At 39.1% G+C, this 62361-nt stretch overlaps 2 protein-coding genes across 2 annotated transcripts; one reads left to right on the top strand and one right to left on the bottom strand.

The window, feature by feature from the left end:
* Positions 1 to 4728: 4728 nt before the first annotated feature.
* Positions 4729 to 40122, bottom strand: LOC139708351 (tubulin-specific chaperone D-like). The gene is made up of 36 exons (XM_071620309.1): positions 39951 to 40122; positions 36853 to 37001; positions 35821 to 35922; positions 35173 to 35322; positions 34031 to 34086; positions 33398 to 33483; positions 31608 to 31657; positions 31212 to 31257; positions 30505 to 30637; positions 29606 to 29748; positions 28224 to 28284; positions 27847 to 27921; positions 27290 to 27384; positions 26372 to 26431; positions 25573 to 25727; positions 24390 to 24505; positions 23870 to 23950; positions 22155 to 22228; positions 21291 to 21408; positions 20648 to 20708; positions 19284 to 19401; positions 17867 to 18013; positions 17213 to 17331; positions 16223 to 16317; positions 15205 to 15345; positions 14133 to 14216; positions 13454 to 13612; positions 12789 to 12927; positions 12056 to 12165; positions 11142 to 11219; positions 10176 to 10265; positions 9481 to 9568; positions 8552 to 8661; positions 7931 to 8009; positions 6830 to 6887; positions 4729 to 5957 (listed from the first exon to the last, which is right to left on the bottom strand). Exons 1-36 carry the CDS (start codon positions 40120 to 40122, stop codon positions 5932 to 5934), a joined length of 3624 nt encoding a protein of 1207 aa, XP_071476410.1. The 3' UTR covers positions 4729 to 5931.
* Positions 40123 to 41163: 1041 nt separating this feature from the next.
* LOC139708350 (LYR motif containing protein 1-like) lies at positions 41164 to 43779 on the top strand. Its single transcript, XM_071620308.1, has 3 exons — positions 41164 to 41334; positions 41884 to 41944; positions 43584 to 43779. The coding sequence occupies exons 1-3, from the start codon at positions 41179 to 41181 to the stop codon at positions 43727 to 43729; spliced, it is 363 nt and encodes a 120-aa protein (XP_071476409.1). The 5' UTR covers positions 41164 to 41178; the 3' UTR covers positions 43730 to 43779.
* The last annotated feature ends 18582 nt before the right edge of the window (positions 43780 to 62361 follow it).

Genomic DNA, 62361 nt, shown 5'->3' with positions numbered 1-62361 from the left:
CTACAGTAAGTTATTGTTTGTGGCCACTAAAAGCATATGGCTCATTATGTACAAGATTCATGAATGTTAGCTACCTTGGTATAGCAATGGGAAATAGGTCTGCAGAAGAGCTCAAACAAATCAGCATCTTTCACTGGCTTTAACTCTTAATGACACATCATCAGAAGCTACCATTCTACAGCAACAGGATTCAAAACCACTGCAGACAAAAAACAAACAAACAAACAAAAAACACATACAAACTAGAAATGTCGCTATGGCGACTGGTATGCCACGGCCATAATGCATGGTTCTCCTAATAGGTCTAAAGTACAACGTCTTGACAATGTGTGATGACAGTTTCACATAATTAACAAAATACTAAAATGACAGATTTGTCACAAATGTGTCGCATGTTCACTTTCCTTGAACTAGGTTGAATTGGATGAATGGCTATATTGTCTACGAGTGCATGGTATTTGGGGATTTGAGGATTTTTACTTGATAAATTTTGACCCTTTTATAAGTTTAAGGAAGAAGTGAAATTTAGCACTTTCACTTGATCTTTTGACCTTTGACCTTTTGGCAAGAAACTTCCAAGAGAATCTCTATTGGGTAATACATGCATAACTAAGTTTCAAGAAAAATCCTGCAGGCATTGCATAGATAAGAGGGAAATAGTGAAATTTTGAGGAGTTGACCCTGACCTTTGACCTCCTGACCTTTGACCCATGCCTCCTAAATTCCCTAGATAATCACTGCCAGTCAGTAATGCATATGTATTAAGTTCCATGAAAATACCTTGAACCATTTGCGAGATATGGAGAACAAAGTGAAATTTTTATGTATTAACATTTTCACTTGACCTTTGACCTTTGACCTCATGACCCAAAACTCTCTCTGGAGAATCTTTATTTGGTAGTTCATCTATACACTAAGTTTCAAGAAAATACCTTCATGCATTGCATAGATATGGGGGAAATAGTGACATTTTGAGCATTTGACCTTGACCTTTTGACCTTTGACCTTGAGCATGTGTGCCCAAAAGTTGATAGGCACAACTTCGCCCACTCATACATATACATGCCAAGTTTTATTAATATACCTCTAACAATTTTTTAGATACGCTGTCCACAAAATTGATTACGGACGGACGGACGGAAGGACGGACGGACGGACGGACAACCCGAAAAACATAATGCCTCCGGCGACACTTCGTTGCGGAGCAATAAAAACCCATAATGATGGAAACAAAAACACCCATATTCTGAAGGGTGAAAACACACACACACACACACACACACACATACACAAACATACATATATTTTGCTTAATTTGAGGGGTATGGCACAAATGAGTGCATAGACACCTACAAATGAACGGCAGAAAAAACATTTTTCTTTCTTGGACAAAAAAAGTATCGGGTACACTAGTTAGCTGCTCTGAAACTAAGTTTCCACCGAGTATTCATATTTCGAAGCAACCATATGCCTGATCAGACAGTAGGGCCTATAAAATGCTTTGTCCAACTGCATGTACCTTTGGTACCTTAAATATTAATATAGTCATGTTTAGTCATGTGGAAAACACTTAGCTCTTAGCACTTAGGTCTCTCTCTCTCTCCATAGGCTTCCCATTGTTAATCAGATCAAGTTGAAGATTCTGTTACTGGTGTTCAAAATCACACATGGTCTTGCCCCGACTTATCTTAGTGACAACCTCCAAATAATGATTCCATTATGTAGATTCAGGTCAAGTTAAGATGCTCAGGTCCCATATACTCCTATTCCCCACATCTACATTCGCTATGACGATCGTGCCTTCTCCCTCTATGCCCAAAAACTTTAGAACAGTTTACAAATCAGTATCTGTAAATCCACATCACTTGAATCTTTCAATACTGTTTGAAGCCATTGTTGATTTTTTTTTTCTCAAAGTATTTGCAGTTAGCAACTCTAATTTTGTTATGTTTATTTATGTTGTTACAGCATTTGTATGACTACACTCTAATTCAAGGATCCCACAGATTTGTGAGAGAGTGAATTTCCTATATCTATTTCTAGGCACTGTCGCTTCTTGTCTACTGGCATGGCTGTACACTGGTGACCATGCACCACTAACAATGATTTGAACAAATGACAGAAGCTGAGCAACGATTTGACAGGAGAGGGCAAACCTTGGAGCACCTGCTCTTCAATGTTAATTTTCTCATCAGACATAATTATTAGTACACTTGAATTTAGAAAAAAGATATCAAAACCCTTGTCTTTTTGCTGTATAATATACTGACACAGATTCTGCAAAGAGATCACAGTTTTATTTTCTTTAGAAAAACTGTAGCTCATATAATTAATCCAGGCAAAAACAATTTTACATAATCACTTCTTTTTCCATTTCATATCCACAAACAGTGACACCTCATTCTTCTCTTAAAATGTAAGAAACCACCATTAAGTACATGCCAACTTGTATCTTGGGTAGTGCATTGGTTGGTAACCAAATGTCTCATGCATCGTAAGTATTGACAGCAGAATGATTTTGATAATCCTTGCCAATTATTAAGCACACTATTAATCAGGTCTCTTCCGGCAGGTACTGTGAAATTACCCCAATTTCCAAGTCATCATTTGGTGACTCACGCCAAAATTTCTGTAAAGGAGCTGGCATGAAGACTCATCCACTAAACATTTACAATCTTTCATTCAGGGTCACAACAAAAGAATTTACATCATAGACAGTACTTTTCCTCTCTTGGCCCCAATTGTATGTGCCACATATGCATTCACATGAAATGCATAGCACATTTTCATTAGTCTCTAGGCATGAGAGGTAATTTTTGAGATTACATGCATCTTCATGGATGCTATCTGGAAGCCAATTGTATGGATGAAGCCTTGAAAAGGTGCAAGTTTTGGGAGGGGAGGGAAAGGGGAGTTAAAGGGGCACAACAGTGAGTTCTGCAAAATCATCAATGCCAGAAGGCAAGAGATGAACATCCTCATAAACAGTCACTTCTTTAGCTAAGTAAATCTTAGAAATTCTACAAGATTGTCCTAATAAGCCAGTTCGTAATGAACTCATATACACATTGGTACAAATGACCTTTTCAAAGCGACATAATGCACAAGCTTGCCCGAGGTAACAATTTATGGAATTCATATTCAAACAAAGAATGAACTTGCGTTTAGACCACGTGACCAGAATGGTCAATAGACATTTCAGGATGCATCCATTTCATTGTTTTGCATTGAATGCATTAACAACATTTTCTTTAAATGATATTGCCAAATACCTGGCTTGCTGACAGGTGGATGTGCTGGTATCATTAGGATACATGAATAATCATCACATCACAGATGCTTATCTCAGTGAATTAACAAACCTGAATGTCTGTTGGTACAGATGATCTTTTTCTGCTCGTGCGCAAAGTGGAACTACGAACTGGTCTATAGCCTCATGCTAACTTTTAGTACCTTGTCTTTGAAAGAAGCCTTGTCCTTCCTTTTACTTTCATAGTCACAGCCAGAGATAATAGTGCAATTCTACCTCATCAAATTTTACTTTTTACTTTTACTTACTTCTACTGGTGCTGTTGCAAGTAAGTAAACAACAATGCAGCTTTAAAGGGTGTGTACAGTTCTGGTCGAGGTGAAGATTTAGCTTTTAACATTTTGCGAGATATTCAGAAACCACTCTATGAGATGTCAAAGAGCATGCAGTTCTACGGGGTATCAAAAGTTTATTTGATGAAAATCAGTTTTGAAATGGCTGAGATATCCAAAAACAAGGTGAAACAAAGAGATCCTAATAAAGTTGTGGCATGCCGTCTTTTATTATTAACACTTTTTGGGATATCTCAGCCATTTGAAAACCAATTTTCATCAAATAAACGTTAAATCCTTCTTAAAATTACATGCTCTTTCATATTTCATAAGAGGCTTTTCATTATCTCACTTAGGAATGTTCAAAACATGAATCCCTACTTCAACCAGTACTGTACAGTCCCTTTAAATATATAAAAAGGAGGGCATGTCATTTTAATGTAGGAGCCCATGTAGGAGCCCATGTATTGACAGTGAACTACAGAGAGCCTTGTTTTTTACTGGCATAGGCACCTCTTTGTCTCACACCATCAGATCTCTGGCTATTGCTGTGATCCTTGGGGGTGTGTCTTTCCGTCTAAAGGTGCTTAAATGCACAGAGCATAGGGCTTCCTCTCCACTACCACCCCCGTTTTGGAGAAAGCATAATCCAAGAAAGCCTGAGTCCATGGGCATCACCAGTTGTGTTGTAGCTGTCAAAAAAGGCCTAGTTGACTGTCATTACACAGGCCCTAAAACTGATATTTCGTGTAGGGCCCCTACACTAGACTGATAAACTCTCACTATACATATTCAATGGGCCACAGATATTGTAGTGTGAACCACATCCATCAAAAACTACAATGCTCAAGTTTTTCCTTTTTAGGAACATTTCTTTGCATGATAAATGCACTTCCTCTACCTCAATAACTTATTAAACACACATTTTAAAGAATAAAGACAGCAGTCACTCTATACAGTATTGTCATTGCCATGTCAAGTCCCATATCGACAAGGTGTGGAGAACCAGAAGGACGTTATTGCCCGTATCAAGGCTCAGGAATTATCCCCCTTCTGCTGCCAAATTGATGGGAATGTGCGTAACCATTCCAATCTGATTCGTGGAAAACAATTTACAGCCATTATCAGCTAATCAATGTCCTTGATAAATCCACTCATTCCATCATTCAAACAAACGCAGTGATTCAATCACTTTAAGCTCATAACAATAGACACACAAACACACTCACACAAGTACAATCAGAGCAGTAATTTAATATTTATATTATCCTTTGAATCATACAAATCTACACATCGATTGCCAAATACTGGTCATTGACATATGAATCATATCAAAGAATGACAGATATACACATCTATTCAAAATAATCATGAGCTCCAGCTCAAAAATTTGTGACGTCTGGTTTTAAAAGAGTTATATCCATATTATATCTCACAATGATTGCAATATGACGATTGCAAAAAAAAAACAACTTGATGATCATCAATTGTACAGCTTTACAGACAGTTAGAACTTATCTGATGCGCAACAAAGGGTCTTGAACAGATTTGAGTTTTTACAAGCCAGAAATGATATCTCTTCTGAAAACAATATCAAAGCACTACAATATCTCATTAATGGGCATGAGAAATGACTCACGTATCTATCCCTGCTTGTGAAAGATATCTTGAAGATGAATATATGTCCATGCTCACAAATCATCACTGTAAGAGGTCTTAAATACACAATAGGTTCTTTGTGGCTTTAACCTGATAACATTTGTGGAGAATACCATGGTGCAAAATTGAATGTCGGTGCGGTCTTCAATCAGTGATTTACACTTCTTTCATACCTGGAGGAAACAGGATGACGCTTCAGAAGACAAGAATCAATTAAATAAATCTGTGAGTATTATACCTGTTCAAAAATAAAAAAAATAATACTATTTTCACTGATAAAGCACAAGATAATTCACAGTTCAAGTAAACTGTCAAATGTTACTCTGATCCTGAATGTAATATTTTGTTAGTATCCTTTTGAAATTTTGAAGGGATTGTGAAATAAGACAACTCCCTTAAATGCCCTATCATAATTTGGGGATAAGGAGTCTCTTCAAAATACTGTAAAACATTTCCTTTACAGTTAAATGCAAGAATTCCACTGTGTATCATTGACTGTGGGCTTGAAGATTAAAGACAATAACAAACTATCAAATTCCCTTGCTGTCAGTCTTTAATATCAATGTATTGTTAGGACCCTGCACTCTTAAATGCTTTGATGAAAAGCATCTCAGCTTGGGCTCGCCTTCATGTCCAATATTCCAGGCAGCTGCGTGGTTCTTTGAAAAGACAGACAGCATCTGTCGGAGCTCAGTACCCAAGTCTTGACACCAGATCTGAATGTGGGACATCAGAGTGGGAAGAGGATGAATCAATTCATTGCCAGATGTAGATTTTTATGTATTCAGATAGTATTATGACAAATCATAATTAAATATGCACTCACTTGTGAAAATCATTGAGAGTACAGTTTCGTGTTAAGCCTCTAAACTTTCAGTTCCTGTATAGTATGAATTGATCGACAGTGTTCATTTGTGTGCTATGATGAAATCAATTTTAAAACCTTCGATGTCGAATTTGAAGTTGCCAGCCTGTAGAAATACTATATATTAAGGCTTGAATAGGCTTTATGCTTAGCCTATGCGTACTCCATACTTGCAAAAATAAAGAACATTATTACATTTGAAAAGCTCTTATTCAGCATATTTGGTTCGTTTGAAATAACAGTAACATGATCTATTGATGAAGACTCTATACTGGTAGAAATACTGGTAGAAATGAGTAGCACAATTCAGCAAATAAATCGATTTTGTGTAAAACATTCTTTTAAGCTCATTTGAGTACAGAACTGACATCTATAGCTTCATGAAGTAGGCGAACAAAAAAGAATGCCTTTGAACAAATGCACTTTGAAAACCCTACAAATTTCAAATATTGCCTCAAATCATTAATGAATACATGGTGGGTTATGAATACATTGCTCTCTAGGCAAAAATTGAGGAATATTGACGGATTTCTAACCAAACTACTGTAGATAGTAAATCATGTGTTTTTATATCTAAGTTTTAATCTAAAGAGGAAGCACAGAGCAAGTCTTGTAAATTGCAAAACCGCACTATGCATTCAACCAAGCGTCTCAGTATTTTGGCACCCCGTCTTCATTTCATGAATATCTGAGGAGTTGTTAGGATGAGTCTTTCACACTTACCTTTGTAACTTTCCATCTGATCATCTGCCTCCGTCTTCTTCTTGTCATCACTCGGGTTCTAAACATGAACAGGAAAACATGGAAGTCCATTTTGGACATTGTAACATCAAATTACTTTATTCTCATTAACGCATATAACTGTACAAACTCATAATGCAGCGGCGCTACTATCCATTTTTTGTAACAATGAGTCAACAACCCTGCATCGGTACAGCGAGAGCTCTATTTGATCGTACACGACAAACTCGGAGCACTATCTCTATATCGAAACTACAATAGTTTTGTAGATTTTATTAGCAACTGTTACATGTTGTAAGCAACTGTAAGATCTGAAAATGCATTTTTATTGTGAAGAGACTATGTTTTTAGTGATTATAAAAAGGGGAAAATTAGATGCGATCACTGCATACACGCTCTGCCCGTGCCTGCTGCACACTAACTCGGCATCACCTGAAGTGCACAACGAACCCCCAAAGTGACCCCACTTGACCTCCATGTGTTGCGCATGGGTATGTAAGATCACCTCATTCATTTGCACATAGCGTACAGCCAGCATACGGACCTGACCACCAGTTACTACATGTTCACATTTATATGCAATCCATCAAATTGGGTTGAATTCAAAGGGTTAAAATCTTACATCCTTCACTTATCTATCAAAGCAAAAGACAGTTAAAGAGGGATAAATGCAAACCTATCATAATACCTGGGCTCTCTTGAAGCACAATCCTGAACAAAGAACAGGTGTTGTGGGTAAATCAAACTCTGCATCATTAAATATAAGCATGGTATGGGAAACTCATAAGGTCTTCTAATACAACTACAACTGGACCTTTTGTGCAAGAGTCCAGGATACCAGTGAAAATGGAAGAGAGAGTCTAAACTACAGTCATTTACATGAGGCTACTTTATACATGATTTAAAGAACCTGAAAATTGATACTACCAGGGTCTGACTTCAGGCTTTTGCCTGAAAACTGGTATCCCTGAAGAGTGTTGGCTAAAACCTTAACCTCTTTCCGGCTTATCATCTCAAGATGCCATCGACATTTTATACACACACGTCACCAATGGCAGTGAAGGGGTTAAAGGGAAAACTCACCTTGAGGACTGGTTTGGAGACCCCCAGGAGTTCACAGAGACGATTTCGGGGCGGCCTTGCCTTCGTCTGTGACTCTTGCCTGTGGTGAGTGATAAGGAAGTGTTAAGGGATAACTTTTGACAACAACTTGACAAAACTAGCTTGTTGAGAAAATGAATGAAGGTTACATTTATAAAAACAATTGGAATTCATATCTACAGGCTTCCAAACACTGGCATGACCAGCTACAAAAGTTGTAATGAGTCAGGACTTACTTCCAGCTACACGTATGCTTTGATAGTACCACATTTCTGGCACATCATCAGACATGAACTCATTTATAAAGCATACAGACTGGTATTTCACAATACAAAGAACACAATTGTACATTTTGATAAGTGTCTTCATTAAGAAAAGAGAAAATAGAGAAAGACATTATTAAGTTCTTTTTTCTTTTCCCACTGCATCTACAAAACAGTACAAAAACCCTAAAATTTAATCACTGTAAATTAGCAAAGAAATTGATGATTCCATAAGGCTATGATGACTGACATAAGCTTCTATAAATCAATACATCACAACGTCATTAAATCCACAGCATTGGCAGGTATGTCCCAAAGGATGATGGGATAGATTTCTCACCAGTTGGTTTCACTGAGGATACTCAGCACTTCCTCCTGGTTCTCTTCCCCAACGATGTCTTCTTCTAACATGAGTGTCTCGTACAGCCGGTTGGCTGTTATCCCTCTTACCTGTGGTAACAAAGATAGGAAAGGAATTCAGGGGGATTTACTAGCTATTACACAGGTATGTGTGCATTTTCTGTTGAAGTACAGCTACATGGCCTGCAAGAGAGAATCCATAAATTTGGATGAGAAATATATGTGTATACCGGTACCCTACCTGTTGCTGCTGCTATCTCACTGTACCTATCATACTATGACATTATATTTCTTATCACACTTGTGATTCTCACACCCATCTCGCAGGGAAATTCAGAAATGTTGTCTTTTTTTTTTTTTTTACTTTTTTATGGTGTCATTAATGTAATATGAAATAAAAGAGCAGGTTCAGACTTTTGTAAAAGTTGTTTGAATTAATGCATACTGTATATAGAAAACACTACGCTGTCCTTACTTCTATCCCATCCAAACTGACCCAGTAAAATGGTTGGGGTTGTGAAAATATTGGCAAAAATTCTATGCTTTACATTTCAGTTCTACAAAACACATATTGCTTCATTGTAACAATACCCCAAATCCATAGTAATTCTGTCCCCACTGATAAGTATTGCTATATAAAAGTCAAGTAAATACATAGCAGATATTTTGCTCAACCCCTTAAATACAAAAGGAATCCGAAAATAGTGTCTATGGATTGAATTGTATGGTAAATGTCAAAAGCAGTTATCTTTCAGCAAATTTCAAGAGGTATTGTACTATCAATTTACTGATGTTTCAGTGACATTTCAGCAAAATTAATATTTGCCTGACAGTGTTTTCCCCAAGTCTGGTATGATGTCAAAGGTCATGCAATGTGGATTAGGATGGGGTGTGGCCTGTGATACCTACCTTGGGGTATCTGTGACAGAGGAAGAGCATGAGCTGGAAGAGGGTCTTCTTCCTGGTATCACCTTCAAACTGAATCAGTCCACAGAATCTACAGGAATGATCATCAGGAGAAAAGTGAGAAGGCAAAATACAGAACGCATTGCAAGAGTGTCAAACATTTTTTCTTTACAACATGTTCCCTAATTCAGAGTAAACATATTGTTACTTTATGACAGAAGCAAGCTTTTCAAAAGTGGTGGAATTACAAGGCAGATTTTTAACATTAATGTGTATAAATGAATGCATTTGAATGTAAGTTTTTTATAGAGATCATCACTGTAGCACCCCCAACACATGTGTAGTTCATCCCAGTATAGCTATTTGCAGATGCAAGAGGGATGATTTAAATTACAATATCAAGTATCAAGTTACCGTGTCTGTGTGAGTATATACAGTGCCTGTATATATTCACACATATACAGTGTGAGTATTTAACTGTGTCTGTGTGAGTATATACAGTCTTCTACTTACTTGTGTGCTTTTTGTGCATTATCATTTTTTTCTTCTTCTTCTTCTTTGTCTTGTGGGAAGTATATGAACATAGTGTTTCAGGGAAGCTTTAAAATTTCAGCATAGTACAACAAACTTTAACCATACTGATGGAATTGTAATATTCATGAATTTGGAACAATTTCAAAAATATTCTTTCTACTCACACATCAATGCTTGTCAGAAGTTTCTGGGCGTCTCCACTCTTCGCGACTTCTTTCTTCATGATCTGTAGCAGCTCCATAGGAAACGGATGGCTACATGTATTTGAAAAAAGGAACATGACAAAAAAGTGATAATTTTTTTTTCTTGTTAATTTCTTCTATGTAAGAAGCTCCAAAGTTGATTTGAAAAATAAGAACTAAAAGGTGACTTTCAATTTGCACATCAAGTGAAAAATGATGTGTCCCTGGTTGTCCGAAGCAAGTAGACAACTTTATTATAACTTCATCCACTTTTGCATCACACATCATCTGGTGACCACCCCCAGGTTTTGTTTTTGTTTTACTCTCACTGTTTTTGTGGTTGTTGTTGTTCTTTAACAATCACTAATGAATGACTGTCCAGTTGCATGTTTTGGGCAAATATGATACAGAAAGTAAATAATATTTTGGTTTCTTGATGTAAAATGAACTGTATCATTATTGTCATACAAACATTACATTTCTGGGCAAATCATGACATCGCAAAAGAAATACGCATCTAGCATGCAATCATGAGAAGTGTCGATAGAAATTGTACAGAAACCATGTATCATGGCTTCAATGTCTCATCACTTTTATTAGTGTTAACCCATGAAAATCACCCAAGATTTACCAAACTAGAAAAGTCATTCAAAATCTCAGAGGCATAAGGACTTCATACAAAATCTATGTAAATAAAACAAATCAAATCATTAATTCAAATTTAGATCTAAAAGGATGCTAAAACAGGGGGTTCCCTAGTCTGGACATTTGATGGGTGCACTGAAGCTACTTCCTCCATCAGTACCATGTAAAATGAAACACAGTGCACCATGGTCAGGCTAAAAAAAAAGAAAAGAAAACTAGAAATCTTGGAATATAAGCAATCAAGAGATGACTTTGAGACAATAAAAGTTACTTGTAAAATGCTCAATCATGAGGTCTACCTACCTTGGGTCATCCACAAAGCTTTGAAAGCATCCACTGTTTAGCAACAAGTTGATCATCTTCATCATTGGTATTGAAACTCTGCAGGGTTAGTACAGAACAGAGAGAATGACATAAAGGTGTACGGTTTTATTTCAGCTTGCACCATATGTATCTTAAGAGTGGCAAAAAATAAATATGTGCATATTTTGCATGATACCTTTTAACTCTTTGCGTGCCATGTTTGCACATCCAACTCAGTCGATGGCTTGTCCAATTTTGTAAATTTTGCTCACAAACTAATAAAAAGAAAAAAAAATCGCAATTTGCACTGTACACATTCAAAGGGTTGTAGCCATAACTTTGCTGTCAAATTTACATCAAAGTGATTCTTGCAATTTTTCTATGTAATTATGCTGTATTTCATTTCTAGCACAAACAATCTTATAAAAAGCAACATGGCTTAAAAAAAAAAAGAGAACATTTTCCAGAAGTACTGAATGCATTGTGGTCTCAGAATAATGTGGCATATCAAAAGGGGGTTTACACTGTGGCACACAAAGTGAAAAAAAATGAGGCTAATATGTGAAAAAGATATAATACCCCTGGACAGTCCTAAATGTGGGAAAATGCAACAGCTGAAAAAAATGTATTTAGTCAAACTTCAGTGACCTCCCATCTTTGACCCTGAGGGATTTTGCCTAGTCTAATCAGCCCATCTATGCCTCATGTAGCATATACGGGCCCAGTACCACGAAAATCCATTTCATATTTTTCTTACATCACAATAACAAGATTTAGGGCAGACAGACAGACAGACAGACAGACAGACAGACAGACGCCCAGAAAACAATGCCTCTGGTGTCCTTCAGGGTGCAGGCATAAAAAGAAAAGAGAGAGAGTATTTGGTTTAGATTGATAGGAGTATCTCTCCTAACCTGTCCACTTTCTGATAGTCACTGAAGATTTTCAAGAGATTGCTGGTGAAGACGGTCAGGTCCTTGTAACTCTTGAGGAAGGACAGCAGCGAGATGGTGGAGTGCTTCACCTGACAGGTGGGAGGATGAAACATTCAGGCAATGTATTTACTTCATGCCATAGCAATAACATTTCACGTCATGCTAGTACAACAATGACATGCTACGAAACTGCATACTTGTATCAGATTGGGCATTTGTCGCTTGTTTTTGTCATTATCGGTTTGTTTAAAATGAGTTTAAATTGCATCACAAAGTTCTGAGGCATTGCAATGGGACATACGACTCTCTAAAACTAAAATCTGGAAGATGCATTATATTTCTGAAGAAACATGATGAGTCTCATCTTTTGATCTGATGCACTCTGAAATTCACTTCCATATCCAACGTGTTTGGGGTAAGTGAAAAGTGCAGGTATTGTCACAAAGAAAAGAAGTGTAAAGTATCAACAGATTTTAAAACAAAGTGTTTGTGTTTTCTTTAACTGATCACCTATACAATCCAATATGGGTGCACAATAATCTACAAGTTACTGGCATATACAACTCCCTCAAAGTTATACCAGTCCACTTAAAAACAAGCAGAAAGACATTACAGACGTGAAAGAAGTGAAAATAAAACCTTTGAATTTGAATTTGACGTCAGTTTATTTGTTTTTTATCAAGATGAACTCCCATGATGGACATAGACTAACCAGTGATTCTGTCAGGCCACCCACGCTGACCGTCAGTCCAAGCAGGACGTGGTACTGGTAGGTGGGTAGGCCAAGCAGCATGGTTATCTTCTTGAAGGTGTCTGATGGGGCAGCCCAGTTCAACTCTTCAATGTCCGACCTGCGGTGGGAAAAGAAATTACCTCTATGTACTGAACCACATCGACTAAAGAGGCTCATTATGCCCTGCAAATTTTTGCTCACCTTGCATGACATGATACAAGCACAACAATTAAAACTCACATTTTTTCTTTTGCTAATCATTTTGCTATTGTGTTATTTACATTTTCTTCATGTTCGCTACTCTGGAAGTGTGAGTGAATTGGCTGTCCTAATGGAGAACAGTTACCTTTTACAGTAAGTATGTGCTGCCAAAGCCCTTAAACCACCATGGAGACAGCTGTTTGAAGCATTTGCTCAATTGTCGTGACAGTCTGTAAACTAAAACCATGCAAAATTCACCTTACCAGGCTGAGCGAAAAACGAATCATTGATGCGAAAATGTTTACAGTCATACAGCACCTTCGATTAGGGTATGTCATGTAGTGCTTCAGGATGGCAGGAAAAAAAAAGGAGTTAAAAAGACTGAAAATGGTGTTTGATGAAGGAGAGCACTGCCTCCCCTGTCCTGAGGTGAAGTAACTCACTGAGAAAAGACCTTGAGGAGTTCCTCCCTCTCTGGGATGTGAGGTATGGGTGGGTCGGAGTGGTGGAGGAGTCGCAGGAAGGCATCACCGGCGCACACTCTCGTTCTGTCGATCTTTTCAGCGGCTTGCTGGGCGAGACAAGGCATCACACTGGAGACTCTGGAATCATCAACAAAGATGTCATTATAAAAATCCAATAAAGTTCTCTCTTGGAAATACTGCCTGCCCAACGAAGTTATTATGACACTCTTTCTCTTGTGGCTGGTGGACCGTTCAGGCCACCAAGATACTGTAACACCACAAGTTTTCATGCGCACTTTAATTTCGCGAAGTTTGCAAGAGCAAAGATTAGCGAGATTAAAACGCATGCAAAAGTTCTTGTCTACACTACAATTGTATAATGTATTGGATGCCAGAGGCAATTTTCCAAAAATGTCATGCCAAGAATATTTAGTGCTCACATTATTTGAATGTGAAACTTTGGTGACCCAAAAAGGAAATTGAGTGGCCTGAAATTAAAGGAAATATGAAATTTCATTTTGAATATTAGATGCAATTATATCATTTGCAATAGATTTGGTTTGATACTGTTTCACTAGAGGTAGCTATAAAAAAAAATTAAATATCATTGACTCCATTTGATCTGATTACATCTAATGAAAGAGGACCACATACTTACATGTCAGGGGTGAGGAGGGTCGGGTTGCTTTTAGCTACGAGACTTGTGACTTCATACAAGCTCTTCATACCACCTTCACGTACCCTGTAAAATGCAAGAAAACAAAAAAATACTTACATACAAATCACAGGAAGTGTTAACAACTCCAATGTTTCCTGTGGTATGCTCATGAAGCCATGATGAAATTACCTGTAGGTTTTACATGTTTCTTTTTTCCCCCACGACTATAATCTACTGTCTTTGTTTAGGATTGAAACAAAAAAATACAACCATTATCAACATTGCTATTAGAAAGATTTCAAATTATTCCCTCACTCACTTTGCATTCCCTTGATCAGCAGCAATTTGTTTCACACTAACGTCACATCAAGAGTACAATACTGGCAGCTGATTGGTTAGAATAGGTCATGTGCATTTAAACATTGTTTGCTGAGAGAATATTCATTTCAACAAAAGAAAAAATGGGTGCATTCAGTTTGAATGTTATTTACTTTTTCATCAACTATTGATAAGCACAAAACAAAACTGTTGAGGCTACAACTTCCTGTTGACCTGTGGTGATTTGCACAAGTGTGTCATGACCTTTGGTTTAACCTCAGGTAATGGCCTGCTGGTAAAGATCACCTTTGCTAAATGAAATGCATTCAGTGCAGTCGATATTTGCGTACTATGTCTTCTAATTGAAACAATCTTGTGTCTCAATAAAAATCTACCCATACTCAAAGAAAAATCAATAAAAAAACACTTCATGCTGTGCATATTTCATCTCCTTGAGGTCACTAATATTTGATAGTGTGAATGCATATGACAAAACAAATAATTTGAAATAATGAACATCACTATTTGCTGTAAACAGACGATAAATAAAAGTTACACTCTTGTATTGCAAACTTTGAGGAATCGGACTACCCAGTGTAATATTCTAAATGATTATATTTCTTTCCATCTATCTATCCACTGCTGTTTGGGCCAGTTAAAAGAAAAAGAAAAGAAGAGACAGTAATAGAATGGCATTTCAAAAGAAGTAGTTTTCTATACGTTTAAAACCAGCTGTTATCCTACATCAACTTACCACGCGCCCACATCACCCCTACTGTCAGTGGTATAGTCCTTCAATGACTGCAACATACAGTTGTAGATGGAGGGAAGATTGGACTCACACACTACACTCTTGGGGTTTCCAGCTGCATCAACACCAACCTCTGTACATAATCTGTTCGGGAGGAGACGAATGTCATGTACGTTAAGTCTTTAAGTGTAAACATAAATGTATATATTTACTCGTGGACGCAGAATTTTTCACACTCATATACTGACTGAATGAGCAACATGCACAAATATTCAACCAAGTCAAAGTGAGGAACAGCCTCATTATAACATATGAATTGGGGGAACATATTATGTGGGAGAGACTCTCTGCAATTAAAGGAGCTATTAAATCTAGTAGGTCTTTACAAGCTAAAGAACCCGATCATATTCATCTCACTTGAGGATGACTGCACCGAGTACTGAATCTAACTGTATCTCAGGAATAAAAGATTGTGCCTCGCCCTAACTTAGCTGTAGATCTGACTATGGCTCTGTACAGGAAGATTGTATGTTGCCCTCAGTCAAAGATGGATCTGACTACATCTTAATAAACAAAGCTTATATATTGCCCTTACTCATTCATGGACCCAACAGCATGTGTCACAATGCATACAAAGATAGCATGCTGGCCTCACTTTGTGATGGATTAGATGGTATCTTTGCACGTATGGGTAATACGTTGCCCTTCCTTGGCAATGGACCAGACTGCATATGGGTAGATAAAGATTGTTTGTTGCCCTCACTTGGAAATGGACATGGTCAATAAAGATTGTATGTTGCCCTCATTTGGCAATGGACCTGACTGAATCTAGGTCAATGCAGACAGTATGTTGCCCTGATTTGGAAATGGACCTGACTGTACCTAGGTCAGTAAAGATTGCATGCTGCCCTTACTTGGAAATGGAAAGACTGCATATAGGTAGATAAAGATTGTATATTGGCCTTATTTGGAAATGGATATGTCTGCACATAGATCAATAAAGATTGTATGTTGACCTTACTTGGCAATGGACCGGACTGCATCTCTCCGTGATTCTGCATGAATGGCGTCCTGCTCCTTGGTAGCACTGATAGCCTTTATCAAACTCTCCAGAATCTTGATATAGGACAATGTTAAAAGCGAATAAAGTTGAAGTTTACAAATCAATACAGATTTATGAAACATTGCATGAGGGTGCTTTTTAGAGACTATTAGCAGAGAAGAGGAGATAATGAGAGCGAAAGAAAGAGTGAGTCAAAAATAGGAACATTAAAGATGGTAACTAATTTCATCAGTCATGCAGGTATCAATATTGATATAGTCTGGACCTGAGCATGAAAGTGTGTTGCCATCAAATTCCTTTTCTGACCTCAGGTTCCACCAAATGGATACCTCAATCACTGAGATTACAAGCACAGAGACATTGGGGTAAATCTGCATCTTCTGAGTAGGCTGTTTTTGAGAGACACCCTGATGAGTGGTCTCATATAGCCCGTTTCCACTAAGCAAAATGGGGTTTCTGAATCCTCCTATAGCAGCCTCGAGCAGCCTTTCAGCTCAGTATAAACAGACAAAAGGAAATCCGATCAGATCAGATCAGGTCAGGTTCTGAAACCACCTACAGGGGGTGGTGTTTCAGAGCCTGTTACAGCAGCCTCTGCTGCAGCATAAACGCTAGGGGGTTCAAGAAGCCGCTTTTTAGCCAATCGAATTTATTGCTGAAGGTCATCGCCAGCTAACAGAAACAACCCAGCCATCGCCCGCTAAGGGAAATAACCCAGCAGTCCCGACCAATCCCCGCTGAATAAAGCAGCACAACTTGAACACTTTCGCACAAAAGTTTGTGCCATGTATCAGAGGGGAGGAGCCAGTTGGGCCTGCTAGGGTCTGCTTTTGGCGAGCAGTGTGAACAGACAAGAGGCCACTTTTTCAGAGCGAGCTTTTGAACCTCCTGAAGGAGGCTCTGAAACCCCCACGCAGAGGAGTATAAATGGGGTATAAGTGTCTTTACCTGATCAAATTTGCCAGCTACCATGAACTTGGGAAGCTCTCCCAAGGCGAGGGCCGCCCCCATGCGACCCATCTCGTTGGGGTCCTCCAGTCCTTTCATGTACAGATCTACCACCTTGTCTGGAGGAAGCAAAGGTCATAGGGAATTCATACGCATTATTAACCTTTTCTGTGTCAGGGACTTTGTATGGTGTCTACAACATTCTGCGGTTCTCTGTGCCAATCGATACTCAAAGCACACAAAGCATTAGCTGCATTTATTCGTAGGAGCTACACAAAAATACCTTCATTACTATTAAATTTACCACTCTATGATTTCTATTTTCACACTTATAAGTAAATAGTTTGTTTAATAATCAATAAAAACACATGAAAACAATGAAAATGTAGAAAACAAACAATTACGGTGAAATCTCTGTGATGCATTTCTCATACACTGAGGTAATTTTTTGCTTTCCATATATATATAGAGTGTCAACACTGCACGACTGAACAACAGTTTGACCTTTTAACACAAGTACACAAAGCAAGTATACATGTAAGAGAATAAAAAACAAAACTAATAGATAATAAATAAAACAACTAATAGAGACAGGAGCATGTGTGATGAAATGACAGTCGAATACAAGATGAGATGCAAATGAGCTGCTGTTACCTTGGATACCAGGGAGGGCGACGCCCCTGTCATCATGGTAGTACTCCTCACATAGCATCCTCATGGCTGCCACAGACTTACTGTGGATGTCCCTCTCCGTTCTCTGCAGTCTCACGATGTTGTCTTCAATCAGTGTCTCCCATTGCTCTGTTCATCAGAACAACAATAGCATTCAGAATACATCCTCTTCGACTATCAGTCATGAATTACTGTAAAACTGGAGATTTTCGTGCCCACAAAACAGTTGCTAATTTGAGGAGCAAAGATATATAAGAGTAAAATTCATGCAAAAGTTCTTGTTCACACAATGCACTAAATGCCAGTAACAATTCACGAAAGTTTTGTTCCGTGAAAAAGGCCATCGGCTCCAATAGAGTGTCATGCCACAGATGTTTCTAGTTTTACAGTATTATTTCTGATGGACTCACAGCTTCCCTACTCTTGAATAGGCAAACAAAATTGGATAACACTTTGTAATAAAAAATGTACAGTCAAACCTGCCTTAGCGGCCACCTGTCTATAGCGGCCACCTGTCTACAGCGGCCACTGAAAAATCCCCCCGAGAGAAAAGCCCTGTTAAAGACCCTGTGTATAGCGGCCACCTGTCTAACGCGGCCAGCGGCCACAAATTTTGTTTCCCGCGGTAGATTTTAACCTGTCTATAGCGGCCACAGAGCCGGTAATTCAGCATGTTTTTCTGATTTGTGGCCGTGCCAGACATTCATGGGCAACGTTCAGTGATCGCCACCGCTGCATTCATCACTTATTCAGTCATAATAATGCACTAGCGTAAAGCTTTCTTCACGACTGTACACATGCTACTGTGTAACAATTTCATACACACCGGCATTGTTCAATGCATGAAATACACGTGTGTGTACTTACGCATAGTACATTATGTACATTAAATACTTATCGAAGTATCCAACGATGATATATGTACATGTATAGGCAATGCACATTAAGTTGGATTACCTGTCTATAGCGGCCACCTGTCTATAACGGCCACTTTTTTCGTTTCCCTTGGGTGGCCGGTATAGACAGGTTTGACTGTATGTTACTCAGCTGCATTTTGACCACAGGTTTGAACCCATGCCCCTTCATTCTAGGGCAGACTCACTTCCAAACGAGCCCATCTGTTACCCTTAAATCCCCGTAAAACAGCCGGGTGTGACTCACGTAAACACAGAACATGCATTCTCTGCCTGATCCAAGATTGCTCCTGTCTCTCAACAGACAAGATGGCATGATAGCAAATGTTACTCTCCTACATTTGACTGGAGGCTTGAATCTGTGTCCCTTCACACTGAGGCAGACTAACTACCACATGAGCCCATTTTGCTGTCCTTGCATCCCATAGAAACCAGCCCAGGCAGGCGAGATGGGGTGACTTCACTGTGTGGCAGTGGATACTCACCAATGATGGGATCCCCATGGAAGGGTAGCTTTGAGAGGGACAGCTTCCCGATCAGGGTGCAGACGGCCGGACGGAGAATCTCACCAGACATCCCACGGAACATCTTCCCCTCCTCCATCTAGAGAAATAAAAATGTTGAAGAACTTGCTAAACTGATTCCCATGAAAACAAATATTAGATTCCTTTTACACCACAGAACTCAAAATATGGCCATACAACTGAATGGCCATGAAATTATTAAATGCAATGGCAGATCAGGTACAAATCCAACGCCAGATTTTACCTGGTAAAAGGAAGTTCTATGTTCGTGGCAAATACTGTTTTGTGTACTGTAAAACATGAAATATTCGCGGCATGAAATTTTCGCGAATTGGAGCTGACAGCCTCTTTCGCGGCATGAAATTTTCGCGAATTGCCACTGGCGTTCAATGCATGTAGTGTAGACAAAAACTTTCGCGTGCATTTTAATTTCGCGAATTTTGGCGCTCGCGAAATTCGCGAAATTAAAATGCACGCGAAAATTTCTCGTTTTACAGTATGTACAGGTGTTTATGACCTTGGTGTTTTTGACACACCCAGCAGAGACTAAATAAATTCAAAGAAAGAATAAGGTTTCCAAGTAACTGACATGATTCCAGTCTAAATACGAGAGGAATTACATTTCACACAAACAAAGTAGAAAACCCTCATCAACTGTGAGAGGAAAAGTAGTGAACATCATTAAACAATTGAATACAGTTGAACCTCTCTTATCTGGCCTCCCTTTATCCGGATCTCTCTATTATACGGACGCAATCTCGCCGTGATTTTTTTTAACATTTTTTAATAATTATGGAAGGAAAGGGGGATTCCCAACTCAATCTAACAATGGCGACTTACAGTCGACTTTGCCGAGCCGTGATGATCAAATTTTGAAGCGTCGTTTCGTCGACTCGTACTGTTTATTTTCAAGATCTACTTGATACATTTCTTAATAATCATTTAGGTAAATCATCCCAAGAATTTATAAAAGAAAATGATTTCATTCTTGCAAACACGAACCTCTATTTTGGGGTCTGTTACTGAGTGTAACAATGAAAAGGTTGCAGTATACACATTACTACATGTGGTACTACCATGGGCTACATCAGTACATGTGTATGTATATGTACATGTATAAAGCATTGAGTCTCCCGTATCCGGCCAAATCCCTTATCCGGATGAGCCGCGGTCCCGACTTGTCCGGATACGAGAGGTTCAACTGTACATGAAGGTGACCAATCCACAGTGTTTGGCAATGACAATGCTTGAGGAAATCAAAAATTTGCCACCACTAATGAGAAAAGAATTGTAAGATGACATGAGAAAAGAATTGTAAGATTTACCTTCAAGGTGATGGCCTTCAAACCTTCCAAGCACTCATTTCCTATGACATCAACAACAGATCTGAAAAAACAACAACAGAACTTTCAATTTTTGAAATGGAAGTGGAAGAGCAAATTACTCAGGAACACAAAGTAAAGAGTGAAGAGATAATTCAAATCTTTAAAACAGTGCATAGCAAGATGCTACAGCACTATTCTGTAATCTACACAGTAAGCATTCCACACATTGGACAAAATATTCATTGCATTGGTCACATATGCTTTGCTACACACATGTCCTATGGTATGGTTTTGTGTCACTACCATGCATTTGTGGCCTGATAGCCTACTTGGTAAACTCTATGCCTGCTTACCATGATTTGTACCATTGCTTTTTTTTTTTTTTCCAGACTGTTCTACCTAATAACACAGAACCCTTCCTGCACAGGATATGTTATAATCACATACATCAATGTCACACTCACCCCCCAGTAAACGGCTATATCATTGCATCTCAGTACTGAAATTAGCACATCCATCTAGAAACTGTAGATTCATTTCACTTGTGCTCAAGTCTTTGCAAAGCTGCCAAAGATGATGAACACAAAGATTATATTAAGAGTCTTTAACGTGAAGGCAAAAATGCGTCGCATGCCATGCTCACTTTGACTGCGTCTGGGCGTATTTGAAGAGGGCGTGGGTCACCTCCGCAACAGCCAGGAGACAGCCATGCCGAGTGTTTAGATCAATGCCCGTTGCCCTGGGGATGATGTTTGGTAGCACTGGAAAACACAAAGTCATGACGGAACATTGGTTATGGTGGAAACACTGTTTCCCCTTAAACTTTATCCTTCAATCCCATGAAAAACAGCATTTGTCAGATGCATTTTTGCAACAGTAATCACAAATTCTATTAGAACCACCAAACAATTCTCCACAGGGTTGTTGGTTGTATATTAGTAGTACCAGAAACTCTAATTTCTTCATATAATGTGCATGCCACACTAATGATCTGAATTGCATTGAGCCACTTGTGCACACTCAATAGGAGATTATCTTATATTTGAGTAATGATATTTTGAGACAAGCATGGACGTATCTCCTTTGTATTTCACTCATTTAAATCATTTTAAAATATATTGTATAAGCTGCATGTTTCAGAGTTTTTATTTGTGTGAATTTTGCGAGTAAAACAATATTCACAAAATCAAAAACTTGCCAAGTGTTGCCTCCTGTAACACAAGGTGTTAGAGATCATTTTAACCCGTTGAGGATGAGTCCCGAGTGTACTCGGGCAAGTGTCTACAGGAAATGCGTGTTGCAGCAAATCAGCCCGTCCTCAATGGGTTAAGAGTGGTAGATTGCTAATCTTTCCCTTGAAGAGGGATATCCTTTCCCTATCCCATCAAAGTGGTTCTTGAACAGAAATTCATCCAGTCGCAAAATGGTCTTGCAAGTCCCAATTTGTGAAAGATTATTCTTGCGAAATGTATGACATATACAGTAGTTTTGTTCTGACATTCCTCACCTGTTTTGGCCATGTACTCTGGGGCTTTGTCTGTAAGTTTATGAAGAGCCTGCGACGTGAGCTCTCTTATGGCACTATACAGGGAAATAAAATGGTACAAACTCATTTCAGTATTTACGTAGAACAAAAAGCAGGGATTAAACACACAGTGTGCAGGAAAGCGACCAATGAATTTAGAAACAAATAAGTTAAGTGTGGATAGTACATGAGGGTACTTGTTAGTATTCAGTGACATCCAAGGCACTGTATAAACTGATATTTTCGTGAGGGTTCAATTTTTCACGAATTTCTGGAATCACTGTTAGACCGAGAATTTAACAACATGCGAAAATGTCGTCATGCGCTAGGGGAATGGTACACTCAAAATAGCCTCGGTTTCAAATCGGGAAAACAACATCTTGCGAAAATGTCTGAGACCTCCTCATTCGCGAAAATATCTGTACTCGAAAATAACAGCTTATACAGTACTGGCATTGTTTCAACCATGCATGCTTAACCTACCGCAGCAACCATCTCTCCAAGAAAGACGTGCCCATGAACAAGGCGGTGACAGTGTACAGATGTTTTAACAAACTAGCAGACTGCCCTCAAACAATCACAAAGCTGCCTAAGATGCACGGCATAAGAAGACACAATAAAAAATCTTTTGATTCCTCGTGCATGAACCTTCAACTTGCCTTCTCGAATCCCACATTCCTAGATTCCATGGGCCTCTGCAACTCATTGCCCCAAGGAGGTCTACAGCAGCCACATGACTCACAGTCAATTTCAAGAAGGTGTGTAGCAAGTACAACAATTGTGAGGAGCTGTTTTTACTCTCACCAGCAATGCACTTTGACTTAGTTACTCATTATTACCTCCGCCAAGGGAGGAGGTTATGTTTTCATAACCGTTGGTTGGTTTGTTCGTTCGTTCGTTAGTTAGTTAGTCAGTTAGTTAGTTAGTTAGTTAGTTTGTTTGTTAGTTAGTTAGTTTGTCCGTGTGCAAAATAACTCAAAAAGTAGTTAAGGGATAGGGATGAAACTTGCAGGAAAGGTTGATAATGACACAAGTAACAAACGATTAACTTTTGGTAGTGATCCAATAATTTTGGGGGAATTTATGAAGGATTTTTGATATTTTGGCAGGTAGGGTCAATGAACTTGGGAGTTCAGGCTGCGCGTATTTGAGGTTGGCATGCGCGCACTAAAGCGCATGCTCTAGTTTCTGCTAGGGTGCTCATGGCGCGCCGTGCAGCTGAGGGTTTATGATGTAACAAAGGCTTCTATATTGGGAAATCGGGCGACTTTCAGCACACAATGCTATAAGTACGTATGGGTGGAAATCACTGATATCTCTATGGAAGAACAAGATCAGTGGTGAAAATGATTTGCATGCTTGGCGGAGGTCTGCGCTCTCAGAGTGCTTCTCTAGTTTCTTTTTTCTTCCAGGCACCACAGGCATTATATTGACCAGACAAACACTATATAATACATCTCATGATAGACTGTACTGCACTTTAAACAACATGATGAAGATTGCTTGTCTACATATGTTTGTTTAATGAAGTGAAAAAGAAAACTCCAAACCTAACAAGCCGTTTGCGTCATAGGCAACAAGTCCATTGCAAGTGGAAACCCAACTCACCAACGTACAACATGCAAAACATTCATACAAAGCCCTATTTCTAGAGATTCAATATCGCAATGAGAAAAGAGAAATGAACAAAAACTTACTCATCCCAGTGGCCGACTTTGACTTGGTAGAGGTGGTCAATGAGTGGGAGGGTGTACTCATCAAAACCAGCAATATAATAGCTGTTTGACACCACATGACATGAAAGAGGAAGAAAAGACGAAGAGACTTTAATATGATAAATTCCTTTCTGATGTTGGATACAGCACAAGGAGACAGAAGTTTTATAGCATACATTGTATATGTCAATATTAAGGACACATCTATCATAGTCATTATCTATCGTCATTCAAATTGTTAATTTGGCTGGAATGTGCACACACACAGGTAACAATAATCTTCCCTCTCAAATTGATGATTTCTAGATTTTGATTCAAGTGAAACATTCAAAAGCCCCTAAAATGCATCTTTATCTCACTATGTGGCAAATATCAGAATGATAATTGAATTGGAAAAAGAAAACTTTAAATCCCAATTCAGTGACTGTTGGTACCAAATAAAAAAAAAAAATATCATTTCTCTCGAGGGCATCTCTTCCCTCGAGTAGAAAACTTCACGTACCTGATGTTGAGGTAAGTGTTGATGCGGTTGCCAACGGCAAAGTAGTCTGCAGTGGTGACGATATCAATGCCATGTGGGAAGGTTCCCTGTCGGCCGACATTCTCCTGGAAGGCTGCCTACAAGGGAGCCACATTTAAGAGAAAAAAACACGTTCATGATGAAATATGACATGCTAGTGATAGTATAGTCATATGCACCGCTGTTAGATTCTTCCCTATTTACTTTATTCCACCAGAGGGCTGTGCAATTGATCTGTACCACCCCAGCATTGCCACATATTCATTCATACGCCTACGTTAAAAGTTAACATGTGGGGTAAAGAACTTATTCAAGGATGAATTCAACATGGTAGATCTGAACTCAAGATTTCCAGTTTAAGATTCCAGAGCCCCATCCTTTATACCTCATGTACTCATTGTGTTCCCACAAGCACTATTAAAACACTAACCTCTTCATCTTCACATAATTTTTCTTGTACTGGTGTACAAAAGCAATGTCATCATCAATGATTGTTATCATAATTGCTGGTTCTAAACATGCAGACCACTACATACGTAAGCCAAGATTATCACTGGAGTCATAGAATACACTGGCTGGATTTCATATAGACACTGTACTTGACAGCAATCCACTCATACCACAAATGTTCAAAGGGAATAAAATACTGTGAAACAAGTATTTGACATGACAACCATATTTTTTAGCTTTCCACATCATATTTCCTACATCAGTATGTGGAGAAAGGGCAAGAATAGCGAGAATTGTTTCGTGCTCATACTGTCCTCACATTGTTGGTTCTATTTTTCAATACTACATATCGCTTCACTATTTACATGATAGTGTCATGGCAAATGAAATGAGAATGAAGCCAAGATGAAAATTTCATCTAGAATTTAATTCTGAGAGAGTAACAGTCAGAGTTCAACAGGCCTGGATTACTGAGTGGATATTTTTGCGCAACTAATTTTATTTTGCTCAGCGGGGAAAGAAGAGTTCTGCATGATTTTAATTCCACGGAATCAAGACACAACTAGTGGAAGACACAGGCAAGCAAACAAATTCATGTGCTTTTACTTTCGCGCTAGTTGCAAGTTATGCAAAATGTGAGAAAATTTCAACACATTGACAATTTCGACTTTTACAGTACTACTATGTGATTTAGAATATCTAGTGAACAACTCACAGAGGCCGCTCTCCGACAATTGACTTCCCTGTCAAAAACGGCCGCTATGAGGAGTGACCCTGCGATGTCGTTGACGTGGGGTTGAATGACCTCGGGGTCGTATGCCCGAGCAAAGGACCAGCAAACATAGCAGGCAGCATCCCGGACATGAGCACCTTGACAAGCACAGAAAGAACATCACATCTGCTGAGAGGATTGATAGAGTTGCAGAGGGTGCATGGCACCAACATACACCCTCTTCTTTTACACTGAAAGTTAGTATGTTCATCTAGTCAAATGTTTGCAACCATTTGCTTTTCAGGTTGTAATCAAGGCTAATAAAGGATACAGTAAAAAACAGTCTACACTAATTTTTCTTTGCTGGCAACTAGTAATCCTGGTCAAACAACATCCAGATTTTAAAAATAATACACTCTGAAGAGAAAAGGAAGTGCATAACCATTTAGAAGAAGACTATAAACAACAAACATTTACAAATACAACCAATTACTGGGTAGTAGACCAATTATGTAAAAGACTGCGATAAGGAAGCATAAATTTAATAATTCTGGTGGCAAGTATCCATGAAATATTTTGAAATAAAAGACTTGACACACTGTAAAAAATACCACATCTACATCATTGTGCGAACAAAACCTATATACGCTGAAATGGGGCTCACAAGGGATATGCGTTAGAAACCACGAGAAATGGAAAAAATTCCATCATGCTATCAAAGAGTGGTATCTCACAAGATAATCAGTTCATTCATGACACCAGTGTGACTTTGCAGGAGATGGTGCAACTTGTGTCAACCTACCCACACTGTGGGATCCCCTCTTGACGTCATAGGCTAGGGCTTTCCTCACAACAGGAACAACTAGGGGAAATCAAAACACATGAAGCACCACAGATGTCAATGGCTACAAAACAGAGCTTGAGAAACAAGTGGCTTGAAAATCACTTGACAAAGATATACAGTAGCACCAAATTGCAGATTATATGTATGATCTGTGTGAAATGTCATGAAGTAGAAGCACATTTTGACAGTTTCTAATCATCCATCACTTCACCGTCATAATGCCTCACACTTTGGCTCAGCGTAGAAAATGAAGTAAAAACCTTCCAAGGAATGTTCTCCGAGGCTTGGAAGTGTGTATACTGTCAGTATACACATCAAACGGGGGTAATGACATGCTGGAAGAATTTTATAGAGTGTAAAGCATACAAAACAGAAGTGATTATCACACATCTATCAATAATTTCCATTTTTCTGAATGAAGTAAGAACAGCTTTTCATGGTTCAAGTCACAGAGGATCACCACAAGTGATAGAATTTGTCACCTTGTCCTCTAAAGTTTGATCAAAATAACAAAAAATCATTTAACTGAAGCAAAATGCTGTGATGCAATTATATTCTCCAAAGATTGCAAGACAGCTTGTGCAATGATGCATTGCTAAGCAATCATGTAATCAGTACCAAAAGGGCCATAGAATGCAATGGTAAGAATAATTGATACACTGTAAAACACAAAATTTTCGCAGCATGAAATTTTCCCAAATTGGAGCTGACGGCCTTTTTTGTTGCCTCTAACATTCAATGCATATAGTGTAAACAAGAACTTTCACGTGCATTTTAATTTCGCGAATCTTGGCTCTCGCGAAATTTGTGAAATTAAAAAGTACATGAACATTTCTTGTTTTACAGTAATAAACAGAAGCTGACATTGTCTCTCACCTTCTGGAAGTCTCTCGGGTAGAAGGAGGCCCCTCCTACCAAGTTCTGCGAGGGCGAGGCAACCACCATGCCACGCTCCATCCGTCTCCCTCATACTGTCACGTAAAAGGTTAAAAATTTTAAACTTCTTCTACCAACTGTGCTTATGCTATCTGTGTAAACTCTGCTACAGGTAAAATGTTTCTAGTACATGTATACTGTGACTTTGACGATTGAAATGTTGTTATTGCAGTAGTTACTGTCTGAAAGAGTTACATGTCTGCAACAATGCTACACACTTGTTACAAGGGGATTTCTCAAAGCATACACGATTTGTCTACATGTTCACACTTCTCATAGCTGTGATGACTCAGAAAATTGCTCTAAAATGCACCTAGAACATGACCCAAGAAAAGAAGAGACATTTTTGGTCCGGAATTTTAATCAGGGACAGCATCTCAGTAGGAACTTAAATGCCTCAATTTACACCTCATTTCCAGAGGCTCTGAAAAATGACACACCTCATTTCCAGAGGCTCTGAAAAATGACACACAATGATTCGCCTGAGCGCTTCTTACCTGAATAACTCTAGAACCGATCCAACAACTTGGTCCGCTAGCTCAAGGGGTAACCTGCCTGTCAGACGACCAATCCTGAGGAGCACAAGTTACAGGACACAATAATGATCAGAACGAAATGATGGAACACTCGAGCATTCAAGTAATCAGATGCAACATGATAACATAATTACTATTACAATATATTATAATAATATCATTCATTCATAGAAAATATCTTTCATGAAAACGCACACATTTACTTTCTAAGCAGTAGCAACTGCTCTTGTGATGTGGATAAATGTTTCCTTAAACAATGAAATGAAGGGGAGGAGTCTTGACAACACTGAGGAATGGTGATGATGATGAAACAAGAGACCACCAAGATGAATATTTACCCCTTGGCTGCCGACCACCTGACCACTGTGTCCTTGTCTTTCAGCCCGATGAGAAGTTGTTCTAGGATTGAAAGAAAATTGTGAACATCAGCCATTGGGATATATTCACTAATTTCTCACGCAGTATTAAGCCCATTATAACTTCAGATATGGCCTATGCTGACCAGTCATTCTAAGTCAGTGAAATTTGGGGGGATTCCAAAGTTATATGCCTTTAAATTAGAGTGATGAGGGACTTGTTCTCTTCTCTGCCATCTATAGAACATATTATGTGACCCGCTGCAACAAAAGGATCCAAAAGTTGGGTGAGGACAATTTTCTGAAAATGACATGACATTACTCCCTTACTCTTCCACTTTAATGTCATTATAACATGACTCATAAAAGTACTTGGTTGTGGAGATATCGATGATTTTATCAGCGCATGTCGAGTGGTGTTAGAAATCAGCGTTTTGAGAAAACCGCCATCAAAGTTTTCCTTCCGACATATCATGATCGAGGGGGAGCAAGACAGTTTTCACAGTTTGACAATAGAAGGTACGCTCCTAGCAACCTCCACAATATTCATTCAAGCTTAGTGCCAGCGGTCTAAGCACGACCAATCAGTAACCAGGATGCCATGCACTGACCAATGAGATCACTTCCTCGTTGCTAGGGGCGGAGTCTAGCTGCGGCGCTAAAACCAAATCTTCGCACACGTTTCTGTTCTGTTGAAAGTCGGAAAATCATGGCCCGGAAAAATGCTATTTTCTTGCCTTTCCTTTGATCATTTAGATTCGAAATTTCGGCAGATGATAGAAGATACATTAGACTACAAAATTATGTCAAAAACAGAAATCCGTACGTTTTGACAGATTTTGATGATCTGACTTCAAACTCGATTTATCAGCTCACCCATAAGCGACTGTAGGATCCTTTGTTGTAGCTGATCACATATTTGATTACCATCCTCCTCTCATGGCTATGCCATTCCTGCACTTAAAACTTTCCTTCAAACTTTCTAATCTTTCGGTTAATTTGAGATGAACTGCTCTATAAAAGACTTCTCAAAATTTTGACAATACCACTGAAAGAACAGTAAACATCAACATGATCTCAAATTCAATTGGCTGTTCATCATGAATTAACATTCTGCAGTTCCCATAGCTCTATATGCAGTATGATACTTGCAAGAGACAAAAAGACACATATATAATGTTTTCATCACTAAACATACACAAATACAGTACTTTACATTCATTATTTCCCAATTTCTTTTCTCCATATTTCTTTAGGAACAAACAAGAAGAATTGTATGAACATAAAAGTTGGTAAAAATTACTACTAATTTACAATCAAATGCCATGACAAAAAATTGACACAGATGATGGAGTTATACTGACCTATCACTTCCTCTATCTCTTCTGGAATGTCATAGTTTTCATCGTAATCATCCTCATTATCAAGCTTCTGTGAGCCAGACACAATGCCTGGACCAGTCTCTGGCTGGAGGTTTGCAGCGAGTGATCGACTTCCCCTCTGGTATCTAAAAAAAAAAAGTAAAGAAGGTGTTGCAAGAAACGATAATGACAACAACATTGACCATGACAACAACATTGACCCATACAGTAAAGAATAACTCATGTATCTATCATGAGAAACCACATGGACTGCCTTACATGACAAGCATACATCAGGTATCACAAAAAGCAATAAATGATAACTTGAACATTTTTTGAATGATTAAACTTTGACAGCAGTAATGAGGAAAAAACAACAACAACGCTGAAGTCCCTTTCCAGCTGATGATTGATTTTACCTAGATAAAAATTTTGCATCCCCCTCCCCCTGTTCGCACATAAGTACTAAGTCTGAAATGTTTTGTCCTTAGAGTTTTCAAGCACTGCTACATGAAGGGAAGAATGTTTCCAGATCCATTTTATCTCAAGCAGCGGCATCAGGCGTGTGTGTCCGTGTGTATGTATGTGTGGTTGGGTGTGTGGATGAGCGGACGGTGGAACAAGGATGGCTGTCAAATGTAGAGAACGACCTCTATATTCTGCCTTCAAACTAATTCATCATCTGTCACATCATTCACACCAATCAAAAAGTAATCTTGATTCCCTATAATTTTTGTTTTTACAACTCTGCAAAAGTAGTACACCTCCTTCTTCTTTTTTCTCGCTCTCTCTCTTCTCCCCTTTTCTGTCTTTTCTTCAATCTATAACTACCCATCTCCCCCTCCCCCTCCCCCACCCCCAACTCCTTGCACACACACCCAGACATGCACACCCAGTCCTACCTCCACTTCATCTGTCTGGCTGGGAGCCATGTAAGGCCTAGTCTCTGCACCAGCTTGATGGACAGTTTTCTAAGCTGCGTGTTCACATGACTGCACAGCTGACACTGTGTCAATACTTGCAAAACCACTGGGGCTGGAAACAAGAAGGAAGAGAAAATGGTTTTAAAAGTAAAAAATGTATCTTCCACAAATCATGAATCATATCTATGATGGAGTACAGTAAACACTGGAATGCTTATATAATTTAATTCCACTACATCCTTACTACCAAGTAACGAATGCCAAAATTTGTCTGTCATTTGTAATCATCAATTGAAATCAATTCAAGTGAAGAAGTCTCTAATACACATCCTTGCAAAGCAAATTAACATCTGCTGTAAATTTAATCTAACAGATATGAAAAAGTACTTGACAGTGTTAGAAACCAACCAACATTAAAAAATTGCATCAATGACTTTCAAATACAAAGCCATATACATCATGAGGGGTTTAGCAGAGACAATGAGCATACTCGTAAACACAACAGCAACAATAACAATAACAATTATTGTAATAACGTTCATAATAGAAATAGTAATATCACAAAGTTATATCATTGTCATTATGATAATTATCATCATTATCATTATTACCATCATCATCAGTAAGAAGAAGAAGGGAAAGACTTTTTTTTAGGCATTGCACTTTACACTTGAAATTCCACCTACCATATGAAAGAAGGTCACTTCTTTTGCCAAGTTTGAATAATTGTGCCTGTAGAAAGAGAAGGATATGACAATAATATACACCAGAAATTACATGGTAATGCTTGACTGTGAGTAGACATTCCTTATCATACAATGCAAAACATAATTATGCTGCAACAGTTCCTGACAATATATTGACAGTTATAAAATATGATTATGTGTTTCGTTACCCCCATTCTCAGCTAAATCACTCAAAATATTACAGCAGAGGAGACAAAATGATTCCAAGATATAGGAAGATGAAATTAAACATGCCATGAATGTTGAAATTGACATACACACACACACACACACACATACACACACATACACACAGACACACACAAATCCATTGCTGTGAAGTTGCAAAATCCTCACCAATGTTGAAAGAACTCCACAGATTTTGAGAATGGATGGGATGCTTTCCACTGAAAATAAAAAGGAAGGTAGACAAAATATTGCATTAGCTGTGACTGCAATCCGATGATTAAAGGTAACATACTGATTGATCAAAACATAGGCTAGATACTTCCAAGTTGACTCTTCTAATGCAAACACTTAATTACAGTAAAAAAAAAACTAGAAATGTTGCTATGGCGACTGATGCCTCCGCCATAATGCATGATTCTCCCAATAGGCGTATAGTACAATGTCTTCACAATGTGTGATCCATGACAGTTTCACATAACTGGCAAAATATTGATATGACAGGTTTGTCAGAAATGACTTGAATGTTCACTTTCCTTGAACTGGGTTTGCTGTAATTGTCGAAGTGTGCAGGTACACATATTTGGGGAATTGAGAATTTTTACCTGAATTCTGACGGACCCTTTTATAAGTTTATGCATTGAGTAATTTCCAAGGTATGAAGAAAGAGTGTAATTACAGTACAAAATAGATTTTTTTTTTTTTTTTTTTTTTTTTTTTTGGGGGGGGGGGCATTGAAACCTGGCCTTTGACCCTTAACCTTTGACCTTTGACATTCTGGCTGGAAATTTCCTGGAGAATCTCCATTAGGTAATGCATGTATATATTACGTTTGAAAACTAATAATGCAAGCATTTCATATACTAGTGTATGAGGGAAATAGTTAAATATTGAGGAGTTGACCTTGACCTTTGACCCCATGACTATTGACCTATGACCCCTAAATTCCCTAGATAATCTCTGCCAGTCAGTACATGCGTATGTACCAAGTTCCATGAAGATACATTGAACCATTTGTGAAAAAAGTGATATTACAACATTTTCACCTAACCTTTGACCTTTTGACCTTTGACCTTACGACATGAAACTCTCTCTGGAGAATCTTTATGCAGTAGTACATGTCTACACCAAGTTTCAAGAAAATACCTTAGGGCATTGCATAGATATTGGGGAAATAGCAACATTTTTAGCATTTGACCTTGACCTTTTGACCTTTGACCTCTTGCCAATGTCACTAAAATCTACTCAACTAATTGTCCCATCATACATCATCCTTGGACCAAGTTTGGTGAAAGCTGCTTCATCCAGTTTTGAGTTATCACGTAAACAGATAAATTTCAGGATTTGACCTTGATCTTTGACCTTTGACCTCAGTCTGATTTCACAAAAAAACTAATCAAGTAATTGTCCCATCATACATCATCTTCCGACAAAGTTTGGTGAAATTTGCTCTATCCAGTCATGAGTTATCGCGTAAACGGATACAATTTCATGATTTGACCTTGACCTTTGACCTTTGACCTTTGGCAGATTTCACCCAAAATCTAATCAACTAATTGCCCCATCATACTTTATACTTGGACCAAGTTTGGTAGAATTCAAGTCAATATTACTCAAGTTATCGCGTAAACGAAAGCGGACGGACGTACGGACATACAGACGTACGGACGTACGGACGTACGGACGGACGGACGGACAACCCGAAAACATAATGCCTCCGGCACCACTTCGTGGCGGAGGCATAAAAATACTTACTTGCTTTCTAGAACTTTGGTTCACAAATGCAAAATTATTTCCTGATCTTATAAAAACTAAAAGGGAACAAGATTTGAAGCCACTTTTAATAATCCTATGACTAAATTTGTACAGTTGGCAAACAAGAAAGGCCAGAAACATGATGCCTTGCACAAGAAGAATTCTGATCTCTACCTTCATGATACATCAGGAAGAAAGTGATTTACCTTTGACTTGCTCTGATATGACACGTAGACACCAGTCCAGGAACTCTGGGAGCCGTTGCTGCTTGACATCATGCCGTGTCAGAAATCTACCCCGGAGATAAGTAAATGTTAATGATTGTCATCAACACTCGATATAAAGCTAGAGTCCAGAATTGTTGATGGGCTATTCAAAAGCATTTGCCTATTTGCAAGTTTTAAGCCAGAAAGTCAGTACTTGCAGACTAATATGTGGATCCGCATCATAATGCATAGTCTGCCTATCTAAAATCATCTGTATAACTTCAAACAGTGAATTCACTCCCCAAGCTAGTTCAATAATAAAAACACATTGCAAAACATCACATGCAAACTACATTTTATCTCTCTCATATGACATACTTACAACTAATATAACTATATTACCATGTGACTATGAACATAGTATGTTTGTGATGATCATTGCAAATAAAAAGCATCAGGCTTTATGTAGCATCCTTTTTTTTTTCACTGAACAGAAACGGAGAAATACTACAAAATGTGCAAGTGTTGTCATGAAGCAACAGAAATATTTATGACTAATATGACACTAAAATTTATTATCAATTGCACTATCAATTGCATATGTGGAATGACAAAACTAAATCTACATCTTACCTAGACACCATGAAGGCTGATGCATCTCGACACTTGTCGCTCACTCCAAGGTAGGTCTGTTGAATTAGCGTGGAAAGAAGACAGATTTTTCAAATATTGCCATAGAATTTGCTGCCATGTCAAGTATCCATTGAGCTTTATACACAGGACACATTTTGATAAATATGGAACTAAGCACAGGTTGATGTGGCATAATGGAGACCTGTCCTATCATATTTATTTCTGATGTTATATCTTAGATTTTTTCTTTTTTTCTGAGAGACAATTACAAATTTACCTGCAACAACACAAACAGAGCACTACCGCCTGGAAAATGGTACTCTCAAGAAGAAACTGAAATCTTAATATAGCAGAAAAACTTGCTTAGCTACTTGTACTTCTGTGTGACAACCTTTCTTATAACTCCACTGATAGTCTTAACCTTTTACATTTGGAGAAGTATGTGCTTTCATTCCTCTCCACATCTGTGAAATTTTTCACAAGCTGTGAAATTTTTCACAAGCTGCCTTTTCAAGAAGAAGTATTGAAAGGTATGCAAGTTTCAGTTACACAAATCAACAATAAACTACCACTGTATCATAACTTTGATTTACTGTCACACCAATATTGAAATGCATCAAGCAAGACACAAATATGTTTTGTAAAAATGAAGGCATCTTGATATCAACCTTCATGCAATAAGTCCATACTTCCAATAACAAACACAACTTTACACAAGCCTCACAAACTGTCTGTTTTAGGATTTTACTATACATCTCATCTTACAGAAAGATTAGATGGATCAGATTAAACTAATAAATCTGCACAAAATCTGAAAAAAAAAACATACACAAAATTTTGTCAACATATGAGAGCAACAGGACTTTAGTGTGTCAAGATTCAGTCATAAATCAGTACATTGCAATTGACAGTCTATTGACTATTCTGCACAGGAAAAAAAAGTTTTATGAACAAAGGACTCATACAAAAAACAAAAATAGATTATATTACCTTTCGAAACACCGAAAATGAATCATCTAATGAGTCATAATAAAGAGCTACAGAACAAAGTGACAAAAATGCAGCTTCTAGGCTTTGATGGGGATATTAAACAGTGGTCTACTGTCAAACACATGAAAACAAAAAGATCTGTAAGATTTTACCTTGGCTACATTCAGGATTCTGTCCATGGTGGGGAGACTGGCCGAGTGGTCACCTGATCCAGCTCCAGTACTGTCCAGTCTGGACATGTCAAAGGGAATCATGCAGATCATGGACATCCATAGAAGCAGCATGTAGCGAGACTCCCAGGTCTGTGGTAAAGCACCATGCAGAAAGCAAAGGTATTGTCACTGACAGTTATTAGCTTGCCACATTGATGGTGGTAAATGACAAAAAAATGGACTCCATGTGCTAGACTCTACTACGAGGTGGACACACAGTCAGCCTTTCAATCTGCTCGTTCACTAGTTATAAAAAAGAATGCAATATTTACCTAATATAGTAGACAATGGTAACTTTCAGGCATTAAAAGATACATGTGGTATTCACAGATAAAAACAGGAAATTCTGAGAAACTCTTGATCCTTGCTGCTAGTTGCAAATACACTTTGAACTAAGACTATTATGATATCTCATGCAAACTTTGTGCAAGTTGACAGCTTGTAACAGATGTATGTTAAAATCATAGTCATACTCTGTCAAAAAATAAGTTAACTGTGCAGAATCTGTACATATTACCAATCATTTCTGATTGAATAAGCACTCTCTACAACATTACAAAATTCATATGAAGCGTTTGCAACACATACATCATAGTCTGACGGATTCTGAGCGTAGAGTTGAGCCAGCGTTGGTTCCAGGTCAACAACCTCATGAGGCAATAGACGCACAATGACTTTTGGACCTCTAGCCTGGTTCACAAGAGGAAATATCCAATAATCAAAATGTGATGAGAAAAATGATGAGAAAATTGTTCCAATATTGTATTGACAAACAAGAATAATCTATTCAAATTCAAGAAATTCTTCCATAGAGATGTTTTCATTGCAACTGACTGACAAATTGCCCTCCATAGACTGTCAATCAGTTGCAAAGAATAATCTACATTTTTATCTGATTAACAATCACATGGCGGCATTGCAGTAATGTGTCAGAAAATGAATATTGGTTGATGCTATACCAAAACTCCACTTCACATCGGCACTAACAGAAGTGAATAATACCATGGTAATTCACTTCATTTGCGCAGTTGTATGAATCACTTTACAGCATTATACAAAATACTCATCTCATGGCAGAATAAGTATTGATACTGGCATGATGTATTACTGAAAGAACATCTGTACAATATGTGATCAGGTTAAAGCTAATAATGCAGCTTATCTTGACTTTTCCATCAGATTTATCTTTGTTTTGTATGATGTTGAATTTATGACTTGTAAATGGGCCACAAATGAGATGTATTTGACATGAAAATTTTATGAAAAAAAAAAACAAACACACAAACACATATACAAATTTATGACAATGATGACCATTTGAAGGTCATTCAGGAATTTGTTAGAGTCCCTCCTCCTATTACTTCATTTAAAAATGGTGTATCTGCATCATGTACATTTGGCATTCCTCTAAGTCTTTGACTTGGTAGGGCCTGATGTACAGTAGGATTTCTCCATCATGAAGGATGGGGGTTTAATCAGTACCTGGCAATCACCCCCTTATTCTCCAATCCTTGCAGTTTCATCACTTGCTACCAAAATAGAAACAATTAGTGAATCATAATTGTAAGACCAACAAAAAATCTGTGATGGCACATACATTGCTACGAACTGTTAAACTACCTTTGCCAGCAAGTAAAGGAACTTGAAAGCTAGATGAGAGAGCCTGGGGTCAAGGGTCACATCCCTGGCAATTGAGAGAAAGTTGAGGAGCATCTCTTCAAGATGGGGATCCATGAGATGCGGCTGTTCCTGGTAGTCATCCACAATGACTGCAAAGACATTCAGAAAGGAGGCAATATCATTACTGTGCCATTAATGTCAACACCTTCCTTTACAAGATTCTTAAATCCCAACACACTTTGCACAGTATCTGTAAGGTTCCAGTAGTGCTAGGTTACACTTTGCACAGTATGTATATATCAGGTTCCTGTAGTGCTACAATACTGTAGGTTTACATTTGTCTAGGGCAGCCACCAATTGGTGCAGTGATATCACAGGGATGGGATATGTGACATTTCTCACTTGTGACCTTTTTCATGAATAAGCCAGGATTTTATAGAGTTTATTTTCTTTCCCCCTACAACAATTTTGTTTCAACACAGCATGGATTGAAAGAAAACCAGAAGTGAAACAGACCTTTATTGCGACATCACTACACAAGTCAGTGAAAGATATGTTCAACAAAGTCTGACTTAATTGGGCTCTGATTGTTCATTTGCCTGGGGTAGGTTTCATGAAGTCATCACATTACAGTCTTTACATAAATCTCAGAATGGCCAAAGTCACTCATGTGTAGCTGTGTGAAACTTTCAAAGAGAAGTAGAATCCATTCATGAAGTCTCTCATAAGTGTGTCTTATGAGCAAAAAAAAATATATATATATCTTCTAAGACTTTCATGAAATGACGCTTGGTCATCAGGTAGAAGGAAAAACAGGGAAAACAGCCTTTGCAATGTTAGGGTTAGCATCTTTGCATCTTTGCAATGTGAACAGCAAAGACATATAAAATGTTGAATATAAAGCTGTTGATCAAACAAAAGAAAAAAAAACTTAATTAGACACTCAAAGCATGTTCTCAGCTTCAGCTGCCTTCTATTCCACCAATCATCTTCACTCTCATTATCATCATTCTTGTCAAAGCAGCACCATCAAACTTCAAAACACATGTGCAATTTACTGAATCAGTATTATTACTTGCTACACATTGTGTAGCTTTACTTTCTTCATAATCATATTCATTGAAATAAACAATCACAGAAACAAAAATATACCTAACACTAACAGTAACAGTGAATAAGAATAACACCCTTATCTATTGTCTATAAATTTCTATTGTGTAAATTTAGATCTATAAAGTTATTAAAGTATTAAGACAAGGCATAACCCCAAAGGGCAATTCCGCAGTTAGGTGGACATGACATGGATAAAAGAAATGTGCCCCTTTATCTTACTCTTTAATTTAGGTATCAACTAATGCCATGGATGTTCACCAATCACTAAGGTCTTTCAAATTCAGTAGATTTTATTTTTTGTATTTATTGATTTTGCGAGATCTAAAACCATCATTTAAAATGTACATGTGGGACTGGGGATGCTGAAATTCACTTAAATGCCAATTACAGTGGGTTGCTTTAAAATTTTTTCCTCAAATTTTTGCTATAAGGTAAAAGATGAATACATTTAAATACTCCAGAAGTCATGTGACATTTTGTCAATTACAAAAGGGTGAAATGACCTGTGGAATTACTCCGGACAAATGTAACGTTACTAACCGTAACGTTACTAACCATGCATTTGAGGGTCTAGCTAATAAATTATCGGTCGAACTGCTAAAAATATTTGCATGAACATTTGCCATGATGCAATAATTGAAATTAATGCAACACTTTGTTTGAAGTAACTTGAAATTTTGCACACTTTTTGTTACAAGACATTGATATTTTTGTCATGTCCTTTTTTCGTAACGTTACTAACCAGCCCTTTTAGTTGCCATAGCAATTCTGATATTTATTGGATTGTTCTCATTCTTTTCTATATCATAGACCTGGGAAGGATGAACATGTTTTAACATGATTTTGACTTGAAATGAATAAATGGTGATTTAGTAATAAAGATAAATATCTAAATTTCTTTAAATGTAACGTTACTAGGGTCTAACCACGGAATTGCCCCAAACGCTCCTTGTAAATTTACAGGCTGTGTTTCGCAGTTAGACAAGGCATAAAGTTCTATGAGTGTGAACTGGGCAAGGTGATGTCAAGTGAACTGTATTTCCTTGAGACGTGGGAAAATGTATCATATCTTTCTACAGTATGTCAACAACAATGGTAAATTTGGGGCCGGGTTGAGGCAATGTCCCACATACTATAATTGGTGTTAGCTATTAAAACAAGGTGTAACTTTTGTGTGTGCCACGGCACGGCAAAGAGTTGACCGAAAGATCGGTCTGTATCTGTCCGTCGGGGAATGTTCCGCGGAGACTGCGTCTGGCTTCACGGATCCCCTCCGTATACAGACCGAAGTCAATGATTGCGGCTCCTGTGTGGAGCAGTCGCGCACAGATCAAACGTTAGGATAAACCAAATTCCAGACAGCTTTTTTACATTCAAACAAGTTTGGCATGACATGACACATTATGCAACAATATTTGGGATAAATTTCTCAATTGTGCAATCGAAATACTCACATAAACTCGGTTATAACGCAGAAATTTTATCGATATCGCAACATCGCCGTTCGCAAGCTGAAAGTCGCCATTTTGAATCTGTAAGCCAATCACATGCGAGGTACGTGTTTTAGTAAAATAAACGCGTAGAAACTACCTCACATATGATTGGCTAATAGATTCACAGTGTATGTTTCTGCAGTTTGAACGTGACGACGCGATGGGCTGGTTGATGTGTGTTTTGGATTGAAAATTCTGCCAAAATATTGGATTATTCATTAATCTGGTGAGTGTAGTCTATTCTTGAATAGTTGATTTAACTATTCAAGCTTAAATTTGCCGACCTAGGGCCGTGAATTAGACGCAATCGAGAAGGGTGAGGTACCTCACCCAATTTTCCATAGAGACAGTGGTTAAGAACATCCACACAGCAATGGGTACTACAACCTTCCGTCTGTCTACGGAGGACAGCAAAATATAAAAAGAGTCCTCCGGACAGACGGATCTTTCTGTCTAGGCAAAGAGGCAATGCAATGCGATTACCGTTCTTACCTGTAAATTGTTCTAAAGCTATCTCAACGCTGATCTGATCGGCGTAAATTTGGGGTAAACTCCTGAAGAGCTCTTTCACTCTTGAAGCTTCAGTGAATTCTTCCCGAATATGACCCTGACGGGCCATATCCTTCCCTGCTCCTTCGTCTTCAGTCATGTTGGATGCCGCCATCTTCAAGAATGTTCCCTCGCTCGCAGCACTAACATGTTACACCCAAATTACACTTACAAACTGCACACAGAGCAACAGCACGCACTGGTTGTCCAGGGGCGCGGCGCCAGCGGGTACGTGTGCCACCGCACCGCCGTACCGTCCGCCGGCCGGCGCGCGGCTCAAGCCGAGGGCAAGTGAAATGTTAAAAAAAACAGCCGGAACAGAGTGACTGCTACCACGGAGACCTACACAGGCTACAGATACTGACATTAATACGCTTGTGAGACTGCGATGCTCGATGGTAAGCACATTTTCGGCATATGACGTGATTCATTTGATTCCATTTCTATAACAAAATGCCAATTATTACAATACACTGACACTCACTGACGACTGAATGAAGCTAACTGTTAATGATAATCAATGGCAAGGGCTTATCATCAGTCCCTCATATTGAACACTGTGTATGCTCAGTACCGGTACCGTGAATAGAGTGGTTATTACTCATACTAGATTAGATACTAGTATTCATTTCATCATAGCATAGTAATTCTGTTGAAGTATTTAAGCATAATCTCAAAAAGTATAATCTTTTTGATTTTGCTGACAGTAATTGATTATTATTATTAATTTCATGTATAATTTATGTCCTGTACTGTTTCACTTTTTCAATTTTTCTTTACGTATCTGCGTGGATAACGTTAGATTATTTAACTGGTATTTTGCACATGGTTGCTCCGAGAGGCTAGAGCATTTGATCATTAGATCAGTGGATTTGGTGCCTTCCCATTATTTGTAGTAGTAGTAGTAGTAGTCATAGTTCCATGGCACCACTGCACAGAATCATTAACATTATCCTTTAGAGTGTCAGTTACCATCCAACAATTATTTTAGAAGGCACTGAAATGCATACAATCCATAACTGTATTTAGAGAGCTACTGCTTGCTCATCAAACCAGTTTAACAGTTAGTTACTCTTTGTGTGTGTGTGTTGTTTTCTCAGAAAGTCCACCAGCCATATTTTTGTTTTTGTGTGTGACAGATTATGCCATGTGAGCTGACTGAAGTGTAGAGATGGCCACTCAAAGGTTACAAGTGTTTTCACTCTACCGGAAGCTGCTGAGAGCAGCACAGACATGGGAAGCCAGCACTGGAAAGAGAGCAGACACCAAAGAGGAAAGGGAATACATCGAGAAAGAAACCAAGAATCTATTCAAGAAAAACCAGCAAGTAAGGACACTAAACTGGGAAATCATGAAAGAGTTTTGATGATCATTGTGACTAGTCTTTTTCCAGCCACATTTACAATTCCACAATTGAATTTAATTTCACATGTAGCATGCATTAACACAGTGCGGTTAAATTTTGTTACAAACTGAACAATGTAATATATACTACTAGATATAAATTCTTTGAGTTACTAGCAAATATGTGCACTAGTAAAGTCAGTGTGGCCAATGCCGATATGCATGTAATGTGATGCATTTTTGTAGTATGAGTTTGTAAGATTCCATAAAATCACAGAATTGTAAATGTGGCAAGCTCTGAATTCTTGCACCGGATTTGTCCGCACTATCATCCCAGTCATTACAGGATTAGTTTATCTTTCTTAAGCAGTACTATTCAAGAATTGTATCTGGGTTCGAACTAATCCAAAACATTCGCGATATATGTTTTATTCATTACAACACTTGATGCAAAATCCATACATTGTGTAAAATACAAATCATATCAGTTATCTAAGTGGTTTGTTTTGGTTTGACAACTTTATCATTCCAGCTCACTGATCCTGAAGAAATAAGGCTTTGCCTCAAGGAGGGTGAAACAAGGTTAGAAATCGGTGAGTGTTAGCGATATAAAAAAAAAGAAAACAGTATTATTGCAAAATTAGGGCAATGCATTCATTTATTTGAAGGACAGTCATGACAATCTAATTGTACACTGTACTTCATTTTGTGTGAAACTGTAGACTGGTGGCGAATTCTTACCACGTATACATGTATACTTGTTTTTCCCATCTACATTGTAAGTTTATAGCGTCCATGCATTATTGAAGTAGTCACAGGGTCTATATTTGTTAAGATTTACACTGAGAAAATAATTATTCTGAATACAGTGTATTCAGTAAATGTATAAATACATATACATAAAGTACAGTAAATAGTGGCATCAATTTAAAGGACAAGATCACCTTCATAAACATAAGGATTGAGAAAATGTAGCAATATTTTAGAACACATCATTGAAAGTTTGAGGAAAATCGGACAATCCGTTCAAAAGTTATGAATTTTTGAAGTTTTTGTGCAGTAGCCGCTGGATGAGAAGACTACTGCAGTGTACGATGTCACATGCGTACAACAATATAAGAAAAATATAAAGAGAATTTCACAAGATTTCATCTTTTGAAAAAAGTACACATTCCCTTGACTCGTTACCGACATATGTCATGGGTAATATTATTCCCCCTACCTTTAGAAAGAGGCAAGTCAAATGCTCTTTTATTATGCGAAAAAAATGAAAATATGTTGAATTTTCTTTACATTTTCTTTATACTGTTGTACTCATATGACATCACAAGCTGTAGTAGTCTCCTTGTCCAGCAGTTCCAACACAAAAATTTTAAAAATTCATAACTTTTGTATCGATTGTCCAATTTTCCTCAAACTTTCACTGATGTGTTCTACTAATAATGCTGCATTTTCTCAATCCTTATGTTTATGAAGGTGAACTTGTCCTTTAACATTGGATTTTATTAGGTCTAGGAAAATGTATACAAGACTACATGACTGATAAAATGTCAGCTTTTGTTTCATAATGCTTTATCCTATATTATTCCCCCACATTGTACATTGTATATGCAACAAAAGCATCATGTCGTGCTCTTGTTCTTGTTACACAAAATTTGAGACAGTATAGTTTATACAATTTCTCATGAAGTAATTGACATCTTCTTTAAAATTTGGTGTTGGCATATTTTAATATCTTTAGCAAAATCATTGTGAAAGTCTTCTGTTTTGGAGATTAGAAATACATGATAATTTGTAGACTAAACAATTTATTTAACTTTGAGACATATCTTTTACATACACATAAACCAAGCCATGTATTTTGGGACACTATGTTGGTGACCTTACAAATGACAATCATACAATAATATATTTTGTTTTGTTTTGTACCCAATACCTGAAATTATATGTGATCTGTTGAATTTGCATTACAGTGACATAAAGGGTCACTGAGATTAATGATGCATGCCTATAAATTAGAACAAAGAATTCAAACAAACACAAACACACATACACATGTATACACATACACACAACTGAATGCAATGTGAATGGCAAATTATTTTAGCCACCTCAAAGATGTTTCTCCATTCATACATGTCTTCTCCTTGTTTGTTTGTTTGTTTGTTTTGCTCGTTTGTTTTTAAAATACATAATGTACAGCTGTATTATATACTTTCTTATATGCCTCAGCTTATCACTACAAGACGCCATACCCCAGACCTGTGAATATTCCGTATGGTGGACTTCCGCCCTCTATGGGTAAAGGCAAGAAAGCCCAAGACAGACTGAGGAGACAGGCGAAGCCAGTGTACATCAAGTCTTATGACGAATACTGAGCACCCCAATTATCTACTGACGATTGAATCAGTTGAGAATGTACCGAAGAGAACAGGGACTCATCTTTATTGTCGGAGGACTGGCATCATCTTCTGTGCGTCGTGGTGGTGATGATGCAACAGAGATGCCTAGTCTGCCAAACTGTGGAGATGTTCAGTGGAGTATGGAGGAAAGTGGATGTACTGTACTTGTAGCAGGATGACATCATGACATCTACAATCTTGATTTCATTGTGGTTTCTCGTAACTTTGAAATCTTCCATGATTATTGATGTGAAGAGACTGATACCACATGGAAAGGATGAGCCAAAATCTACAAAAGCCTGGGGTAAGCCTGGGACAAGAAACTGTCTTTGATTTACATTAAATAATGTTACTGACCAGTGCATTGTCATACATGTCATAGTGTTTGTATTCTGCCCACTTATTTTGTTTAAGCAAAGGAATAAATTGTAACTTGAATTGTTCTTGGTACAATGTAGTTGATTATTTGTCTAAAACAGCCAAGACAAAGTGTGCCTTTGATTTTTTTAATGTGGACACCCAACTGTTATATTTGTGAATGTTTTGTGCAATAGAGTTGCTATGTAGTATGAAAGGTATGTGTCCAGCAAGGGAGGAATGTGAAGATTTTTTTTTTTCTTAAGCAATGGAGAAATCCAAGATAAAGGCATTAATGGCCGATGTATTTGTGTTTCCTGAAAAGACATCCAAATGAACCTATTCATAATTTTATACAGTGGAAACTCGATATAACGAGATGGTCGGGACCGAGTCATTTTCATTATAGCCGATATCTCGTTATATCAGTAGGCATAAAAAAAAGCATAACATAAAGACATTAATTTGCACATGTGGGACTACCCATCATCTTTCAATCAATACTGATAACTTGATAATGGGTGTGAGGGAATTACTCACCTTTATGGGTAAGAAGATGTTTTTCGCCAATGAAATCCAATATCAAGAATGTGTTTCTTATTAATTGTAGATGTTTGAATCTGTAAATTATATAGCTTGTGATTGTGTCACGATCGTCTGTGGATTAGTATGTGGTTATGGTATGGATGTGTGGAATATATATGGTCTGCACAGTGCTGTGTGTGTATGTGACACATTCTGTTTGTACATTATGACTGCGTGTGTGTGAAGATGGGGAATTCCCTACGTAGAAAGCCAATCACAGCATCAGATTGCCTCACACCTGCTAAACGTCATGATGATGTCATGTATACATATGGCCGTCCCACCACATTTTCTGCATGTATCAGTGTGTGCGCACACACACACATACACGTACAACATGCGGTGCTAGCTGGAGTGCACTGAAGAAAATATGTGTGTACAAGACAGTTTTTGGCGCATCGAGCTTTACAATCTCGGAAGGTGATAGCACAGGCGAAGTAAAGCTTTACCCGAGGAAATTTTGCTTTACCTCGCTATAACAGGTTTGATTGGCTATGTTTTTCTTTGTTTGGAAGTCACAAAATTTATCTCGTTATAGCAGTTATTTCGTTATAGCCGATCTCGCTATAAGAGTAGCATTTTACATAGACTTGTGTGGAAGGAAATTTGGGACCGGGAAAATTTCCTCGTAATAACCGATATCTCGTTATAGCAGTGTTCGTTATACCGAGTTTCCCCTGTACATGTATTGTCAATCTGTTGCAATTTACATGAGCGATGAATTTGTGCGTGCAGTATGCCATATACAGCTGTATAACTGTTCATGCTTATACTGTATTATGAAGACAAACCTTGTTATATTGGCAGAGCTACAAGGCCCTATATGAAATCAATACAATATATGTATCGGTATGTGTTTGGCTATTGGGTATAATACATCTACGCTGTATTTGTATGAAAGATAAAATCAGGAGTCAAATACTGACATCCTGGTATAGAAGAGCCTTGTTATAACAGGCTGCCTGGGACCACTGAATTTCCTGGTTACTGGTGTATTAGTATTAGGAATCTCGCTGTATCTGATTTCCTTATTATGAGGTCCCACTGTAGTTCAATACAGTCAACCTTGCTGAAGTCAACCTCGCATAAGTCGAACAATTGCCCAAGTTGAAGGTCCTTTCAAATCCTCTTTCTATTCTATTGAGTTTAATCCATCAGGAGTCAAATTTTCTCCAAGTCAAAGCTGTTTCTTCAGTCCAAATAGATTCAACTTAGGCAAGGTTGACTGTATGATATGTGTGCACATCATAACCCATTCCTACAAACTCTCATTCACGTTTATGTTGTTGTTTGTATTTGTACCAGGCGACTGAATTGAAACAGACACTTCATTAATGGAAACAAGGCATGTATCTCTTTTTCTACATGATCATAAAGTCATGTGTTCTTGAAGTGCAATGGTTGTTGGCACTCATTAAAAGCATCATGTGAAAATATTAATTGTCATCAAGGTGTATTAATTACATGTATGTTGCATCATTTCTTGTGTTTTTATTTCTCTCTTTGTTTTCATTTATGGTATGGTAGTTGACCAATTCTTTCACCTTTAATGACTTCATCATCAACACCTCAACCACATTGTGTACACATATCACGGAAAGTCCTGAAAACACATCAGAATTTTACATTTCAAAGAAAAAGCTGTAACATCAGCACACACCTTATTCATCCTCATGATGGATCAAATAGGAACCTAATCACACGGGCCACCAATGCAAAAATGGGAACCCTACATGTAATTACACTGCCATGAGTATGAATGTTGCTAATTTTCCTTGTACAGTGGACTCCCGTTATAATGAAATCCTCAGGACCGGCAATTTTCTTTCGTTATATCGAAATTTCGTTATAACCGAATGAATAAACAAAAATACACAGAGTTAATAATGTTGCAGCCCTAAATTTTACTTCGTTGTATCCAAAATTTTGTCATAACCGTGTTCATTATAACGGGAGTGGACTGTACATGTACAATGTCTTAGTACATGTAGTTAAAGTGTCATTTTTTTTTATTAAGTTAAACATTCTGAGCCGTAAAATGTGACCTTTTATAATATGCACATTCACAAGTGCGTGTACAGACACCAGTCACCTCAAACATACTGCGGCAATGTCTGTGTCTTGACTAACAATGGCAGGAATGATTATTTGAATAACTGTGAATCGGATTTGATGTTTACGTCTTTCTGGATATCTATATTATACGAGTGATCAAATTCTTATCATGGCAGAAAAGTGCTACAACTACTAACCAGCTGTCATTCATAATGCATGTACATTCTACCCATTTGCACTTATTGGACACAGGAAAAAAAAAAGAGTATTGCCACCGAAAGATATGAAAATATATTACTTTATTTACATATGTACAAGTATTCAATAGAATACAATCATCAATGTTACACATTGTATAACATTTTCATATAAAGATTAAAAGATATCAATATTCAATACATTCATAATAAGTTTCATCGTTCTTTTTGTTCTCTTTGCTTTTTTTGTAATTTTTCTTCTTTTCATTTCTTCTTAGTAAATCATTATTTCAAGCCTGATCAGCATCTAAAACATTTTCTTTCACTCAGTGCTAAATTTATGCATATTTGATTTACATTAATAATAAGTTTCATCATTATCTTTGTTCCCTTTGCTTTTTTTTGTTAGTTTTTCTTCTTTTCATTACTTCTCAGTAGATCATTATTTGAAGCCTGATCAGCATCTAAAACATTTTCTTTCACTCAGTGCTAAATCTATGCATATTTGATTTACATTAATAATAAGTTTCATCAGTCTTTTTGTTCCCTTTGCTTTTTTTTTTTTGGTAGTTTTTCTTCTTTTCATTACTTCTTAAAAGATCATCATTTCAAGCCTGATCAGCATCTAAACATCTTCTTTTACTCAGTGCTAATTTTATGCATGTTTGATTTGACCAGAGTTTTCTTCTTTCTTTTTTTTTGGTATGGAATACCTTTAGAATATTTACGTCATATATGCCATTTTTATTTTCCGATAGATAGGGCACCAAGACAACAGATACTATTCCGTTTCGTTACTCCCATTTTGACAACTTGAGATATTCATACTTTATGCAAATGGTGTTAACAATGCCATCCCATTTTCGTACTTCCCTTGGCTTTCCCTTCACGCACTTGCCAGTGATTTTCAGCCTTTTCTGGCTTACAACTTATATCAAACGCTTGTCTTTTCCTTTTAAGACAACAAAGATCTACTGCACATTAGATTCCTAATCTATTCATCAAATGTCCTTGTGATCCAAGTCGTTTTTCTTCTTACACTGTTTATATTCTCTTCCAGTGCTCGCATTCCCTCTTCGTTTAGCTCTTGAGTCACCATCTGACGCCAGTTCAGGCAAGCCTTTGCGATGAAAGGGTCAAACCCGGCGAAATATGTATCCTTCTCTTCGTTCTTTCGTGCAGTTCATTTCGTCATTATGCTCTTTTGATATCATCATAAGCTGATAAAGCCTCAGTTATGTATATCTTCAACATGGCTCTGTGCTCTGAAAGCTGTACCCCTCGATACTAATCCTGTGTGTGCCGCAAGCCTCGCACTCATGAGTCAAATCACTTCATAGTTTTCTTCACGTGATCCACAAAGTCCTATTAGGTTTAATATACCAATCAACTTGTCTATGTTCATTGTCTATGCTCTTGTTTGCTTTCATTAATTCTCCTCCAGATTTTCATGATCACTGGCATCTTGTCTGTGTTTATTGTCTACACGATGTTTTGCCGCCTCTCTTTCTAATGCCGTTCTCTCTCCAAATTGACGTCCAAGTGCATATGTCTTGCACGTGGTGTCATCCCCTGTCTCCATGGTTATCCCACAGTAGATGGTGCAGCCTCCTCGTTTGAATCACGCTCCCCATCTCAGTAAAGAGCTTCGAAACCCTCACTCTCTCCTGCTTTATAGAGTCCTCATTCCTATCCTCTCTCTCTTCCAGCTTGTCCTCCAAATCTTTCCTCTTTGCTGTTATCGGAGTCATCTTATCCAGCATTAAACTGCCCAAAACACAATCTGAATATTCATTCTGAATGTATCATTTTTGCTCCTGCCGTCTATTGTCATTTTCGTGTTAGTCTTCACCAAATCAGGTTTCATCGTAGCCGTTCTCTCTTTCAGTGTTATAAGCTGCACCATCTCCTTCTCCCTCGTCTCGTCTTCCAACTACCAGTGGTGATCGTCAATAGACGTTGTCCGGGAATGCTGCTTCATTTTCGACGACCTCTGGCTCTTCCCTCGCCTGCTCCATGTCATCCGGTATTCCTCTGTTCCTGTCATCTTCTTCCTCTTCATCATTGCCCAGACTTTCTCCCTCCTCGCTTTCCTCCAGCTCCCAATCGCTTACCCCTTGTGCCGGGTCACTCTCCTCGCTCTCTTCCTCCCCTTCGTCATATTCGGGAGTGCACCCTCTGTATTCCGTTACCGCCTGTTCGGCAATCTCATTCCAATCAACATCCTCGGGTGACCAAATCTCTTCTTCATCATCCGGCTCCTCTTCAAGAACTTCCCCATGATGCTGCCGGGATTCGCCAACTGCTCCGTAAACGTCGTCCTCAGAATCAGCCGCGGCCATGCAGATTTGCCCATCCCCATGATATATTTTTGCGATTTCTTGCAATCGATGATCGTGCGTCTCGGTGTTATCCATAAGGTTCACGCCTCCGCTCTCCAAGTTCAGATTAGTGAGACCATCAGCCATCCCCTCTGGCACACTGCCAACCCCTGCGTCAGGTACACAGTGGTGCGTCTCCTCCCTACGTTCATCCAGGTGTTCCTCTTTCTCTGTCTTTGCTCTCCTCCGCTCGAGCACTTGTCTCCTCCTTTCGGCCATTGCCTCAGCCTTCTTTTTCATGGTAGCGTCGAGTTCCTCCTTGAAATCGCGAGCGGCTCCCTGCTTGTAGTAGATATTGAGGTTCATCTGAAACTGTCTGTCGCAGATAATGCTCTGTTTTCTTTCCCGGACAGCAACTCTATGGGCCTTCACTGCCTTGAGCTTTGCGTTGCGGGCGGATGCTTGCATCTATTGTGATATGAAACACATATTGATTACGGTAATAAACGATGAAGTTACGTAAAAATACAATACATGTAGTTCACATCAGATCGAAACGCGAATTATTTTCTGGAAATAATCACAATCCTATTCTCGAGGAAATCTTACCTACTGATGTTTTTTTTTTTTGTTGTTGTTGATAGATTTGACTTTCAGACGAACTTTTACTGTTTTTAAATGACGATAAGCGAAGACGAATACGGGAAATGCTTTTGATATATTGTACTAATAAAATCATGGGATATTTTCGTCTTCATAATGTTGGGAAATCTTAGAAGTGAGTTTATGATCATTTTTTATTATGTTACTCGACTCGTGTACCTTGATCTTGCTGGCAGCCCTGCTGTGGCGCGTTATCATCTTAATCTTCAGCTGATGTAGCTCCCTGCGAGATCTTTCCAATAAGGCCTTGACTCTCTGTGGAACTCTGCTAGCCAGGCATCGTGTTCCCCTAGGCATCACCAAGGTGTAGCTGGTCCAGCCCGGGGCAGCCTTCATCAGAATCATCTTTGTTGTCGGATCCAGAGAGGAGCCGTCAGCCCCATCTGATGTTGGTGGGGAGAGATGGATGCTGGAGATCATCTGCGCAGTGGATGAATGGGAGGAAATCTCCTCTGGTGGCGACACGCTGCGCGGTGATGGTAGAAGTAGAACACTCTGCTCCTCCTTTGTTTGTGTTTCCACTGAAATTTCGCTCGACGGGGACACCTGTCCGTGTTGGCGCTGCTCATGATCACCCTGTGTGGACCTTAAAGATGTCTCGACAATGTCCGGTTTTGCATCTACTGGTGACGTCAGCTTGGGATCAGAGATTTGCGGAGAGGGACATTCTCCGATTTTAGGCAGCGGACGCAGTGGCTTGTTCCAGATATTGTTCTGCATGGTATAAAACAAAGAAATACCGGTGTAAAAATGATACGCTCTTTGATAATTTGACAGAATGGAAAAGTTGCAAAATTTGACATAAACACTTCAAATCACTATTTATGTGCATAAATATGTAATTGCTTCCCGGCGTCTCCTTTAACTTCATGTTTCATCCGACGCCTTACACCTTTTATTCTCCCTCTCTCGATCTCCTCTTGCCACCTTTGCATGATGCAAACCTAACTTTGCTCAAATTTAGCGAATAAATGCAGAATTATGGCATACATATCAAACATTCCACTAGCATATTGAAGTAATTTTAGTCAGCTAACTTCTGTCTACACAAATTGTTGAAGCAGCCTAATCTTTCAGAATGAATGAAGGTAAAATAATAGAATTAATTATTGCTAATTACAATATGCGTGTCCATTCAATACGTACGTTAAGCCATTGTTCTTCTCCAGGAAGCCTCAAACCCGTATGGTATAAAGTAGAATTCTGTCGCAGGTGGAAAGTGACTCCTCCACCTCCACACTTTCTTTCCAATAACTCATCGAGACTGGAAGCTGCGATGTCGTCCGAGAAGTCTACCTTCTGCGGCTGGCTGTTGTATGGTTCCTTGCCTTCTGCGGAACTCTCTGGTATCTGGACATTGGAATAACATTATAGCAGCAGTTAACATAAAATTTACCAATGGCCTGGCATATTTGCTTGCTTTAGTAACTAGAGGTATAGAGGAGAGTGACCCCTTGGAGTATAAGGGATTTCCTTATGTCCACATTCGTTTATCTAAAGATATCGCACAATGATCAAATCGCTACTGTCGAAGAGCCGACATTGTGGCAACGGTATGGAACACTGGAAATGGTTTAAATGCATGTTTCCTTCTGTTTTCATTCAAATTCAAGGCTTTGAAAAGCGAAAGGTAGCTAATTCAAACCTTTCCTGAGAATAATAAAACGAGAAAATTCTCTTTGATGGGGGGAGGGACAATGATTCATTGGGTTAATATTTCATTTCTTTTTTCTTTAACTTGAGGTGAGTCGAATTCCCGTAAGATTTCATACACGATGTTGGGAGACATCATTCTTCAGACTCTGCAAAATTTCGTGACGTTTGCGAAAGGGATATACGACCTTAAAGGATGGAAAAGACAGAGAGGGATGATGCTTATACCAGGTCCGTCCGGAGCTGGAAGCGAGTCAGGTGGTTGTTGGTTTGTACCGACTGGTCCCGACAGACAGCGGACTTGGGAACTCGACTTTTAGAATGGGGCTCTGTTGGTCCACCCGTAACTTTATCTGAGAGTTTGGGGAGCGAGGCTTGCCTCACCCGGTGTTGATGGGCCGAAGGCGATGGCAGCATAACCGATGTGAAGGCATCGGCGAAGAACTTGTGCTATAAAGTGAGATTAGGAGCGGCAATATATGATTATTTATGACTCTGAACAAGATGAATCGAGGAAGTTTCTCTATCCATGTGTGTGTAACAATCAGGTTTTTGTGACAGTGTTCATGTATTTCTGGTCCTCTCTCGATCTCTTTCTTTCTTTCTTTCTTTCTGTCTTTCTTTCTTTCTTTCTTTCTATCCCGTCCCTATGTATTACTTTCTATCTCTTGCAGCAAATCTCGTTTCGATTCCTGCTTCATACATGGCATGATAATATTGTCAGAAACCATTATTTTCGTATTCAAAATAACCTTATCACACACACAACGTGACTTGCTATTATGTAATAATAACTTCGTCATGAGAAAGTATTAGTACCCTATGTAGCGACATGTGTGACACGTCACTCCACACTGTACGAATGGTAATTTTTACAACTACAATAACAAACCCCAAAACATAGGCCTACTGGTGCAATGTATGTAAGAAAGGTGTAACTGCATCAGCATGACATTTTAACGAATCAAATCAATTCATACAAATCTGAAAGTAGCAAAATAAGTTGATGTCATTACTTGACTACCAGAATAAAAAAGGCCCAATACAAACTTTAAAGGACCTATTTACCTCTGCAATGATTTTCTGTCTCTTCATCTCAAGTTCTTTGTCACGATGGCAACGCTCCAGACTCTCAACTCTGTAGAACTCGTCGGGTAACAGGCTGAGGGAAATCTTATGATTTCTGGCGCAGATCTTTTGACCAGGCTCGAAGAGATCGTAGGAGAGACCTCCGACATTCGTCTTGATGGCCGACATGCTCTTGCTTCGTCCTCCCAGCTCCACCACCATCCTCTCCATGTCCCCCCGAGATGTCATCTGGGTAACCATGGCAACAGTCGAACTGGAAGTTGGACCTTCAATTGACGTAGATTTAATGCCCTTGGAAGACTCTCCTACAGCGCTTTGGCTCTTGCTGTCTGGTGGCGACAATAAGACGTGATCGGTAGGGCGTGTCTCTTCGAGCTGTGGAAGTGGTCTACTTGCCTCCGTTGGCCCCTCCGTGGGTCTGAGGCTTGGTCCTACGGAAATGTTTGTTTGAAGTGTGATCTGAGAGACCTGTCCTGCTGGGCAGATGGTGGTGGTAGTGGGAAGAGCACACGTAGCTGAAGCAGACAGGCTTGTTGGTAGCTGTTGCATGAGAGAGAAGGGGTTGAGGGAGAAACGAGGATTACAGAGAGGAGAAGAAGACGGAAACAGACTCAGACAAACAGAAAAGGCGAAGGGATATACACAGTCAAAGGATCGAGCTTATATCGTTCGAGTGTCTTTACTAGGTTATAGTAGCACACCTTTGCCAGCCCTCAACATTCTACCAACTTTCATCCAAAGTTAGCATTAACGCATTCAAATGCTTCTTGTATAACTTAGATCAGATTGACTGCACTGTTCAACACCACAAAATGACCATATCCCTTTACTTTATTGGTTTTCTTTCATTTTCTTGATTTCTGTTTGCCTTGAAGCGTCTTTCTGTCGCTCTAAGACAAACGGGTTTTCCTTACCAGATAGATATCTTAATGTCATGTTTTAAAGAGCCTTTCGCCGATATAGTGTCATGACTTGTTATTGTCCATCGCAGGCCCCTGATTTTCAACTTTAAACCTTGTAATATGAATGCTATACATTGGATATTTTCGTGACATATTGTCTACAAATTAAGAAAAATAAAACAGGTATAATTATGTAGCAACTGAATGACAAACTGCCTTTTATCGACGTAAATGAATTATTTTGAATAAGGTATGATATGTAGGTTGGCGCATAATCAATTAACAGTTTAGTATTTGATTCCAGCCGTTAATAGATGAAACCAAATAACAAATATGGTTCCAGCATCCTGAAATGCTACAATCAAAGAAAAACCCGGTATATTTCAGGTTTTGCTCGTATTCTTTTGGATAGTCACCCTAAACACTAGTGGGATCAATTTTATGATAACATCTCACACGCGTAATTACAAATTAAGTTGATTCCATCTTTTACCTCTCCTGTCATTTGGGATGAGTTGTCAGTTCGTGGGGTTACCCCCGATGGATTTGGGTCGCCACGCGGACAGGTCGCCGTCTCACAGTCCTTGTCATCCCGTTCGGATGAATCCAATTTGTTCTGGCACCGCTCATCAGTGGCCGGTGGAGCAGATAAAACCAGGCCATACTTTGCAAATGGAGAGAGCTGTGAAGAATATGAAGGATGCAGTTAATCAGAGACTATAGTTGGAGTGGTGGATCCAGAAGAGGGCGCACCGGGCGCGCCCCCCCCCTTTTTTTTTAAACAAAAGAAATAAAAAGAAAAACAAAAGGAGAGGGGGGCGTGCGCCCCCGTTTAATTTTATAAAGGCGCCTCCCCTTGGCGGATTTCCTGCATTCACCCCTGTACAACTGTAGTTGTTTACTTATTATTGTAGTCACAATGCTCTAAGTTTGGCTATACATAATGTCAAGTCGTCAGAAATGTGTGCTACAGCGGTCGTCTGTTGGAGATAAATCTTATCCTAGCAGTATAATGTCCTCTTAATCGCTGTTGGGAAAACTTGCATGTATGATGCATGTATGGGATGAGGCAAGAGAGGACAAGAGAGGATAGGTCATCTAAGGTTTCAGTGCGCACCTGTAGTAAGTTTATTTTACTACGATATTCTCACGGTATTTACTCTGAATCTTACCGGCCAGTGATCCTGTTCTTCTGATCTATGAGAGACATCGGGCGGGCAAGAGGACATCATTTGACAGTCTTCATACTCGGAGGAATGAAATGATGCCTCTCGAGAGACGGTTGCCATGGTGATCGAGCTCTCAATCTCTGTGATCCAAGGTGGAGCTGTTAGCAATCTCGGCTGTGAAATAATAGTTTAGGTAAATACTGTATGATAACCTTTTTATGATAATCGGAGCTCTTGAGAAACAATGTCTACCATTGATGCTATAGTAATGATGATGTAGCTAATTCATGGTTGCAGTAATTGTGATTTGATATGGGATATTATCGTAATTGCCTGAAATTGTGCCATTCTATCCATGAACGTTATCCGTGACGTGCATATAACTCTTTGTTATCCTGCATGCGCAATATGTACAATATAAATCTTGTTGTTTCATCCTTTGCATTTGATAGTACATGCAGGAATTTTTGGTCTCTCTGATGTGTCTTTATTGATATCGGTAAAACATTGCAATAAATACGTTCAATAAATTTTAAAAAAAAATGTGTAGGGAGAAGTCACACAATGTGATTCCCTACAAATATCACGACTTGAAAAAAAGATAAGAGACGGGATTATGTTTCTGTTGTGTGTTGGCTGGCGCAATTGCTTTGTGGTAGTTGTACGATTCTTTAACATGGCATCAGTCCTTTACGTAAGGCGTTTAGAATTTTGAAAAATCTCCCAAGGTTTTTGTTTGTATGCTAACGGTTGACTTGCGCATTGTCAGCAACCAAAGTGGATGCGACATAGATTACGAGGCAATAGGTACAGAACAGTAGTAACGGACGACAACATTAATTTCTCATCTTCATCATGCACCACCACCTTATGCAATCCCTTAATGTCTGATATAATACAGCGGGTATACACGGTGGAATAATTTCCTGTAACTCAAAATGCTTTTCTGCATTACTTACCTGGCAGGGAGAAGCACCCGGGGTTTCCCCCGATCTACGGAGGACGTCAGGCGGGCAGGATGACGTCTGGTAAACTTCACCCTCCTCGCTTTGACGATATTCGGACCACGTCGAGCTCCCGGTGCTTTCGTCGATGGTAGACAAGTTCCTACCTCCCGGGATTTCCGGCGGAGCAGACTTGGTGGTGGTGGTGGTGATCTGCTGCGGCTAGGTCAAAGTACATCAGAATGACTAATGATAAAATGTTGATTGTCATCACTTTTTTTTTTATCGATTGCATCTTGAAGAAAGTAGATTCCATATTCTAATAGTGGGCCTCCTCCCAAGAAGTGCCCACATACTACAAGCGTTGTCTTTCCAGTGGGTTCCTCCATTTTTCGCAGATTGCAAATAGTTCACTGCACTGTGAGTATTCGTTACATGAATGTATCATTACTACAAGGTTTCACGTACTATTGTTGAATAATCTGTTCATTTCCCATTATCATGTTTACGTTAGTCTTCGTTACAAATGAAAGTGAAATGTATGTTATGTTTTTGTCGAAAAAACGAAAAATAAATTTTAATCGAACTGAATTGAAATATTATCAGCAGATAGACGTAACAAAGCTAAGTATTTATGGTATCGATGGATTGAAATAAACGGATCGATATATCTACATATATCTAGATCCGTACGATGAATACCCCTTAACTTGCTTCCGTTAAGATAACTGCGTCGATGTAACCTGCTGCAAAATAATTACCTCGACGCTACCGTTGTTGGTGGTCTCTTCCCGTTTGCGGCAAATATCTGGTGGGCAGCTGGTGTAATCGGCCTCATCCGAACTGACCGAGTCAGATGACACGCTCACAGAGCTGTAGCTGTAGCTGCTGGAATCGGACAAGCTACTGGGATATCCACTCGCCGAGTCACTCGATTCACTCGAACTATGTTCGACATCATCATCGGAAGTCGCCATGGGAATATCCGTGGATTGAGCAAGGGATGTGTTGGAAGACGACAACGCCACATCCGCTGATGGTAAGCCTACCAGCAGCGAGTTCAAACTGGAGTCCAGCCGGGCTCCAGCTTGCGTTGAGTGGTCGTTGGATGCCGTAGGCGGCGCATCTATTTCTCCCGCCTGGCGCAGGTCCGGCATCGCTGTCGAGACCGACAGGTCTGGGGCAGACTTGCTGGGAGCATGACGACGGAGCTGTTTAATCTAAGATCGAAATGTATCATCAGTGAAAAGACATGTTCAAGTTATACACTAGCGGACCTGTTATCATAATTTTTAATTCCTTGATCATATACATTCATTTATTACTATCATTCGAGAAGTGTTCATCATGCAGTAATTTTAATGTAAAGTCTGGAGAAAATCATTTTCCAGCATAAAGCCTATATCTTATCTATAAATCTTTTGAACACTTTTTGTTAACTTCATGGGGGTATGCTTCACACACATGCCTCTGTTTGAACGAGATGGAAAAGTTTTTATTAACACCCCTGTCTGTTTGGGGATTTCTACTATGTAACCTACCTTTCCGGCAATCTGGAAACTCTCCTTTTCAATCCCTTGGTCAGGTCCCGCCCCCACAAACTTTTGACCAATCAGAGGAATGTCCCAGGACACACCCCCAGAGCTGACTTGGAAGGCGGACATGCTCTTACTTCGCCCACTCAAGCCAGCCTCCTTTAAACCGGCGTCCTTGACAGCTGATCTGTCGATGACCTTTGAAAGAGAAGGGGGAGGAGGAGGTGGTGATGGCGGAGGATACGTCGCCATGCAAGTCTCTTTGTTGCGAGGTCGAATCTTTTCATCAGAGGTTCTTGCGGAATTAACCTGTTTTGACGGATAAAAGTTGAGAAGAGTGGGTATCACTTTTATGTGGCGAAGAAAGAAACAACAACAACGCTAACTGATATTTCCTTTCACGGTGGCGAAAAAATTGGCAATGCAAATAGCAGCATCTTACAATCAGTGAATCCAGGGAGGAATAATGGGCGAATCATTAACGCTTCGCCCACTCTCCAATGTGCCATTAATTTTGAGGTGGCTTTAAAAATTGGCACAGGTTAACAGCATGAAATTGATCATACTGCATCAGAAAGAAACGATCAGCGGTAAAACAACATAACAATCTAGATGTTTCTATAATTGATTTTATTTTAAAGGAAAGGTTTCAGACAATTATATTACTGCTTATCTTTCTTTCTTTTTGAGGGGAGGGATAGTTAATGTGTAATGAAAAGGATGTCATGCCAGATGAATATCATTGCAAAAATCTCACCTCTACTTGGATCTGATATCTAAAAGACTCGAGTCTTGTCAGTTGATAGGTACTGAACAGTATACTTAAGAACGACAACATTAGTTTCTCTTCCTCAACAATTCATTACATGCACCATCACCTTATTTAATCCTTTGTAATCTATGTGTGATATGATACAGCGGGTATACACGGTGGAATGCTTTAATGTTACTCCAAATGTTTATCTGCGTCTTCATCTCTTATACCTGGCAGCGAGAAGCACCCGGGCTTTCCCCCGGTCTACGGAGGATGTCAGGTGGGCAGGATGACGTCTTGTAAACTTCGTCCTCCTCGCTTTGACGATACTCAGACCACGCCGAGCTCCCGGTGCTTTCGTCGATGATAGACAAGCTCCTACCTCCCGGGATTTCCGGCGGAGCAGACTTGGTGGTGGTGATCTGTAGCGGCTAGGTCAGAATACGTCAGAATGATTAATGATCAATTTTTGTTGATTGTCACGTCTTCTTTTTTAATACCGAGATTTTTCATTACATCTTGAAGAACTTCGTTGATATTGTTGTTTTGATTGCAGAAATGCATCGGCAGATGAACGTAACGAAGCGATCAAAGTATAGATATCGTGTCGATGGATGATGATAAACGGAGCTAAATGTGTAAAGATATCGTGTCGATGGATGATGATAAACGGAGCTAAATGTGTAAAGACCCCGACAGTTAATACCCATTAAATGGATTTCGTTAGAATAACAGCGTCAGTTATGATCTGCTGTAAAATAATTACCTCGACGCTACAGTTGTCGATGGTCTCTTCCAGATTGCGACAAATATCTGGTGGGCAGCTGGTGTAATCGGCCTCATCCGAACTGACCGGGTCAGATGACACGCTCACAGAGCTGTAGCTGCAGCTGCTGGAATCGGACAAGCTACTGGGATATCCACTCGAATCACTCGAGTCACTCTGTTCGACATCATCATCATCGGAAGTCGCCATGGGAATATCGGTGGATTGAGCAAGGGATGTGTTGGAAGACGACAACGCCACATCCGCAGGTGGCAAGCCAACCAACTGCGAGTTCAAACTGAAGTCCAGCCGGGCTCCAGCTTGCGTTGATTGGTCGTTGGAGGTTGTAGGCGGCTCAGCCTCGTGGATGGCTTGTGGAAATGCTGTCTGCCCTGTCGTTGTATGAAGGACGAGATGAGACATTTCTCCCGCCTGGCGCAGGTCCGGCATCGCTGTCGAGGCCGACAGGTCTGGGGCAGACTTGCTGGGAGCATGGCGACGGTGCTATTTAATCCAAGATCGAAATTTATTATCAGTGAAAAGACATGTTCAAGTTATACCCTAGTGGACCTGTTATCATAATTTTTAATTGCTTTATCATTTCGTTCATTTGTTACTATCATGAATGTTTTCATTAGAGGTTCTTGCGGAATTAACCTACTTTGGGGGATAAAAGTTGAGAAGAGCAGATATCACTTTGCTGTGGCGAAAAACAACAACAACAACAGCAACAACAACAACAACAACAACAACTTATTTTTCCTTTCATGGTGGCGAGAAAATTGGCAATGCAAATAGCAGCACCTTACAATCAGTTAATCCAGAGAGGAATTATGGTGTATTATTAATACTTCAACCACTCTTCAATGTGTCATTGATTTTGAGGTGGATTTGAAAATAAGAACAGGTTGACAGCATGAAATTGATCATACTGCATCAGAAAGAAATGATCAGCGGTAAAACAACATAACAATCTTGATGTTTCTAATTGATTCTATTTTAGGGGAAAGGTTTCAGATAAATTATAAATATTACTGTTTATCTTCTCTCTTTTTTTTTGAGGAGAGGGGTAGTTAACGTGTTATGAACAGAATGTAATGCCAGAGGAATAATCATCATTGCAAAAATCTCTCTTGATTGATAGGTAGTGAACAGTATTAAAGGACGACAACATTAATTTCTCATCTTCAACATGCATCACCACCTTATTTAATCCTTGAATGTCTGATATAATACAGCGGGTATATACGATGGAATGATTTTCTGTTACTCCAAATGTTTATCTACATCTTCATCTCTTATACCTGGCAGCGAGAAGCACCCGTGCTTTCCTCCAATCTACGGAGGATGTCAGGTGGGCAGGATGACGTCTGGTAAACTTCACCCTCCTCGCTCTGACAATACTCGGTCCACGTCGAGCTCCCGATGCTTTCGTCGACGGTAGGCAAGCTCCTTTCACCAGATATTTCCGGCGGAGCAGACTTGGTGGTGGCGGTGATCTATTGCAGTTTGATCAGAATACGTTAGAATGACTAATGACAAATTGTTGATTGTCATAATTTTTTTATTCGATAATTTTCCATTGCATCTTGAAGAACTTTTATGGTGTTGTTAAAGTAGATTGCAGATTACGGGCCTCCTCCCCAGAGGCAGCCACATACTACAGGCTTTGTATTTCCAGTGGGTCCCTCCATTTTCCGCACATTGCAAATTGTTCAATGCATTTTGATTGATTACTTCAATATTCGTTACAATCATTACAACAAGGTTTCACTTACCATTGTTAAATAATCTGCTTCATTTCCCATTTTTGTGTTTACGTTATTCTCTGTTACAAAAGAAAGTGAAATAGATGTTATGTCTTTGTCGAAAAAATGAAAAATTAATTTGAATCGAACTGAATTGAAGTATTATCAGCAGATGGACTTGAGATGGACTTAACGAAGCTAAGTATGTTTATAGTATCGATGGATTGAGGTAAACGGAGCTATATGTCAAGATCCGTACAATGAATATCCGTTAAATTGCTTCCGTTAAGATAACTGCGTTGATTATGACCAGCTGTAAAATAATTACCTCGACGCTACCGTTGTTGCTGGTCTCTTCCCGTTTGCGGCAAGGATCCGGTGGGCAAGACAAAGGACTGTAATCGGCCTCATCCGAACTGACCGGGTCAGATGACACGCTCACAGAGCTGTAGCTGTAGCTGCTGGAATCGGACAAGCTACTGGGATATCCACTCGAATCACTCGAGTCACTCTGTTCGACATCATCATCGTCGGAAGTCGCCATGGGAATATCGGTGGATTGAGCAAGGGATGTGTTGGAAGACGACAACGCCACTTCCGCCGATGGTAAGCCTACCAGCAGCGTGTTCAAGCAGGAGTCCAGCCGGGCTCCAGCTTGCGTTGATTGGTCGTTGGATGTTGTTGGTGGCGCATCCTCGTGGATGGCTTGTGGAAATGCTGTTCGACCTTTCGTTGGCTGAAGGACGAGATGAGACATTTCTCCCGCCTGGCGCAGGTCCGGCATCGCTGTCGAGGCCGACAGGTCTGGGGCAGACTTGCTGGGAGCATGACGACGACGCTGTTTAATCTGAGATCAAAATATATTATCAGTGAAAAGACATGTTCAAGTTATACACCAGTCGACCTGCTATCAGAATTTGTAATCCCTTTATCATTTCATTCGTCTATAACTGTCACTCAGAATGACCAATGATCCATAATTTGTTGATTTCATTTTTTGAAATAATTTTTCATAACATCTTGAAGAACTTTGTTGATGCTATTATTCTATATTGGAGAAATGCAGCAGCAGATGAACGTAACGAAGCTATTAAAGTACGAATATCGCATTGACGGAGCTAAATGTGTAAAGATCTCTTTCGATGAATACTCATTAAATTCTTTTTGTAAGAATAACTGCGTCAGTTAAGGTCTGCTGTAAGGTATTTACCTCGACGCTAGAGTTGTCAGTGGTCTCTTCCCGTTTGCGGCAAATATCTGGAGGGCAGCTGGTGTAATCGGCCTCATCCGAAGTGACCGAGTCAGATGACACGCTCACAGAGCTGTAGCTGCAGCTGCTGGAATCGGACAAGCTACTCGGATATCCGCTCGAATCACTCGAGTCACTTGAACTCTGTTCGACATCATCCTCGGAAGTCGCCATGGGAATGTCGGTGGATTGAGCGAGGGATGTGTTGGAAGATGACAACGCCACATTCGCATCCGATGACACGCTCACAGAGCTGTAGCTGCAGCTGCTGGAATCGGACAAGCTACTGGGATATCCACTCGCCGAGTCACTCGATTCACTCGAACTATGTTCGACATCATCATCGGAAGTCGCCATGGGAATATCCGTGGATTGAGCAAGGGATGTGTTGGAAGACGAAAACACCGCATCCGCTGATGGTAAGCCTACCAGCAGCGAGTTCAAACTGGAGTCCAGCCGGGCTCCAGCTTGCGTTGATTGGTCGTTGGAGGTTGTAGGCGGCGCATCCTTGTGGATGGCTTGTTGAAGTGCTGTTGGCCCTGTCGTTGTATGGAGGACGAGATGAGACATTTCTCCCGCCTGGCGCAGGTCCGGCATCGCTGTCGAGGTCGACAGGTCTGG

The sequence above is a fragment of the Diadema antillarum genome, unplaced genomic scaffold (genome assembly GCF_040938485.1).
Source record: "Diadema antillarum isolate AM-2024a unplaced genomic scaffold, OU_Dant_1.0 seq00001328_RagTag, whole genome shotgun sequence".
Taxonomy (NCBI): Eukaryota; Metazoa; Echinodermata; class Echinoidea; order Diadematoida; family Diadematidae; genus Diadema; species Diadema antillarum.
Note: the sequence above shows the minus strand (reverse complement) of the source record. Positions and strands in the feature narration are given on the sequence as shown.

Excerpts from the sequence above, each read along its gene's own strand:
- LOC139708351 (XM_071620309.1), bottom strand. The coding sequence starts at position 40,122 with ATGGCGGCATCCAACATGACTGAAGACGAAGGAGCAGGGAAGGATATG. Across the intron at positions 27,385-27,846 it reads TCGGTTCTAGAGTTATTCAG|TATGAGGGAGACGGATGGAG; the intron begins GTAAGAAGCGCT and ends TTTACGTGACAG. Across the intron at positions 15,346-16,222 it reads GCAGTCCGGTCCATTGCCAA|ATTATGTACAGAGGTTGGTG; the intron begins GTAAGGTCAACA and ends CCTCCCGAACAG.
- LOC139708350 (XM_071620308.1), top strand. The coding sequence starts at position 41,179 with ATGGCCACTCAAAGGTTACAAGTGTTTTCACTCTACCGGAAGCTGCTG. Across the intron at positions 41,335-41,883 it reads TATTCAAGAAAAACCAGCAA|CTCACTGATCCTGAAGAAAT; the intron begins GTAAGGACACTA and ends TTATCATTCCAG. Across the intron at positions 41,945-43,583 it reads TGAAACAAGGTTAGAAATCG|CTTATCACTACAAGACGCCA; the intron begins GTGAGTGTTAGC and ends TATATGCCTCAG.